General features: G+C 53.0%; 9 non-coding genes across 9 annotated transcripts; 6 read left to right on the forward strand and 3 right to left on the reverse strand.

Moving 5' to 3' along the window:
* Positions 1-11,529: 11,529 nt before the first annotated feature.
* TRNAM-CAU lies at positions 11,530-11,602 on the reverse strand. Its single transcript has one exon. It is a non-coding gene; the product is annotated as a tRNA-Met (tRNA).
* Positions 11,603-14,092: 2,490 nt separating this feature from the next.
* Positions 14,093-14,164, reverse strand: TRNAE-UUC. The gene has a single exon. It is a non-coding gene; the product is annotated as a tRNA-Glu (tRNA).
* Positions 14,165-22,051: 7,887 nt separating this feature from the next.
* TRNAR-CCU lies at positions 22,052-22,125 on the forward strand. Its single transcript has one exon. It is a non-coding gene; the product is annotated as a tRNA-Arg (tRNA).
* Positions 22,126-24,443: 2,318 nt separating this feature from the next.
* On the forward strand, positions 24,444-24,515 carry TRNAQ-CUG. The gene has a single exon. It is a non-coding gene; the product is annotated as a tRNA-Gln (tRNA).
* A 13,247-nt stretch (positions 24,516-37,762) lies between these two features.
* TRNAS-GCU lies at positions 37,763-37,844 on the forward strand. The gene has a single exon. It is a non-coding gene; the product is annotated as a tRNA-Ser (tRNA).
* A 1,767-nt stretch (positions 37,845-39,611) lies between these two features.
* On the forward strand, positions 39,612-39,685 carry TRNAT-UGU. The gene has a single exon. It is a non-coding gene; the product is annotated as a tRNA-Thr (tRNA).
* Positions 39,686-60,425: 20,740 nt separating this feature from the next.
* Positions 60,426-60,507, reverse strand: TRNAS-GCU. Its single transcript has one exon. It is a non-coding gene; the product is annotated as a tRNA-Ser (tRNA).
* Positions 60,508-65,241: 4,734 nt separating this feature from the next.
* TRNAS-UGA lies at positions 65,242-65,323 on the forward strand. Its single transcript has one exon. It is a non-coding gene; the product is annotated as a tRNA-Ser (tRNA).
* A 1,209-nt stretch (positions 65,324-66,532) lies between these two features.
* Positions 66,533-66,605, forward strand: TRNAF-GAA. The gene has a single exon. It is a non-coding gene; the product is annotated as a tRNA-Phe (tRNA).
* Positions 66,606-67,874: the final 1,269 nt, after the last annotated feature.

A 67,874-nucleotide genomic window follows, 5' to 3' on the forward strand; every position in this document is an offset into this window, starting at 1 on the left:
CCCGCCGCTATCAGGCCGCCCTGCCAGTGCTTAATTTGTGCCATGGCTGAGCTCTGGCACCTCTTTCAATACAAATTAAGCACTAGAGGGAGGCACCGGGGCCTGGACGTGACGGTGGGGAGCCCGTGAGGGCCAGGGGTGGTGGGGGGCACCAAAATACAAGTTCACCCAGGGTGCCATTTTCTCTAAGGCCAGCCCTGGAGCTGGGTATGGGGGAGGGGCACATCCCCTCAGGCCGTGGTTCTCAAGCAGGGGTCCCTGGACCTCTGGGGGGCTGCGAGCTGGTTTCAGGGGCTCCTCCAAGCAGGGCCAGTGTTAGACTCGCTTGGGCCCAGGGCAGAAAGCCCAAACCTCCCTGCCTGGGGCCATGAGCCCTGCCACCAGGGGCTGAAGCCAAAGCTGGAGCAATTAGCTCTGTGGGGGGCCCTGTCACATGGGGCCCCAGGCAATGCCCCTGTTTGCTACCCCCTAACACCAGCCCTGGCTTTTCTGTGCAGAAAACCAGGCATATGCAGGGCAGTGGGGTTTTTATAACATGTTGAGGGGCCTCAGAAAGAAAACAGTTGAGAACCCCTGACTAAGCCTCATTGGTGGGTGCCCCTCTTTACATCTCACAGCAGCCGCTGGTTAGTCGGGTGAGGCTCCAGCCCTGGGATTCTGCTCCCTTTACCTAGCCCCACCTAGGTGTGTTCTTTGCTCTTCCACAAATCAGAGCATTTCCACCTCATGGGTCTGTTCCTAGAATGGAAGCCACATATTAAACAAGTCCCAACAGGTTTGCTACACCCTGGCCTCCTCCCATTCTCCACCCTGTGAATTTCCTGCCCCGCTCCAACCTCTAAACCAGACTGCCCAAGCCTCCCACCTCCTGTGTATCTGCTGTCACTCTCCCTCCAGCAGGAACCCACCAATAACCCCCAATAATCCCTACCTGAATGGGATCCTCTGCAGCCATTTCCCTTCCCTGTCCCATGGGAGGATGGGATGAACCGGAGCGAGACGTGGGCGTCATTCTGCAGCCTGGCAGGATGAGAAGGGCAGTGGTGGAGGTTTCAGAACTGGCTTTAGTTCATTTCACATCACAATTCCCCCAGGCCCTTTCCCTGCAGACAGACATCCTAGACTCTGCCATGCTGGAAAATGCTTGATCTCTTTATTACAGTGTAGACCTGACCCCTCCTGCCAGGGGTAAATCCACAGACGTTTTTCAGCCTCCGCAGTAATAAACTCTCTGAACAAAATGCTAGAAAGGAGCAGAACCAAAGGGGCTGGGCAGGCTCCATAGGGGACACTGGTTCCTCCTTCCCCACCGGTGCCCCAGCCATGCCCAGAGAACGGCCACCCCATCTCCACCCCAGAGGGAGCTGTGTCTCAGGGCTCCCCCAAACAGCACCCAGTAACCCCCATCCCCTTTGGGGAATGACTCAGGGCAACAATTTCCCACCCAAACAAGGACGAATTGCTGCAGATGAAATGGGGGGTGGGAAGCCCCCCAAATACGAGGAAAATTTAAATTGATATTTGAGAATTATGGAGAAAATCGGGAAAAATAAGAGACTAGAGAGTCAATAATTTTAGGAAAAACGAGGGATTCTCCTTGGGTTTGACGGTCCTGTGTGGTGAGGGGAGAGAAAAGGGGGAGAACCAGAGAGACTTGTTACCAGTACTGGGGAGGGAAGTGGCACAGACAGGAGAAGGAGGCAGGTATCTCCCCCCCCCCCGCCCCCCGCCCGACTCACACACACTCTCCCCCTGGACTTTCCCAGCTGCACAGAGACCGTTCAACCCCCGCCTGCCCCACTGCCCTTCCCCCGCCTGCAGCTCCGGCTTCTCCCTCCCCTTCCGCCAGCCACACAACGGGGAACCCCCGGGCCCCAGGCTCTGTCCCCACCTGGATCCCAGCGGGGCCGGGGGCAGATCCTGCTGCAGCTGAGAACAGCGGCTCCGCTCCGGCTCCGGCGGCTCCAGCGCTGCTGGCAACACGTGGCCACCAGGGAGCAGCTGCTGAGCCCGGGCTCCCGTGTCACAATGTGCCAGAGCCCCGCCCCCAGGAGCTGCCCCGCCCCCGGTCTGTGCCAGAGCCCCGCCCCCCGGAGCTGCCCCGCCCCCGGGCTGTGCCAGAGCCCCGCCCCCAGGAGCTGCCCCGCCCCCGGGCTGTGCCAGAGCCCGCCCCAGGAGCTGCCCTGCCCCGGTCTGTGCCAGAGCCCTGCCCCAGGAGCTGCCCTGCCCCGGGCTGTGCCAGAGCCCCGCCCCAGGAGCTGCCCCACGCCACGACTGTGCCAGAGCTCCATCCCCAGAAGCTGCCCGCCCCCGGGCTGCGTCAGAGCCCTGCCCCAGAAGCTGCCCTGCCCCGGGCTGTGCCAGAGCCCTGCCCCAGGAGCTGTCCTGCCCCAGTCTGTGCCAAAGCCCCGCCCCAGGAGCTGCCCTGCCCCGGGCTGTGCCAGAGCCCCGCCCCCAGGAGCTGCCCTGCCCCTGGTCCGTGCCAGAGCCCTGCCCCAGGAGCTGCCCCGCCCCGGGCTGTGTCAGAGCCCTGCCCCAGGAGCTGCCCGCCCCTGGCTGTGCCAGAGCCCCGCCCCCAGGAGCTGCCCCGACCCCGGGCTGTGCCAGAGCCCCGCCCCCAGGAGCTGCCCCGCCCCCAGGCTGTGCCAGAGCCCCGCCCCCAGGAGCTGGCCAATGTCCCATCTCTGGGCTTTGTTCTCCTGCCTCCTTCTTCCCAGCAGCCCCCGCTCCCAGCTGCTCCTGTCATGTGTCTGCAAAAAAACCCCACTCCCCGGGGCGGGCTGCAGCGCTCGCTGGGGCTGTCTCCAGTGGCTGAAGTTGCCTCCCTCTCTGCTTTACCTGGGCGGGAGAGAGACAAAGAGAGGAGATGGTCCCAGGGTGTGAAAGCAAAATTAGGGGCCAGGGAAAGAAGGACTGTTTGGAAAAGCGGGTTTTTTGCGAGGGGGGAGGGTGATCCAGAGGGAATCAGAAGAAGTTGGGCAGCAGAGGCTCTGAGAAATTGAGGGGAACCCCCTGGGTGTCCCAGTGTTGGCCAGGGTTTGTACAGCACCTAGCACAATATGGGGTCCCGATCTCAGTCATGGTCTGTGCAGCACCTGGGAGCCCTGATGTCTGTTTCCTGATCACAGGCGCTGGGAATGGAGAGAGGGAAAACCTCAGCACCTGAAGGGTTAATGCAGCCCTGTGTGCAACCACCACTGGGAGGCGCTGCTGCTCTTATGAGGGGTTCTCTTAGCAAACAAACATTACAATCCCAGTCCCATAGGGTTTAGTGGTCAGGATTCCTGGTTTTCACCCAGGCAGCCTGGGTTTAATTCCCAGTGTGTGAATAATGCAGAGTTTTTGCTCAGAGGGGAGGAAGGGAATGGAGAGGGATCCTGGAAACAGGGCATTAGACAGTGTTGGGAGGGGATCCCAGAAGTGGGAGTGGGGGGGCAGAGCTCTGAGGGGAGATCAGGGAAGGATCCCAGCAGTGTGGGAAGTGGGCAGCATGGAGAGCCCAGGCCTGGCATGGGGAGTGGGAAGGGGGAATGTGTCCCTCTAAACTCACCAAGGGCAGACTAGGCAGGACTGGAAGAATTACGTGTTTGTTGGTAAATGTCAATTTCTGTGGAAACACACGACCCAATGGCAAAATATTTCCATCGATAATAATCAAAATTCACAGATGGGCAAAATAAGAAACATGCTGCTTGAGAATGTCCTGTTCTAATCCTATAGGGGTCCCTTCTGCCTTAGGCACCACCATGTGGCCGTTTCATTTCCCTCCCCATTTTCACACAGAGACACAATTTCCTTGGCATGGATCCACGAACAGCAAAACCTCCCTGTGTCTCTTGTCTGAGCCAGGGCATTCGATTCCATTGAAATCTTCTCTCCTGCAATGGCGATGGTCAGACAGAGGGGACATGTCCACCTTCACCCCCCGCCCCCCGGCTGTGAGATATTCCCTCTCCTCTTCATGCTGCTGTTGTTATTCCATGAGTCATCAAGGATAGAATAAAAAGCGGAGCTTACTCCAGGGTGAGGAAAGAAAGGAGCCACCAACTCCCTGAAAAATCTCAGTGCCCAGAGAAAACCTGCCCTGCTATTGGACTCACCGAGGTGCTGGCGATACGACGGGAAAAGGGACTGTCTGAATTGTCAAGGCAGCGAATGAACAATCTACAGCAACATCATTAACCACAAACACACTCTAGCCATGCTCCAGCCAGTAGGGAAATGGGCAGGAATTCTTGCTGTTCAGCCATGGCCACACGTACAGAGCTGCACAGCAGTGAGTGCGCTGGGGAAGCAATTGGAAATGACCCTTCAGTGAGAACAGAGCCATAGTGTACAAAGGCCCCTGTGGCTGAGGGCTTAGGGAGCTGGGCTGACACCATAGGGGTTTTTCTGTGGAGGTTTGATTCTTGACAGCTAGGCAAGGCTGGTGTATGGTGTCTCCATGGCTGCACTTTCAGTGTCTGATCACCCACAGTGCCCCAGGGAGCCAAGTCTAGACATATTCAGAGGCTAAGGACAAATCAACATTTCAAACACTGAGTCTACGTTGCTGCAGATCAGTAATGGAGATGCTCTATGCCAGGTTTTCTCAAACTTCTTTTCACTGCCACCCCCTTCTGCCAAAAAAACTTACTGCCTGGCCCTGGAAAGAGGGACCAAGCCCCAAGCCCCTCCACATTGGGGGGGGGGTGGAGCCAAATCCTGAGCCCCACCCCCATGGGGGAGGGCAAAACCAAAGCTTGAGGGATTCAGCCCTGGGTGGTGGGGCTCAGACTTTTGGCTCCAGCCTCAGGCCCAAACAAGTCTAATGCCAGCCCTGGTGACCACATTAAAACAGGGTCATGACCTTGAGTGGGGTGATGCACAGGGAGTAGCTCAAACCTCCAAAGTGCCTGGCCAGGGGCAGGACATTAGCACAGCAAGGGAGGGGTGTGGCAGTGACATCACAAAGGCCTTTTGCAGGACCTCAGACTATTGGTCAAAGGTGGTGGGGAGGTGGTGACCTCACAGAGAGATGCTGACGTCAGCCAGGCAGGAGAGGGGCGAGGGGCCAGGGAAACCTCAGAGACCCCTGTGGCTTTGCTTCAGCAAGTCTCCTTCTCCAGGTCTCTCTCTGAGGACTGAGAGAGTATTCGGGTTCATGGACGTGAGCACCAGGTGGAACCTTTTTCGAGTTTTCTCCTTCTCTTTTAGTGATTTTACTAGAAAACAGCCGTCCCTGTGTTGGGGACTTTAACCCCGACAGCGAAATTCGTTGTCTGTTCAGCTAGAGAGACAGCCAACACCAGCAAGGTCCAATCTAAAGCCTTTTATTGACAAGTGCACGCATCAACAAAAGGCCGCTCGTCTCCAGTGAGAACCAGGCCCTTTTTACAGCTTAGCATTAGCCTATATAGACAGTTTTATTACGTCATACATCACTCACTTGAGCAAAACCCACCCCCCTTTGTTTAACAACTTAAAACTAGACACTTTTAATATAGACACATGCCTAGACTTTATGTCGACAACTTTAGATTATTAATTATATCTTAACAACACCCAAAAGTTAGAAATACAGGGGAGTTTTTAAACAAACCTATAACTCAACCAAAAAGTTAGAATCTGAACCGTGGGATGCTAGAGTTCCTTATCAGCTCTTCAAACACTGTCCTTAGCACAGCTAATGGCATGCCAGCCATGCAATCCCTGGTTTATCTCAGGCTTGTCTCACGTTTTCCAGGGCTCTGTTAAACAATGCTACTTTTCAATACTTTTCCACTCTGGGATTATCCAAAACCTTTGCTAGCCTGATTTCAGTCAGGTTAGCATAACTGTTTTATCTGCTATATTTTCATTCAGGCCTAACACCTGTTTAGAAGGTAAGAGCCTGCTCGAGGGAAGGGGTGTCCTGGGCGTGTCACAGTTCGGATTCCAGTGGCCCCCCTACACTGTAAGGAAGCTCCCACCGCCTGCTCTGTGTTCGCAGGGCAGGAGAGAGCAGCATCCACGGCAGTGATTTGCTCCTGGCTGCCGGAGCAGAGCAGCGGGCTCAGCCGTCAGAACTTCCCAGAGCGATGAAAGGGGAGGGGCCCATGGCTCTGTAGCAGGAATGCAGGGCAAGCGAGTTCATGGTGGGCATTGTGGGATACTGGAGGAGGCCAGTTATGGTGATATAATGAACAGCAGCATCTACTCTGTCACTTTAAGTTTGCTGCAAAAAGCTCTAGACCTCTCATCGAAGTCGTTTTATTTTGTCAGCAAAACAGGGCTGTTTTGTCGCCAGATGTGGCATTGCAGTGTGTACACCAGCCACAAGCTGCCGACCGAGGTAGTGTTATGTGTTTTTCACACACCTGAGCAATATAATTCTGCTGAAACAACTTTGTAGTGCAGACCTGGCCAAAGATTCACTCACACACAACTTGTAAGGAAAACGTCACCTGCTCCTCTGCTTTGCAGAATCCAAACACAAGCAAAGCTTGTCAGGCCCCGCTGGCGATGGCAGGGAGTCAGGTGTGGGCAGACACTGTGTTTTAGCCACCCACAGGCACCATGGCGCGAAATGATTGTCTGCCATTGCTTTCACGGAGGGAGGACTGAGTGACGACATTTACCCAGAATCACCCACGACACTGTTTTTGCCCCATCAGGCATTGGGATCTCAACCCAGAATTCCAATGGGCGGGGGAGACTGCGGGAACTATGGGATAGCTACCCACAGTGCAACGCTCCGGAAATCGACGCTAGCCTCGGTACCTGTATGCACACCGCCAAATTAATGTTCTTAGTGTGGCCGCGTGCACTTGACTTTATACAATCTGCTTCCAAAAAACAGTTTCTGTAAAATCGGAATAATCCTGTAGTGTAGACATACCCTGAGATTAACAACTTTGGTGGCTAATTGAAAGGCTGATGGTTCAAATCCAAGTGAAGATGGAGATGTTTTTTTTTTAGTGATGAGAATCCAGTACATTTTAACAGGCAGAAAATCTCCTCAATGCTGGTCTAGCCTTATTGGGCAAGCATAAGGGGCACTTTTGCCAGATGCATTGGTGGTACAGTGGTGCGCATAGCTACTTTCCAAGCTGTTGACCTTCGTTCAATTCCCAGCCAATGCAGGGATGTGATATTTCCTCCCCTGGGAACTGGTTTAATTTCAGTCACATTGTATCAGTTTGTCAATGGCCTGCAGGTCATTCAACAAAGAAAAAAGGGGTGAGATTACACAATGAGCTGTTGGAGTTATCCTGGTATTACAATGTTTGGTCTATTTTTTTAAAAAAACTTCCTTTACTTCCCTCTCCCTTTTAGACTCAGAGCCTTTAAGGTCAGAAGGGACCAGTGTGATCATCTAGTCTGACCTGCTGCACCTTGCAGGCCCAAAGACCCCACCCACCCACTCCTGTAACAGACCCGGGAGGGGAGGCAGCTCTGTGCACTGCCCCTACCCCAGGCAGCACATGGAGGCCCTCTGCTCCCCTCCCCCCATGGGTGTGCAGAGATGTGCCAGCAGCACTGAGGTGGCTCCCTGCCCACTCTGCCTCCATCCCTCTGTGCCACTCCCAGAAGTGGTTGGCACGTCCCAGCATCCCCTGGGGTGGGGGGAGTGTCTCCATTCACTGCCCCTGCCCCGAGTACCAACTCCGCAGCTCCCATTGGCCAGGAACTGCAGCCAATGGGAGCTCTGGGGGCAGTGCCTGCAGGGAACCGCACACGGAGACCCCTGGCACGGCCCACCTAGGACCTGTTGCCAGAGGGTTCTGTGTACCGGTCACTTTGGGATCTGCAGTGCCCGGGGTAAGTGCCACCCCTCCTGCACCCCAACCCCCTCCCCCAGCGCAGAGCCAGCACCATGCACCCAAATTTTCTCCCAGAGCTTTGCTTGTCTTCCTTTCACCCAGAATTGTCCTTCTTCTCCTGGGCTGCAAGTAGCCATCCCTGGGAAGCCAAGAGGCAGGCACAAGATTCTGCCTCCCAGCAGCCAACCGCACCTCCCCAGGCTTTGCAGAACGAATGGTGACGCTCTACTAACCCCACTTAGCCGCACTGAGGCGCTTAGCTTCTGCCCTGCCTTCCTCAGCTCGACTTTCCTCTTTTGCCCCATTCCCGCCTCACTTCCTCCTTTGGCAAGTCACACAGAAGAGCCGGCCGCCATAGGCCAACCTCCAAGGGCAGAGGAGACCAAGCCACAAGGCTTCAAAAGGTGACTGGCCAAGATCCTCTAGCTTTCCCCTGCTGATGCCAAGGCTTTTTCTCAGCTCATTTCACTACCCTCTGTCATGCAGGGGTTGGGGTTATTGCAGGTGTTACCCAAAATTGGGCCAGCTAGTCAGCGTAGGGAACACTAATGACCCACCAGAGTTTGGCAGAAACCAGCACGTTTATTATCTTGATAGCTAAGCTCAAAAGAAGCGGGGGCGGGGTGTCACACTCACACTCCCAGGACTGGCACGGCACTGGAGATGTCAGGATTCTGCAAGGTAAGTGTCCCACAGTGCCGTGATGGATGGTGTGATGAAGGTAAGTCTCCCTGAGGCACAATGAAATGCAACACTGTGAACCACTGGCCAGGCGGTCCGGGCAAAGGGCATTCACTGGAGGTACAAGCTTGTGAGTGCTCTCCTGAGCACAGGGCCGCTCCCCTTTTAAGGACCTGCACCTCATGGCCTGCGACTAGAGATGACTTGGCTGCATCTGGTTGGTCACACTCCACCCTGGGCAGTGTCCATGCTCTGGGTGTGTGAGTGCTGCCTAATTAGCATCCCAGACGCCTTGTCTACCTGGGAGCTCTTCTGCTCTTCAACCGGCCCATTCATCCCACGAGCATTCCAGGGGGGAGCGGGAGGGGAAAAGCCACTTCACAGGCATTCAGAGAGGGAGAGGAGACAGAAGTGGGAACAGGGGAAATATAACAGACCTTCTGAGCATAGAAATCACTGCTGCTCCTACAACAGCAAGAGCCGGGAAAATTAAGCCAGCATGTTTCCGCCTGGTTTTGAACCATGGATCTTTTACATGTTAAGCAAACGTGATAAGCACTACACTACAGAAACTCTGTCCTACGGCTCTACTCCTCCCTTCATAAGACCATAAGAATGGCCATATTGGATCAGACCAAAGGTCCATCCAACCTCACATCCTATCTGCCAACAGTGGCCAATGCCAGGTACCCCAGAGGGACTGAACCTAACAGGTAATGAGCAAGTGATCTCTCTCCTGCCATCCATCTCCACCCTCTGACAAACAGGCTAGTGGCACCGTTCCTTACCCATCCTGGATAATAGCCATTCATGGACTTAACCTCCATTCATTTATCTGCAAAAAGAACAAGAAGTACTTGTGGCACCTTAGAAACTAACAAATTTATTTGAGCATAAGCTTTCCTGGGCTAAAACCAACTTCATTGGATGCATGCAGTGGAAAATACAGCAGGAAGATATATATATATACACACACAGAACATGAAAAATTGGGTGTTGCCATACACACTATAACGAGAGTGATCAGTTAAGGTGAGCTATTATCAGCAGAAAAAAAAACCTTTTGTAGTGGCTTTCATGGCCTTTGAGAAAGCAAGACAGAGCCTTGGGAGACCCAGCAGGGTTTATGGCCCAGGAATTGTTCTCAGATTCCACTGAGACTTCAACTCAGATTGCAAGATTCAAAGTCCTGAGTGCAGGCCCTTACACCATGGGACCAGCAGAGCACCTGTTGATTACGGTAGACTTCCAGCAGGGAGGACTCTGGGGGCAGGGGCGGCTCTAGGCATTTTGCCACCCCAAGCATGGCAGGCAGGTTGCCTTTGGTGGCTTGCCTGCGGGAGGTCCGCCAAAGTCGCAGGACCAGCGGACCCTTCACAGGCATGCCACCGAAGGCAGCCTGCCTGCCACCCTCGCGGCGACCGGCAGAGCACCCCCCGCGGCTTGCTGTCCCAAGCACGCGCTTGGTGTGCTGGGGCCTGGAGCCTCCCCTGTCTGTGGGGGCAATTTTTTCTGGCAGGGAGGTCTCAGTGGGAACATGCCTCTCTGGCCAGCCCTGCATTTGCTCAAAAAGTCAGCACCCAGCACTTTGCTGCAGGCCAGAGGCCTTTCTTCCTCCAGACTGTGAGGCCAGTGGACAGGTGAGGCAGTAGCACCTTCAGTCCCAGGCAGTAAAGGGCCCTTCCTAGGAAAGGCCATGTCCTGAAAAGGAAAAACCTAAAGTCAAGGAGAGTCCTCAAGAGATGCCTTCTGAAGATTTTGGGGGATATTACATAGAGAACTGTCTTCTTAGCTGACCAGTGACTTGAAACCTACACCCTCGGACTAAAAGCCTGGTGTTTTACCAACTGAACTAGTCAGACTCACATGTTAAAAAGGCAAATTTCATGCAGAAGAGAAATTAGTCATGAAAATGAGGGCAGGAAACAATACAGAAAACCTGCTACTCTAGCAGTCTTAGCTCCAGCCTGCTCCTCCATCCAGAGCCCTGAGGCCTTATTCTTTCTTTTAATATCAAATCCAGAAGAAAACACAGTTATACAGAAATGTCATTGGAAATACAAAAATTAAAAAGAAATAATGCAATACCCATCACTTTATTGTATCTGGGCCATTCCTGTATCAAGAGCACCTGCTAAGGTCCCTGTTTGCTTATGAGTAACCTGGACGAACTCATACCACAGCCTGAACATGAAACTCAACTGCTCCCAGGTGCCGCAGTAAAACCCTTTCCCTGCTGTGACGTTGCACTCCATAGGATTTTATGAAAATATGCTAATGACTGTGACTATAAAGTAACTGGACTATGCTTCATGCAAAAGGTCTCTTGTAAGGTATCATTACAAATCTTATAATCTATTGTGCGTGTTCATCCTATTTGTCTGAACGGATCATTCCTGTATCTGAAACTAGAAATATGAACTATAACTCTGAGGTCCTGTTGTAATGATGCAAAGTGTGGGCCATTAATAGTGGTTTGGACTCTTGATGGCTCCCATTAACCAGGACAATTGACTGGAGATGGCTCTGTCCTGCACCATCCGTGAGTCAGGCCAGGAAGAATGAAGGCTTGGGGGTCTCACAGGACATGTGACCATGTCACCTGGTACAGGAATCCATCTTAAACCTGGGGCTCTTCCCCAGGAGAGAGACAAAAGATTCCTGCCTTGTACCAAAGCTGTATAAGGGGGTGGAACTGAACAAACATGGCTGCAGTCATGAGACATCCCCTAGCTACCACCTGAGCTGGAACAAGGACTATAACAGGCGAAAAGGTTGGGCCCAAACTAGAAATAAGTCTAGTCTGTGAAAGAAGCTTATTGGAAGATCTCTGAGGGTGAGATTTGATCTGTATTGAGTTTCGTACTGTATTAGGCTTGGACTTGCATGTTTTTTTTTTTATTTTGCTCTATGGAGAATACAAACTGCACAGAGAAGGAAAAGTTAATGCCTTAGAAAAGTCTGTGTGTGTTAGATGGGTGGGAGGGTGTCTAGAAACCACTCTCCTCTAGTTTCTTTTCTCTGATTTCCCTGTAGATAATCTGAAGCAGGGAGCAGAAGCTGTTGCCTTCTCTGAGGTTTGAACTCAGAACCTTCAGATTATGAGACTGACATGCTGCCAACTGCGCTAAGAAGGCTTGGAAAAGCTTTTGGCTCAGTGTATATAGGAGCCTCCTACAGCAGTGACTGGGGCAGGGAAGGAGCCAGGGCTGTGGTGGAAGATGCAGAGAGCTCTGCTGCCCACAGACCTGTCCAGGCAGCTTTCTCAGCAGCAAAGAAATCAATGTGCCCTGCCAGTGAACAATCTACTGGAACTAATGGCAGCACAGGGGGGATGTTTCCAAGCTGTGCACCCACCTCTTCATTTTAGAACTTACTCTCCTTTTTCTAGTAGGACACTTTCCATGGGAATTAGGAAAAGCAAACTACACACCCAAACTCCCTCCAAGAGCTTGCTCCCTGCACCCTACCCTGCACCCCAGCCCTGACTGAGCCCAGAGCCTGCACCCAAACTCTCTCCCAGAGCCCAGCCCCTCTCCCTCCCAGAGCCTTAGGCAGGTGTGTGTGTGGGGGGCAGGACTTGGTCCCATTCTGAGAATCACCAAAAATTATACAAACCTGCCGCCCCTGTCCCGCCCAACCTTCTGCTGATGCACCTCAGCCCCCACCCCTGCAGGGTTTGAAGCTTCCATTGCTTAAATTCCAGGACACTGAGGGGTTTCAGCTCCCCTTTGCCCACAGGGAACCTTCACCCCACTCCCAGCCAGGTTCTTGTCCATGGGATCACTGTAGGGGGGCTGGGTCCCTCGGTGTCTTTTCTCTCTCTACGACAGGCCAGGGTGCACCCACGAAAGCTTATGCTCCAATACGTCTGTTAGTCTATAAGGTGCCACAGGACTCTGTCTCTTTTTACAAATCCTGACTAACACAGCTACCCCTCTGATACTCAAAAAGACAGTGTCCCCTGTTGGGTGTACATCACTGACCTCTCTCCTCCCTGAGCACTGACTGCCCCTCTGTTTCCTGGCCTCTCAGTCTGTGCAGATGGGACATTTCCCTCCAGTGCTGGAGTATTCGCCCTTCTCATCTACCCTTGTCCCAAGCAGCACAGCAGGTGGGAATCTTACATGTACCAAGGTGAGTTAGGAGCAGAAACCCCCCCAGACCTTCCATGCAATTGGCACTTGCCCCTCACTGAGCAGGACTGAAACTGGTGCAGGGAGACTGCTGGGCTACATCCCCTCTGGGCATGAGCAAAGCAGCAGGGTGAAAAAATGAGCCTGTAGATTGAACCCAGGGCCTCATACATGCAACGCATGTGCTCTACCACTGAGCTACATCCCCACACAGGTTAGGTAGACTATGGATTGCACTCAGAGCCCTCCTGTTTCCACTGCATCCAGTGACCTATAAGCCGCACGAGAAGCCCATTCCCCTCTCTGAGGGCCAGACCTGCTCTTCTGGAGGTTACTTGTTCATAGGGGTCACTTTGCAGCAGGGTCAGATTCTATGTGTGGGGCAGAGAGAGTGGGTGCCCTGGACTCAGGGTGCAGCGATACACTCAGCCCTCTCCCCTGCATTGGGTGGGGGGGTGCTGCCACCCCCTGCTGCAAGGTCATGGTGGGGGACGCTGTGAGCAGCTCAACATCTCACCCTGGTGGCAGAAGTGAGGTCAGGAGTTCTAGGTGTTTCCACCTGCCTGTGAAGTCCAGCTTTCCCCAGCACATTCACTGCGGTGCAATTGGGTCACTGTTTCCATGGCTGAACAGCAAAGAATCACTCCCAGTTTCCCTTCTATCAACTGCAGGATCAGCCTGTGTCAGTGGTTAATGAGGTGGATCTAGTTGTAGATTGTTATTCAGCCCCCACCTTGACAATTCACACAGTCCCTTTCCTGCTCAAATCCCCAGCACCTCAGTGATCCTGGTAGCAGGGGTTGGGGCCTGAGATTTTCAGGGTCCCTTTTACCCTCCACCTGGAGTGAACTCAGCTTTTTCCCCATCCCAGACAATCCATGAAATAACAACAGGGGCATAAAGAAAGAGGGGAGGGAACATCTCACGGCCAGGGCTGGATGTGCCTAGGGCCCCCTGCTTGTCCATTGTTTCCATGGAATTTGGCCCCCTGCTTTGCACAAGGGACAGAGAAAGATCTTGCTGTTCCTGTGTCTGTGCAAGGAAAATTGTGCTTCTGTATGACAGAGTGGCAGGAAATGGCCCCATGATGGGACAATATCCTGAGGATTAAGACCTAAGGACTCAGGCTGAGAACTGATATAATTCCACTCATCTGGAATTTAACAAATTGTCTTCCATGGAGCAGGGCCAGATCCAGCGTTTTTGCCACCCAAAGCGGGGAAAAAAGAAAAAAAAAAGCCACAATCAGCGGCAGCTCTATTGCTGCCACTTTTGGCAGCAAGTTCTTCCCTCCAAGAGGGACTGAGAGGGCTGAATTGCACTGAAGCCTCCTCTTTCCATGGGCCGCCCCAGGCACCTGCTTGCTGCTCTGGTGCCTGGAGCCAGCCCTGCCATGGAGACACTGGGACAATGGGAGAATCAGGAAAATAACATGGATTTCTTTACACTGCAAGTGAAGAAAAACTGAATTTTTTTTGTTTAAAGTCATTTTTCCCTGATTGGGAATTGAACCCAGGCCTTGGCAGTGAAAGTGCCAAATCCTAACCACTAGACCACCAGGGAAGGTGATGATCCTATTTTGCTTCTCTCTTATGCTACACTTTCTTAGGCTACTTTCTATCCAATTTCTGAAGCTGCTCCATTGTCCACTCCCTGAGGGGCTAGGAGCAGAGAGTGCAGGAATCCCTGTACTCAGGTCACAACCTGAGCCCAACGCAAGTCACTGAAACAAACTCAAATCATGCTTCCTCCAGCAGGATCACAGAGCCACACAAAAAAACCCCATGAGGAACAATCCTCCTCTGCCTTCATTTACTCCATCGCAACCCTCTCAGCAGCCGACTCTTGCGGGAAGGACTGAGCTGATAGGAGCTCTGGCACAGAGACCAAGGGAGGGGAGTTGCTCCCCCTGGGTGTGAGCTGATCACATTCTGACTCCGTGTAACAGGGCTCTGAGCTTTGCCATCTTGTGAGTTCTGAGTGCTGAGACCCCCGGACCCTTCTGCTGGGAGCATGGGGATTGCACAACAGCTGCAAGCCCTTTTCCCATCTCCTTGTCCTCCTCGGCTTCCCCAGACCTTCCCCACAAATGGTTCTATCAGGTGCTGGAGGGATCTAAGGACCTGCAGGTTTCCCTCACCCACCTCTTAAGGCAAACAGTGATTCCCTTCTCTGACACTCCTGGGCCTGGGCTTCTTTTGAGATTTTCCCCAGGGGACCTGAATCCCTGTGAAAATATGTGTGTGGTGTGTGGGGAACTGGCTTGTCTGCCCCCTCTCTGGGAGGTGAGAAGCTTTTTCAGACTCTCTCCCACTAGATGAGTCCAACAGCAGCTCCACCTGGTGGGAGAATCTTAAATTCCACCCTCCCCGCCGGTTACTCTGACCAGCTGATGGCGACAACATGCTAAATCAACCCCAGCTCTCTGTGCTAGAAAGCAGCATCTAACCAGCCTTGTGACAGCTCCAGTTTGCTCGCTGGAGACATAACGAACCAGGAAAGAAGGCAAATGTCAGGTACGTCTACACTATGGGATTATTCCGATTTTACATAAACCGGTTTAGTTTAGTGCCACGTCTTTGGCAGCACTGAAGGACCCGCTGCAGAAGTGCATCCAGGTGAGTAAAAATTAAAAAGGCGCCTCTAGCCAGGGAAAGGGATTCTCAGCTTCCCCCCCAGGTGGCCCTGCCTAAAAGTAGTGGCCAACAGAGCCCAAGCAGTAGCCCCACCCCTGCCACTTGAGGCCACGCCCCTGCCCCACCCCTTCTCTCCAAGGCCCCGCTCCTACGCTGCCTCTTCCCCCAAGACCCCTCCTCCCGCTCACTGCTCTCTGTCCCCTCCCCACCCTCGCTCGCCCTTACGGTCATTACAAAGTGGCAAGGCAGAGCCCTCCCATTTTTAAAAGCCCTGGGGTGTTGTTCCCCCCTGTTCAGGCACCCCTGGGGCCCTGCACTTCACACAGCTCTCCCTGATTTCAGCTGTTAGTGAGGGAGCCTCACTGCTAGCGCAGACTGGGCAGTTCCTTGCATGAGAGACACTGTCCCAAAGCAGGACTAATGCTTAGAGCTGGTTATCAGTGATTTCAGATCTGTTGGGCTGCAGCAAGACTCTCCATTGAGTCTTAACCAGCTCTGCTATTACACAGGGAAGAACAAAAGGGTCAAATGGGGCCTGGAACCCTTAAGAAGGATCCACCCCACCAAGTACAACAGTTGTCGCTACCTGCTCTCAACCCCACTGAGAATGTTTTGGGGACACTCCTCGCCTTTACTGAGGAAGGAAATTGGAATCATTGCTTGCTGGGAGTTTACCCCAATAAACATTGAATTGGTTGCTACTTTGAGCTTCGTGCATTGCTGCTCTCTGGTCACATGAGAAGGACCAGGGAATGGGAGGGTGATGGGATAAACCCTCTAACAAGTACGTCTTTCAGGGTGTGAAAAACCCCAGAACCAGTATAATTAAGCTGACCTAAGCCATGGTTAGATAGTGCTAAATGAAAGGAAAGATTGTTCTGTGAATGTAGCTATTACAGGGATGGAAAACCCCTCCCCTCACTGTAGCAACTTTTTAAAGTGTAGACAGCCTCAGAGTGAGACCAGATCTGGCTCCATGGATGCTCAGGCATAAAGACAACAGCATTGACAACACACTAGTACTTCCATAGTTGGCAGGATTTGAACTTGCATGGGGAGACCCCAAAGGATTTCTAGTCCAGCACCTTAACCACTCAGCCACAACTATTTCACGTGCACCTATTTCCCTACACAATGATTCTGTTCTCACTGAATTGTCACTTCAAATTGTTTGCTCAGACCAGCTTCCCCAGCACACTCACGGCTGCATCAGTGTAAGTGTGTCCTTGGGTGAACAGCGAGAATTCCTGCCCATTTCCCTTCCGGCTGGAGCAGGATGAGAGTGTGTTTGTGTGAACGACGTTGCTGTAGATTGTTGTTCATTCCCCACTCTGACAATTCAGACAGTCCCTTTCCTAGTCAAATCTCCAGCACATCGTTCCAATAGCAGGGGGCAGGATTTCTCTGGGGCACTGAGGGCTGGTGCGTGAACTCAGCCTTGCATTCCACCCTTGATGTTTCATGGACTAACAACAGCAGCAGAAAGAAAGAGCCGAGCCAACATCTCCCTGGCAGGGATGCAGGTGCCACGACCCCTCTGTCTGACCATCGCCATTGCAGGAGAAAAAGGTTCACTGGAATCGAATGCCCTGGCTCAGACCAGAGACACAGGGAGGTTTTGCTGTTTATGGATCTGTGCAAAGGAAATTTTGTCTCTGTGTGAAACTGAGGTCGGAAATGAAACGTCCACATGGTGGCCCAATGCTCTATGGAATGTGGGTGAAGGACTCAGGCTGAGAAATGATTTAACAGGGGTTTGTTTCAATTTATTGCCCTGTTTAAAATCTATGGCTAAAAGGCAGCCACTGTTGTTAGTACTTGTACCTGTGTAGGGACACCCTAGTGGGTGTCAAGTCCATTGTCTTCATGAGGGGCAGTCGATTATTTTAGCAAAGTACAAATTTCTTGGTCAAGGCCTAGGCTCCAGAGAAAACAATACACTGCTGATAAGAAGAAGTACATCAAAAGATTTTGCAGCCGCCATGGGCATAACTATGATGTGTCGTGTTTCACTCTTTATACCTGGTGCCACCTCCTTTCCCTTTAGCCTTGTAGTTGACCAAGGGCAAAGCTGAACATCTCCTCAGATATCAGGGAGTGTTTATGTCCATTCCTGTGAGCTACACAGGGGTTGGATGTTGCTGCTTTCAGTCCTCCGGCTCTGCCGGGATAAGGAACAATTCAGGCTGTAACTGAACTGAAGGAGGAAGATCAGATTTTGACAGGCAGAGGGACACCTCCTCTTAAAGGTGTTTGTCTGGCTGGCAGTCCTGGTCCCCAGGTCTCACCCATGGGGCTCCAGCAGTTTTGGGACCAGGTCACTCCCTTGGCCCCACCTGACGCCCCCAGGCGCCGCCCCCCCCCCAGGGGCCCCGGCAGTGCAGCGAAGCTGAGCAGCATCTGCCTGCTCGCTCCAGTGGCTGCCGGCCCCTCCCCATGGCAGGGCAGGGTGGGTCTGTGCCTCCACTTGCTGCCCCCGCCCCAAGCCCCTGCAGCCAATGAGATGATGCAGGGGCAGTGTCTGGGGGCAGCAGCACACGGAGGCCCCCAGCCCACCCCGCCTTGGAGCCCCAGGTAAGCGCCGCACTCCTGACTCCCTCCCAGAGCCTGCACCCTCCCCCCCTCCCCACATACCCCTTCCCACTCCCAAACTCCTTTCCAGAGCCTGATCCCCCCTACACACACCCCTGCCCCCAACTCTCTCCCCCAGCCTGCACCCTCTCCCTCCATACCCCCAGCCCCCAACCTCCCTCCCAGAGCCTGCACCTCCTCCCCCTTCCCACATGCCCCATCCTGCCTGCCCCCAGTCTCCCACCCAGAGCCTGCAACCCCACCCCTCCTCCTGTTCCCGCTACCCCCTGCCCCAGCCCAGAGCCTGCACCCAGCACCCAAACTCCATCCCAGAGCCTGCACCCCAGAACCCCTCCCCCACTGAAACTCCCTCCCAGAGCCCAACCTCTCACCCCTTCTGCACCCAAATTCCCCCCAGAGCCTGCACCCCAATCCCCAGCCCAGGGCCTGCACCCTAGACCTCCTCCCCCCACCCAAACTCCCTCCCAGAGCCTTAGGCAGCTGAGGGGCAGAGTTTTGGGGGGTGGGTTCTGGGCGGTATGAGTGACATTATTGGCCCACTGGGAGGACTGGCACTGGCCCTAAGGTAAATTGTGGTTGAGACCCTGCTTTAAGGGATTGGAGCAATGCTGGAGAGACTGACGGGCAGGGAGCTGGGGAGCCGTGTGTGCTCCAAGGAGAGTTGTTGTTGTGCTCTGGTGACACAGAGTGGGGGTGGGGAGTTTCTAAGCTGTGGTGTTTGTACAGAGATAAAGTTTACTAACCCCCAGATTAAAAACTGGTCCTGCTCTGGGCTATACATGACACTCCTTGTTGAGAGTATAGATCAGCGGTTGAATGTTTCCCTGCAGGGTAATGGGTTCCTAATGCCGTCCCTGGTCAGAGCTCCAGCACCTTCTGTACTCGCACCATGAATGTGAAGAACAAGACTCCAACCCCATCATTCTTCCCTGGCCGGGAGGACCAGAGCGATGGGCCCATCCACCAATCACCCTCTGCCCATCGTCCTATCCCAGTTCTGACCTCCAGACTCACAGCTCTGCTGGTGCCCCTCACTCCCGACCCGCAGGCCCCTGGGTTCCCCCCAGCTCTAGCGGTGCCCCTCACTACCAACCCGCAGCCCCCTGGGATCCCCGCTGAGCTCCCCAGTCACTGCGCTGCCGGTGCCCCTCACTCCTGACCTGCAGCCCCTGCTATCCCAGTCCTGACCTCCAGATTCACAGCTCTGCTGGTGCCCCTTACTCCCGACCCGCAGCCCCTGCTATCCCAGTCCTGACCTCCAGACTCACAGCTTTGCTGGTGCCCCTAACTCCCAACCCGCAGCCCCCTGGGCTTCCCCCAGCTCTGATGGTGCCCCTCACTCCCGACCCGCAGCCCCTGCTATCCCAGTCCTGACCTCCAGACTCGCAGCTTTGCTGGTGACCCTCACTCCCGACCCGCAGCCCCTGCTATCCCAGTCCTGACCTCCAGATTGAGAGCTCTACTGATGCCCCTCACTCCCGACCTGCAGCCCCTGTAAAACTGATGAATGAAATTGTTTTTAATTGTTCACTTTATCAATGTAACTTCTGTTCACCATTCACTACACTTGTCTATATTGTAACTTCTGTTCACTGTTTGCCATATTGTAATTCAAACCCCGTTTTAAAACGCTCACTCCATTTTGTAATAGCTTCCTCCAACCTTCATTTTTGCAAACCCTGCTGTAATCTTATTAGTTTAGTTTAGATGTGTGACTGAGGTATGTATGGATGATGGAATCAACCTCCAGCCCCAGCCTGTCCTGATGAAATAAAGTTCAAACCCCACCGGCTGAAGCTGCAGACAAGAGCCCTAACAAAGTAAGAAGAGGCCACCCTAAAAAGAAAAGGTGCAATAGAAGGAAGATCAAAGCCAGGTCCCGGGCTGAAAGTCGCCTGCAATTGACGGGTGATCAATCACCAAACCCAGAGGCAGTGACACAGCAAGACCTACAGACTCTGGATTCAAACTAAAGCCTACAAAAAGGACAGGTGAGATGGGAGACTTTGGAGGGTAACATTCTGCTGCCAACATGGAAGGACATCGGTGCAGGCCCAACAGAGACCCAGCTCGTCCTCGTGCCCGGCTTTCCTGGCCAGTTACCGCCACAAGCTACGAACCCAAGCTGCAAACTCAAGCTGTGTTCAGGACTGGTAACTATGCAGCAGCTGCAGAACATCTGATGGGTGTGTGTGTGTGTAGGTATTAGGTATAATGTGTGTGTGTGTATAAGGATTAAAATATTAGTTACTGGCCATAAATCACACTGTTCTCATAATAAATGTGGCGTCTTTGTCTTGCCCCCTGAAAAGCTCCTGTGTCGCTTTGTCTGTACAACACTTGTGGCTTGTCCGGGCAGGCTCCAAGCAGGGGACACCAGGTGCTGCAGGGCGGCTGCCCCCCAACACCACAGCCGGGCGGCCAAAAGCAGCAGCAGCAACGGGGTCATAGAGGGCAGGGCGCTACCATGCGGGGCCTGTGTCCCACTCTCTGGGGCTGTGCTCTCTCTGGAGCTACCCTGCCCCAGCTCCTCAGCCTCCTGCCGGGACAGTCCCCCGGCTCTGCCCTCCCAGGTCCCAGCTGGTCCTGGAGGTGGGAACCCTGGCTGGAGGGACCCTGGGCTGAGGCACGGCCCGGGAGCTCCACTGCTACCCCGACCCTGCCAGCGCCCGACCAGCTGCAGGCGAGGGGGGAGCGGGCATTCAGCACTGGTGGGGGGGGTGCCCAGGGCGGGGGCAGTAGGGGTGTGGGTGGGGTCGGGGAGAGCCCAGCACTGGGGCAGCAGAGGGTGTGGGGGGGCACAGGTGGGAGGGGGGTGGAAGCCCAGGGCTGGGGTGGGGGGCAGCCAAAATTTGTTTTTGCTTGGGGCGGCAGAAAGCCTGGAGCCAGCCCTGCAGGTGGGCCAGAAGCCCCCACGCTGTTGTCCTACTGGGGAGCTCAAAGCCAGGTACTTGCCTCAGGTAAAGGTGCTTCCAGAGGACAAGCTGCCCCTGCACAAAGAGGGATAAAAGTACCTGTCAAACCCCGGGATTGAACCAGGGACCTTTAGATTGTCAATCCAATGCTCATGCAACTGAACAAAATTTCTGTGTATGATGCTTCTCTGTCCAGGAGGTTTTTGCAGCAGTTGCACACAAAAAGGACGTCATTGGGAGCGGCCCATGAAGACAAGACTCGCTTTTGCCTGCCTTGCTCGGCTTGACTTGCTGCCTCACCCCGTTCCTGCCCTAGTGCCTGGGTTGACCTGGTGGTGGAAGGGGACTGGGGGCCAGTGGCGCGGGGAGGAAGTTGAGCTGGACCCTGAGCTAGACTAGACCCTGGCGGTGAGAGTCTGGCCACCACCTGCCGCCCCACCCTGTTGTCCTGGCTTCCCCCACTGGGCGTCATTTCGGGAGGGAAGTGGGGCTTCTGCCTCCCCTCCCCGATTTTCACACCGCAGAGCAGTGCGAACAGGAAAATGAACGGCTGCTCCACACCCCCACCGGAGGAACCCGACGCCCTTAGCTGCTCCCCCTGCTCCCCCCCAGCTGTGCTACTGAGTGGAAGCGTCCTGTGCCCATAACACAGAGCTCGATTAATCAAAACCCTCTTCTGCCAGCACCAGGCCTCCTGCTTCTTACACTGGCCCTGCAAGCGAGGGGGCGGCTGGCACAGCACCAAGAGTCTAACCTGTGAGGCAGGAGGCGGCTGATGCCCGCACCCTGCTGGGGAGCTCCCAGAAGTTATTAATGGACAGAGACTCCTCAATGCCCTTAGTAACAAGGGTTTGGGGGTCACCGAGGCCAGTAAGGGGGTCACTATGTCAGCCCTATAACCCTGGGTGTCAGGTCACTGTGCAGCTTTGAACTAGAGCTCGGATCCCAACAACCAACCAGCAGCCCACAGCCTCCCCCTGGGTCTGCCCCACCTGGTTCCTCCTTACAGGCCGACCTCACCCCCCTTCCAGCCCCGGATTCGCCCCCTAATCATCCTACTGCCGCTCAGAGCCACAGCCGTGGAGGTGCTGAAGGAGGGAGGGGTGACTCTAGGGTGGGGTTCTTCTCTAAAGATGGCTGGCAGAAAGGTGGTGCTCAGCTCTGTCAGGGACCTGCCCAGGTGCCTCGCTGCCAGGGGATGCAGACGTTTCTGTAAGGCCATTAAATGGGTATTTGGCTTCTGAGTGAATGTGAGGAATGTGCAATCCTGAGAGGGAATTTCCATCCTTCTTTTTACTGCTCTTCAAGCCCCCAGTGGCCTAATGGATAAGGCATTGGCTTCCTAAGCCAGAGATTGTGGGTTCAAGTCCCATCTGGGGTAGAAAAACTCCTTCCTTCTTGTATATTGCAACAAAGCCCTGGTGTTATTTTCCCCAAGGAAGCTGGGAGACGTTTGAACCCAAAGTACTGGATCTTGGGACCAATCCCCCAGAAACAGCATCTTCCACTTGACAAATCCTTTCTAGACCCATCAGTAGCAAACACTTAATACTAGTGTTTGTCTGAGAATAGAAGGAAGGGGAGTGTTTACTCCGACACCTCAGTGAGTGACACAGACAGAAAGAGCAAGGCCGTCCTGAAAGAGAATGGATCTGTCTGGAGACAAAGCAAAACCTGAGAATGAGCAACAGTGTGAAAAGAAGAACTTCAAATGTGTGTTTGGTGTTAGATAGGTTGGTCTGACAAATTTCAAGAAAATACCAATGCTCGTAGACTGATGCAGACACTGGCTGCTTCTGATCTTTTACTGAGAATTCACTGAGAAATATTTTCCATAACTATGTTATGGAATATTAGGTGGGCTATGAAGGCACCATTCCTCCTGCTTTCGCCCTTCGAGACAACACGGCTACATGGCATGCGGCCAATGCTCACCTTCCAGTCAACTGCTAGAGAAGACAACACAGATAGGGATGGCAGCAGGGCAGACTGGAGCGCCACGGAGACGGTGGGACCAGGTCTCATCAATGGGGAGGTGGCCACCCCAGCATGCACAAGGCTGAGCCAGTAAGTGCGGCGTGTGCTCCACGGTGCCCTTACTCCCTGCACGTGGTGGTGGAGGGCAGTTACTGAGTTCGGTTGGTTTGGGAAATTTAGGGCTTGGCTACACTTGCAGAGGTAGAGCGCTGGGAGTTAAACCACAGCAGGGAAACCGCTGCCGTGTGTTCACACTGACAGCTGCAAGCGCACTGGAGTGGCCACATTAGCAGCTCTGCCAATACCACAGAGAGGAGTGCACTGTGGTAGCTATCCCAGTGTGCAAGTGGCTGCAATGTGCTTTTCAAATGGGGGGCCAGGGTGGAGTGTGACAGGAAGTGTGTTGTGTGTACATGGGGGGAGCAACGGTGTGTTTGGGGGGCTGAGAGTGTGTCAGCATGCTGTCTTGTGTGTTCGGACAGCAGCAGACCCCCCCCCCCCACACACACACTCACAACAGCAGCATTCCACACTAATGGTTGCTTTGTCCCAGAGCAGATAAGCAGCCGGCTGTCAGAAACGGAGCTTTGAAAGGGGATATCCGCATGCCTGCAGCCGATTTCAAAACAATGACCAGAGTGGGCACTTGACTTCAGGGGATTATGGGACATTTCCTGATGCCAAACACAGTGCAGTGATGCAACACGTCATCCACACTGATGCCCGGGTATTTCAGCAGGGCTCAGCAAGCTTTATGCTTCTCATGGAGGTGGATTACCAGGAGCGCTCCACCTACAGAGCCCAGGTGCTCCATGTGCCTTGCCAGTGTGGACACCTCAGGAGTTAGGGCACCAGGGCTGTTTTAATGGGCTCTAACTTGCAAGTGTAGCCAAGTCCCTAGACTATGTCACTTGTGTGACTTACTTGTCTATTGTAATAAATACAATAGACGTGCAATGGTCAGAAATCGCACCAGCAGAGAAGTATATTAAAGGGAAACCCTAAGGAAATTAAGAGTTTAAATTATCCTCCACATGTCCCGCGTCCCACTAAAATGAATCCAACCCACAGGTCACATGGGCAGAAGTATCGGTGTCAGGATGCTACATTGTTAGCACAGTAAATGAAGCTGCAAAATAAATGATGTTTAAATGACCTCACTCTATTTTTTACTATCCTGTGTGAAGAGGTAATAGATACAGATGGACACCAGGCAGGGTCGCTTGGAGGACGAAGCCTTTATGCTTCCATCCCCCACCACTGTCAAGTTTTAGCCAATTAGGACAAGTCAGCAAATAAGAACAACCTCAGGTCTCAGTAACTGCTACAGGTAGCAAAGTCCTACAGGGAGCAGTTTCTGGCACTACACCTGCACAGCTCTGCTCCCCGGCTCTTCTCCGGCTCCTGCTCTCTCCTTAGCTCTGCCCCACTCTGGCCCAGGCAGTTCCAGCTCCCACGGAGGATGGGACCCCCTGGCCTGGTGACTCCCTCATTACACTGCCTGGCCTGTCAGTGCGGCTAACTTGGAGCTTTGGCCTCTCCCCATTCCCCCTGGGGACTGTCAGTCTCAGGGGCCTGATTTCCCATTGGCCCTTCCCCCTTCTACTGGGACTGGGAACTAGCCAACCAAAACCCCCACTAAGCTTTAGTAAGGGGCCAACAGTCCCTTACTCGAGCAGGCACCATGAGGGTCACTGATGGCCAGAGACAGCAGCGTGAGCTGGTCCCATGGTGTAATGGGCAGCACTCAGGACTCTGAATCCTGCAATCTGAGTTCAAATCTTAGTGGGACCTTGTGGTAAAGCCCTGGAGCTCACAGTGCTCAACTTCCCTGTCTCCAGCTTTGCAAGAGCAATTTTTTCCCCTCCTGCTGGATGGGTCAGGGCTCTAGAACTGACACCTGAGGGTTGGGATTCTCACGGCTTCACCTGGTGATCACAAGTCTGGCAGTTGCCACTGTGCTTGAAGGAAGCAGGGCTGGGCAGGTGGGAGCCCAGCACTTCTCCTCCTCTGGGCACCTAGAGCAGAGGCGGCTGGTGCTGACAGCTCCAAGGGAAGGCTTAAAAGCAGCGGAGGTCAGGGCAAGAGGAGGAGAGGACCATGTGTGGCCAGCAGACAGCCACAGGGCCAGCCTGCTCCCTGCTGTGCTGAACCCCACTGAAGGCCACCCACAGACCAGCATGCAGGGCGGCTGCTGATGCTCTGTGGCCAACATCAGAAGATGGTAGGAAAGCAGGACCAGCCCCCTGGTGGGACCTCTGACTGTTCCCACTCATGGTGCTGACTTTGGCAGTGGAGCCACCCATTTTCTTTGGCAAGTCAGGAATGGCCAAGGCGAGACTGGAAGCACCTGGGGCTCATGCCCCAGCCTTTGTGACACCCAACCCCCAACTCCTTCCTGGGGCTCTAGCTGAAGCCAGAGCATTGGCCTGAGCGGCTAAGAAGAGGTTCAAGCCCTGAAGAAAGCAGGACTTTCAGCACAAGTGAGCACAACCACGAGGGGACTCAAATCCTGAATCATCCAATCCACAGGGAGATGCCTTATCCTTTAGGCCACATGATGAGGGGGTCTAAGCTCTTCTTTGGAAAAGCCAGACACTGTGTTTCTCAGGTCATCTGCTGAGGGGGCCGAGACGCTCTGGGCACAAGAAGTCGAGTTCCCAGCGAGACGTGAGACTTAATTGTATGGGGCCAGGTGCAGGGCTTTGGCAGGGAGGCTCAGGCATGGGGGATTGAGGTGCAGTGGATGGACCGGCTGTCTAGGCACAGAGATTTAGTCTCCCGGAGGAGGAGGAATCCTGCTGACAGGCAGTGGCTGTGCAGAAAAAGAGGAGGGGTTCCTGGGACTTTTTTTGCCTCTCTTTTGCCTGCCTGCTCACTCTTGCCTGCACACTGGGATAATCACTCTTGTGGTGAATGGTGAAAATGTTTCTTAACAAGCCCAGGTAGCTCAGGTGGTAGAGCATCAGGCTCTTAATCTGAGGGTCCAGGGTTCAAGCCCCTGTCTCGGTGCTCAGCTTTTAAGTTGCCTTGTGTGCCAGGAGCCAAACTCTGTTAACAGCCACACAGGGATTCCCAGAAGCTGTGGCCATTTCCTGGAAAGGTTCCTTTCCTTAGCAATCAGGAGAGAGGCCACATCTGCGGGTGCAGATAGTGCAGTCTCTGGCTGGCAGGAAGCGCTGTGGGGCCAGGTGCTGAGAAAGCCCAGAGGGGGAGCAGCAGAGATGAGGGGAAGAGAGACAGAGAAGCAATGAGGACAGAGCACAAGTGTACAGGGGGCATCTGGTCTGGCTATTGTGGGGAACTTCCCTGGTTTATACACTACCCTGGTGGAATTGGCCAGGGGAAGGATCTGAGTCCCCACCCCCTTACCCAGAGGCTGCCTGACCTCGCGGACTGTTAGGATACAGATATTCAGGCCAGTCTGCAAAGGCCTGTACTTTAAGAATTTAGGTGTATTTTTATCACTTAGCTAGTTATAAAGATATAAAAGAAAGAATAAAAAATCACTGTCTGTGTAATGGCCTTCTCTTACTGTGACAGTCTGAGGCCTGGTTCTTCAGCTAAGCAGCAAAGGCAGCCATAAGGTGGGAAGTGTATGGTCACATCCTCACATTCCCAACTAGTCACATTGAAATAAGGTGCGATTGGGCTGTGAGGAATACAATCCTGCCCTGATATTCCATCCCCTCCAGAGAAAGGGAAATTTAGTTTGGTAGCATCCTGTCTGGCAAGAACTCACTTATCAATAGACACAGCTGGAAAACCCTTATGTCTGTATAGATGTAGTTGTGAAATCCTCCCTTCTGTATTGTTTTGTATGTTTATTTGCATGGTCTCTGTCTGGGTCTGTGATTGTTTCTGTCTGCTGTATAATTAATTTTGTTGGGTGTAACCAGTGAAGGAGGTGGAATATAACCATGTTACAGTATATTAGGACTGGTTAGTCTAGAGAAGGAGTGAGGGTACCAGGCGGCGCGGCGGTCGGGGCCGCGTGGTGAGTGTCCCGCTGAAGCGCTGGCCGCCCCCCTTCTCTCTCTCCCTTCCCCACTAGACCGGCGCGCTCTGCAGCACAGGAGTCCACTGGCTCCGGCCACCCTGTAGGGTTTTTTTTTTGTTTTTCCCCTGCTTTGCCGGCCGCGCCGTTGTTTTTCCCCCCACCCCCCGGCTTTGCTGCTCCAGCCCCACCGTTTTTGTGTTGTCCCCGCCCCCACTTTGCTGCTCCAGCTGTGCCGTCTCCCCAGCTTTGCTGCTCCAGCCCCACCGTTTTGTGTTGTCCCCGCCACTTTGGCACTCCAGCCACGTCGTGTCCCCCGCTTTGCCACTTCAGCCGCGCCATATCCCCACACACCCCCGCTTTGCCGCTCCACCCGGGCCGTTTTTCCCCCCCTGTTTTGTTGCTCCGGTGGCCCCACCCCATTTTTTTTTGCTTGGGGCGGCAAAAAAGCCAGAGCCGGCCCTGCCCACACCTGACTCCCTGCCATCTTTACAGAGGCCTGACAAGCTTTACTTGTGTTTGGATTCTGCAAAGCAGAGGAGCAGGTGAGGTTTTCCTTGCAAGTTGTGTGTTAGTCAATCTTTGGCCAGGTCTGCACTACAAAGTTGTTTCAGCAGAATTACATTGCTCAGGTGTGTGAAAAACACACAACGCTCCCTCGGTCGGCAGCTTGTGGCCGGTGTACACACTGCAATGCCACGTCTGGCGACAAAACTGCCCTGTTTTGGTGACAAAATAAAACGACTTTGATGAGAGGTCTAGAGCTTTTTGCAGCAAACTTAAAGTGACAGAGTAGACGCTGCTGTTCATTATATCACCATAACTGGCCTCCTCCAGTATCCCACAATGCCCGCCATGAACTCGCCTTCCCTGCATTCCTGCTACAGAGCCATGGGCCCCTCCCCTTTCATCGCTCTGGGAAGTTCTCACAGCTGAGCCTGCTGCTCTGCTCCAGCAGCCAGGAGCAAATCACTGCCATGGATGCTGCTGTCTCCCGCCCTGCGAACACAGAGCAGGGTGGTGGGAACTTCCATACATTGTGGGGGGGGGGGCACTGGCATCCGAACTGTGACGCCCCCATGACACCCCTTCCATCAAGGAGGCTCTTACCTTCTAAACAGGGACACCTGTTTTCTAGTAAAATCACTAAAAGGGAAGGAGAAAACTTGAAAGAGGTTCCTCCTGGCGCTCACGTCCGTGAACCTGAATACTCTGTCAGTCCTCAAAGAGAGACCTGGAGAAGGAGACTTGCTGAAGCAAAGCCACAGGGGTCACTGAGGTTTCCCTGGCCCCTCGCCCCTGTCCTGCCTGGCTGATGTCAGCATCTCTCTGTGAGGTCACCACCTCCCCACCACCTTTGGCCAATAGTCTGAGGTCCTGCAAAAGGCCTTTGTGATGTCACTGCCACACCCCTCCCTTGCTGGGCTAATGTCCTGCCCCTGGCCAGGCACTTTGGAGGTTTGAGCTACTCCCTGTGGATCACCCCTCTCAAGGAGCGTTCGTTCTAGGCAGCAAGCCGGCTAGACAGGAAAACATCAGACACTGCTCCCAATGCTACACTCAGTTTTTCAGAAATTAGTCGACTTTATGGCCAGAAGAGACCATTAGAGCATCTAATCTGACCCCCTGCATATCACACGCCTCCTGTATGACACAATAGCTACTTTTGGGGGCAACACATTCCAAAAAGGCAGCTAGTCTTCATTAAATGACATCAAGAGATGGAGAATCCACCACTTTCCTTGGTAGCTTGTTCCTGTGGTGAATCATCCTCGCTGTTGAATATTTGTGCTTTAGTTGTAATATGAATTTGTCTCTTTTCACCTTCCAGCCATTGGGTCTTGTTATGCCTTTCTCTGCAAGATTAAAGAGCCCTTTCATACCCAACCTTTTCTCTCCATTAAGGCACTTCAACACTTCAATGAAGTCACTTTTCATTCATGAAGGACTCCCCGCCGCCGAAGACCCAGAGTGGAAGAATCTCCGGAGGCCCGGACCCCACGAGAGTTTTCCAGAGCTCCCGGAGTTAGTGAAGGACCCCGCTCCAGGAGCCCCAAAAAACTCTTGTGGGGGCCCCTGCGGGGACCAGGGCAAATTGCCCCACTTACTCCACCATCTGGGCGGCCCCTGATGAGACCTGGAGCTACTGTTATTTCAGGACTCCTGTGAGACCCTCAGCTGGTTGGTTTGCACTCTGCTCTTGGGACTCTCTCTCCTCCTCCCTCTCTGCTGCTCTCCTCCCCTAGACATTGAACCCAGCCCTTGCTGCTGCCAACACCAACTGGCAGAAGGGCCTATAAGTCCCCTGCCTGAGGGGAGGCCAATGCATGTGGTCGGCCATAAGCAATATGATATTTTCTGTCTTATTCTCTATCCCTTTCTTAATGATTCCCAAGATTCTCTTTGCTTTTTTGCCCGTCGTTGCACACTGAGTGGATGTTCTCAGAGAACTATCCGCAGTGACTCCAAAATCCCTCACTTGAGTGGCAAAAACTATTTTTGGCCTCATCATTTTATATGTATAGTTGGGATTATGTTTTCCAATGTGCATCACTTTGCATTTATCAACAAATCTGTCATTTTGTTGCCCTTTCACCCAGTTTTGTAAGCTCTTTTAGTAACTCTTCGCAGGCTGCTTTGGACTTAACTTTCCTGAGTAGTTTTGGATCATCTGCAAATTTAGCCACCTCGCTGTTTACCCCTTTTTCCAGATCATTTATGAATATGTTGAATAGTACTTGTCCCAGACCCCCGGGGGGCACCACTATTGACCTCTCTGCATTTTGAAAACTGATCATTTATTCCTACCTTGTTTGTAACCAGTTATTTACCCATGAGAGGACCTTCCCTCTCATCCCATGAGAGTGTAATAGAGCAGAATAGGGCTTCCTTGGGTGTGGGCGTGAATTGACAATATATCAGGGGGTTGTGCACATTTATTGTCCTGGTGAAAAAGTGTGTCTGATACTCAGTCTTTGCTGCTCCTACCAGCTGTGACTGCTGAGGACATTTTCCTTCTCTGCTCCAGGGTCTCTCTTCTGCCAGATTCTCAAAAAGTCAGGCCCCCTGCAGACTATGGCAGAGCAGTTTGGTAATAGGCTGCAGGACTCACCACGTAAGAATGTCGCTGCTGTAGCACCTTGACTGTCCATGGGCCAAATCCTGCAGCCCTGGATAACCTCCCATTGATGGCAATGGGAATTGAGCCTTTGTAAGTAGCTGCTGGTACCTGAGGTCTCAGTTACGGATTAAACTGGTGGCAAACACAGCTTCAGCTAAAGAAGAGAAGGATATAAGTGAAAGAGCAAAGCCGGCCATCCGGGGAGCTGCTGCAGTCCCATCACCACAGCTGGAATGGAGAAGAGGAAAAACTCCCTAAAGTGCTGGGAGCAGCCCTGAGAAAAGGAAGTTTGTCAGTGAGATCAGTAGCAATAACTGTGAAATGACAGAGTGCTTTCTCCTCTGTGCCAACATGGCTGAATTATGTTACTTTACTGTGAGATAAAGCTTTAAAATATCCTGCTCTAATTTCAGGATGGGTCTGTAACCATAACTGGACTCTGTGGGAAGTGGCCTCTGGATAGTGGCCTTTGGGCAGAGCTGGCTGAAGAGCCTTCCTACTCACCAGGAGATCCTGGCTTGACCTGCCAGTTCTCCCTTGCTGAACCTAGTTTGTTTGTCAGGTTCCTTTCTTTTATTTCTTCTAATGAAAAGAAAAGACCTCACTGCACAATCCCTGTAAGTGCTTGTTCAAGACACAGAGACCTTTCCTTGCAGCTAAGTCTTGGAAAGTGTTAAGTGGTAAATCTGGAGCTGATGGAAAGGTTACCATGACTCAGAGTTGAGCTGAAGCTGCTGTGACTGAAACACAGAGCACTAATCAGTATCCGATCACAGCAGCTTGTGGGAGAAGCACATGTTAGAAGCCCTCTGTCAGCTCAGCTGTGGCTTTCTGTGCACTGAGCCAGCCTGCTCAAGGTCTGCAAGTCTTGAGGGAAATGGGGAACAGTTTTACTTTGGAATTTGAAGGTGTAGTCTTGGACCATCAAGTGGAGTGGTTGCAAATGGCCTGCTGGGAAGGCACCATGGCTTAATAGGCTAAACCACCTGTCTAGTAAACAGGAGATCCTGGGTTCAACTCCTAGTGGTGCCTTGTTCTATAGCTTTTGTCTCCTCTGCTCACATTTTCCTGTGTCTTCCTAGGAAACAGAAGAGACCTCTCTTGACAATCCAAGTAATTGCTTGTGAAGGAAAAGGCTTCTTTCCAACGGAGCATTGGAGAGAGTCAAATCCTCAGTCTGGTGTTGATGAAAAGGCTATTGGCATTGACAAGGAGGTTGCTTCCGCTGCAATCTGCTGTGACAGGAGAGCCTGTGTTGTGCAGCCATGCAATTCACTGGGGATATCTGTGCACAGAGCCCCTTCTAGAGGGTTCTCTGCAGGGCTTGCAGGAAATGGAGAGTGACAGTCCTTTCACCTTTCATGTTATTGTTGATGAAAAATGGAGCACTTCGGGGAGGAGTCCCAGAGCGTGGCACCATGGCAGAGCTTGCCAAGAGAGCTGCTGGATAAAGAGCAGATTCAGGATCCAGCATCCAGTGCTGCCTTGCTGAACGTGCCTCCTCTTGTCCCCTTTTGGTCAATCTTTTTTGTTAATGGAGAAGCCCGACTCTGGCTAGCCATACAAATGCTTGCAAAAGAAACGGGTCTTTTTGCTGACAACTGTCAAAAGGAGGCTTTGGATAAACATGGAAACAAGGTCAAGGTCACTGTAACTCATCTTGCATGTGCAGCTGTTGAAGCTACAAGGCAGAGCACTAAGCACAGTATTACCACGGCTGGTCACAGCAGGGTCTCTGTGTGGTGGGATCCGTGGGGTACAATCCCAAACTGTGGAACTGCTCTGTCCTCTTCTCTCTCCAGCCTGGGCTGTGTCTTACAATGCTGCAGTAGTGACAAGCAGCAAAACCCCCTCCATGTGCTGTGATCACTCAGCCAACAACATGCAGCAATGCACCCAACTAAGTTGCATGAATGCTCTATAAGCCACTCCTCAATTATACATAGAGAGACACCAGCATATCTCCCCAGCCCTCAGCCTTGCACCTCAGACATGTACCATCTTACACTGCTCAAAATCTCTTGAAAAGTGCAAGCTCATTAATTAATTCACCACTTCCTCAAAAAGAAAGTGAACATGCACCAGCCTTTTTAATCTGAGCAGCTTTCCCAAGCACTTTGGACAATTTCACAAGTATAAAACATTAAAATAAGTTTATTAACTACCGAAAGATAGATTGTAAGTGATTATAAGTGTTAGGCAGAGAGGTCAAAGTTGGTTACGTAAATGAAAATAGAATCTTAGTGTGACATTCTAGACCTTTGGGGGAGCGGCTGTAACCCCCATATTCCTCATTTTCATATAATCGTGATCTTACATATAGAGCATGACTTGTAAGGTATCAGGGGAAAGGATATGATCTGCTGAAAGTCATTTCTCTACCCATCTATGTATACCATTCATGCATATGAAGTTATAAGAATTGTGTAGTATGGTTGTCACTATGCTGTAAGCAGTGATGAGCTGCCAAAATATTAACAACCGGTTCCCTCCTTCTCACCTCATGAGGGGGTCGTGCCCCCCCAGGAGGTCATGCCCCATCCAACCCCCCATGTTTTTGACACCCCACCCAGGACCCCTGACCCATCCCCCCCTTTGCCTGTCCCCTGACTGCCCTTTGCAGCCCCATCCAACCCCTCCTCTCATTCTTGATGGCCCCCCGGGACCCCTGCCCCATCCAACCACCCCTTCTCCCTGTCCCTGAGTGCCCCAAGCACCTCATCCAACCCCTGCTCCTTCCTGATTGCCCCCCGGGATCCTTGCCCCCGTCAATCCCCCTGGGGCCTGCCCGCTGACCGCCCGGCCCCCCAACCCCCCCGCCCCAACCAACCAAAAACCCCCGACCGGCTCCCAGCCCCCACCCCCCTGACCACACTGCCTGGGGCCGGGACCGGGTCCACTCCGCCGGGACCTCAACCGGCCCTGCGGGGCCCGACTCCCCGGGCCGGGCCGGCACCGGGGCCAGAGCTGCTCAGCCAGCACCGGGGCCCGAGGCCCAACTCCCCAGGCCGGGCCCGAGCTGGGGGTGCTTGGCTGGGACCGGGCTGGGGCACTCGGCCAGGGCCAGAGGGAGCTATTCCACCCCCGCGCCCAGCTTACCTGCCTGCTGCTTTTTTCTGGCTTCCTATGAACATTTGATTTGCAGGAAGCAGAGAAGAAGGAGGGTAAAGCACTCAGGGAAGAGGGGGAGGTGAGCTGGGGCCAGGCAGACAGCTGTATGAGCCTTTGTTAAATTTAAAAGCTTTTTAAAGCCGTTGTCCTGGAACCACCGCTTCTAAAAAGGCTTCTAAACTTAACAACCGGTTCTTGTGAATGGGTGTGAACTGGCTGGAGCTTACCACTGGCTGTAAATTGGGGAAATCAGCCATCACCTGCATGAGGCCACACAGAGGAAATTGCTCAACCTTGCTTGGAAAGACACATGGTGCTGGGCCCCCCATCCAACTGAAGTCTTCAGTGTCACAGTGACCCAAGGTGTGTGCACAGAATGGGGACGGTGTATGTGTGGGTGGGTGGATGGATGGATGAATTGATTTTTGCATGTGTTTGTGTGGTTTTCTGCAAGGGTTTTGTGTGTGTGGGGGGGTGTTATTACAGCTCTGGGGGTTGTGTTTGTGGCTGTGCAAATGTGTGTGTGTTCATGTGGCTGGATTTGTGCATGTATTTGCATCTGTTAGTAGCTGTGTTGATGTTGGCTGGATTTATGTGGGTGTTTGTGTATGTTTGCAATTGTGTATGTGTGTGCGAATGGTCAGCTGCCCTCTGCCGGTGCAACAACCGTTTCTCTATATGTCACAGCCCCATACCGTTGACCCGGTGGTGATTTCCCCATCTTACAAGGGCTGGCCGGCCTGACCCTTCTCCCCTCTGCGGAGTGTGGCGGGGGCTGCAGCTCACCTCCTATGGGGCAGGAGGGCCCAGGTGCGGTGCACTGGGCTCCGATGCACCTGGAGAGCAGCTCAGGTGAGGCGGGCAGGGCATGTGGTGTCCGTTCTGTTGCCTGGTGCTGGGCCATTGCACAATCCCCAGCCACGCCGCTGGCAGCGCACCCCGAGAGGGGGCAGGGGGCCAAGCAGATGATCCAGCACGAGGGGGAGAGGATGTGTGGTTGGGGGGAGGAAAAGCCTTGGGCTGCACTGGGGGAGTGCAGAGCAAGGGTGACACCCCAGAAACCTGCAGCAAAGGGATGGACAGGTGGGGTGGGTGGATAGAAGAGGCAGCGGGACTAAAATCTAAAAGGGGAGTGTGGGGTCTAGTGGTCAGAGCGGGGGAGGGGGGTTGGTGGTCAGAATTCCTGGGTTCTATCTCCAGCCCTGGGAGGGGAGTGGGGTCCAGGGGTTAGCGTGTGTGTCGGGGGGGGGGGGGGAGCCAGGACTCCTGGGTTCTCTCCCTGGCTCTGACTCTCTCTTGTGCAATCTCTCAGCAGTTACTCAACTCACCAGCGTGTGGGAGTGAGGGGCTGGGGCCGGGTTGCGACACGGCCCAGTGGCCCATACTGCCCCTTTGTTACCCAACCGGGAGCGGGGCGGGGGATGGCCTGGGAGACCTGCTAAGAAAGGCGCTGGTGGGTTTGTGTGTGTGTCACGCTGCCCCCAGCTGGATAGACCCTCTAAGTCAGAACCAGTCTCAGCCCGGTCAGACCCTGGGAACCCAGCCCCCTCTGTCGCCACGGCTACGTCTATTGGTCTCCTGGAAAGGTCCATTCTCATCAGTAGCTGTCCAGTGACAGTGAGTTCCACAGGCCTCAGCACATGCTGTGTGGGGCAGGAGGTCTTTGTGTTGGGAGGAGTGGGAGTGAACTGTGTGCGGTTGTGTCTCTGAGCACGATTCGAATAGTCTGGTGTGTGGGGTGATTGTGAGTGTGGCTGGGGTGTGATTGTTTCTCTCTTTGGGGGCTGGGCTAGCATGCCCGTCTGGGTGTGTTGTGTGTGAGTGTTCTTGGGATTGTGTGAGTCCCTTTGTGCGTCAATGTGTGTGTGTGTGTCACTTGCTGCAGGATAAAAAATCCTGCAAAGCCACCACACGTGCACACACACACACACACACAGAGCGGGGCTCAGCCCCACCAGCAGGGGGCAGCAGGGACACACACGTCTCTCCTGGGCCAGCTTGGACAATTTCCCATCACGACCCGGCACAGTGCTGGTGCCCCCACACGGGGGTGGGCAGCGACCGGGCCGGGCGGGGGTGGGGTAGATGTGCTGCATTCAGAAGGAAGCACTTTGGGAAAATCAGTCACGGCCCTTCGCAGAGCTGAGACAGGACCCAGTGACCCCTGCACCACCCTGGAAGGGGAGTGGGGTCGAGTGTTCAGAGCAGGAGGGGGCTGGGCACCTGGGTTCTATCCGTGGCCCAGGGAGTGGAGGGGGTCTAGAGCAGGAGGGAGCCAGGACTCCTGGGTTCCATAGGGGAGACTGTTTTTTCTTGTGCTCCCCTCCCTAGAGATCCCAGCCCAGCCCCCTAGTGGAGAGTGAGTGGGAGCCGGGGAAGTTGCTCTCCCACTTCAGAAACATGATTCAAAACCCTCCCCCATGGGCTGTGACATCATGGACCTCCCCTTCCCCAAGGCAGACAGTAGAAGCCCCGCCCCACCAGAGAAGGAAGAGGGTCTAGTTGCACCCACAACAATCCCACTCATGGTTGCAAAGAAACCCCCATAGCCCCACAAACCACTGCTAGGACAGGATCTGCTGCTTTCTTTTCACCATGAGCTGCTCCCGGCCAGGCACCACACCCCATTCACACGCCTTTGGTCAATATGCAGCTCAGTAGCAATCACTGCCCCGAAGTGACTCCGGCGCAGGCACCCACAGCACGAACTCCCCACACCGGATTCTGTCCACACGCAGAGAATTCTCTCCGCCGGGCTCCTTCGGTTCCTCTCGCTGCTCTGCGTCCTGCCGCCAGACACTGCTCATCTGCATAGCCCCGCCCATGGACACGTGACACCTTCTGTCGTTTTGGTCTCCAGTGAATGAGCCCCCTGCGGGGAGTGAGCACGTCACCACACGTCACAGCCGCCGGGCGGGGATTGTCTGTGAGCCCCGCGCTGGGGGCGGGGCTTCAGGGAGAGACCCAGCCCCATAGACAGCCTGGGGCAGGGAGACATTGGGGGAAGGGATGAGGGGATGGGGAGAAGGGGGAGGGAGAGATCCACCCCCGTAGACCCATACGGGCAGGGAGATTTTGGGGTCTGGAGGGGAGAAGGGGGATTGGCAGAGACCCAGCCTGGGGTGCAGGAGAAATGGGGTGGGGTGGAGGGAGACATGTGGGGGTGGGGTGTGTGAAATGTTGGTCCAGGGAAACTGAGTCATTCCCAGGACATCGTGTGCAGGGGGGAGCACAGAGGCAGGGAGAGAGCCCCAGCCCCAGCCCCACAGAGCCCCAGAGGGGTATTGGGGGCAGGGGAGGGGCTGGAGGAGGAGACCCAGCCCCATAGACCCCTAGAGGCAGCGGGATATGGGGGTAGGAGAGGGATGGCAGAGGAAAGGCCCATCTCCATAGACCCCCCCAGAGGCAGGAAATGAGGGGAGACGGAGGGAGGGAGGGATCCAGCCCTAGAGACCTGTCGGGGCCGGGCGATATTGGGGGCAGGAGGGGCGACGGGGGGTTGGCAGAGCCCCAGTCCAGGGTGCAGGGAAATGGGCTGGTTTGGAAGGAGCTGGGGAGGAAAAGAGACACAGGGCAGGACACATGTTGGGACAGGGAAACTGACTCACTCCGAATACATGCGGAGCAGGGCAGGGCGGAGGCAGATCATGCTGGTCCCAGGGTAATTTCGGGGGGTTCTGAAAACTCAAAAGAGGTTCCTCCTGGTGCTCACGTACGTGAACCCGAATACTCTCTCAGTCCTGAAAGAGAGACCTCGAGAAGGACACTTGCTGAAGCAAAGCCACAGGGATCTCTGAGGTTTCCCTGGCCCCTCGCCCCTGTCCTGCTTGGCTGATGTCAGCATCTCTCTGTGAGGTCACCACCTCCCCACCACATTTGACTAATAGTCTGAGGTCCTGCAAAAAGCCTTTGTGATGTCACTGCCACACCCCTCCCTTGCTGTGCTAATGCCCTGTCCCTGCCCAGGCACTTTGGAGGTTTGAGCTACTCCCTTGGATCACCCCACTCAAGGAGCGTTCGTTCTAGGAAGCAAGCCGGCTAGACAGGAAAACATCAGACGCTGCTCCCAATGCTACACTCAGTTTTTCAGAAATTAGTCGACTTTGTTGTCAGGAGACTTTGTTGTCATCTAATCTGACCCCCTGCATAACACAGGCCTCCTGTATGACACAATATCTACTTTTGGGGCAAACACATTCCAGAAAGGCAGCTAGTCTTCATGAAATCACATCAGGTCATGGCTAATCCACCACTTTCCTTGGGAGATTGTTCCTGTGGTGAATCATCCTCGGTGTTGACTATTTGTGCTTTAGTTGTAATATGAATTTGTCTCTTTTCACCTTCCAGCCATTGGGTCTTGTTAGGCCTTTCTCTACTGGATTAAAGAGCCCTTTAATATCCAATCTTTTCTCTCCAATATGGCACTTCAACACTTCAGTGAAGTCACCTTTCAATCTTCTTTTGATAAGCTAAACAGGTAGAGCTTGTTCAATAGCTCCCTAGAAGGCATTTTATACCAGCCCTCAGAACATTTATTGGCTCTTTGGTCATCAGATTCCTGAACTGCAGCTGGATGTGGCTCTTGTTCTTCTGGTCATTTTGGGAAAGCGGCCCCATCATGCTGCATAGCTAGGCAAAGTAGGTGTGTCTGTGCAAACACGGTCTGTTCCTGAAGTCTTTCCCCCAGCTCCTCACTAGATGTAAGGGGGGAGCTCATTCAGCCTCTGCTTCCGCTTAGTGTTTAGAAACTCCTTATTGTCCCTATCTCTGCTGGCCTTAGATTTTGCCTCCTGTCTTTTTCTTGCTAGCTCAGATGAGGTGGCTGAGTGGTTAAGGTGATGGACTGCTAATCCATTGTGCTCTGCACGCATGGGTTCGAATCCCATCCTCATCAGATGCATTTAGTCATTACTCCTCCTTTGTAGACAACCATGTTCCCCTTTGGTACAATGTTGCTTCTTGCAAACAGAAACTCAGAACTCTCTTGCTTTAAATAAAATGTCTAAATCCCAGATTTCTTAAAAAAAGAAAAATTTTCTAGTCCTGTATTTCTTAGTTTTTATCTCAAAAGATATCAGAGGGGTAGCCGTGTTAGTCTGGATCTGTAAAAGCAACAAAGAATCCTGTGGCACCTTATAGACTAACAGACGTTCTGCAGCATGAGCTTTCGTGGGTGAATACCCACTTCTTCAGATGCAAGTCCTTGCATCTGAAGAAGTGGGTATTCACCCACGAAAGCTCATGCTGCAGAACGTCTGTTAGTCTATAAGGTGCCACAGGATTCTTTGTTGCTATCTCAAAAGGGAACATCCTCATCATCTCCTCCAAACACCCTGGGACCTGCCCAAATTATTAAAATACCCTCAACCCGAGCAAGGCCAGAGCAGTGAACCAGAGCTAGTGTCTAGGCCAAGCTGTTCTGAAGGAGGCAACTCAAACATTTTCTCCCTGCTTCCCTTGGCAAGGTCTGACTGAGAAAACAAAATTCCCCAAACTGAAAAACCAATACTAATCTGTTTGGGGAGAGTTTGAAAGTATTATTGTTATTATTCTCTTCTGATTTCTGAATCAGTTCAGTTCAGTCTTTGTCCTCCAGGTGTGTTTCCAGCTAAAACCACATTGAGGGTACTGGACCACTGACCTATCAGCTCTTAACACCCAAACTTTCAGTAACTCTATTATCAGTGCCTGCGAGTGTAATTTAAACCATAGGTCCATCTAGCTCTGAATCTTGTCTTCTGACAGTATCCAATACCAGGTGCCCCAAAAAGCCACTCACCAAGGTACCACTGGGAGTTGAACCCAGGGCCTCTTGTTTACAAAGCAGGTGCTTTAACCAGCCAAACCACGGTACCTGCTGTTATTTAAAGCAGTGTGTTTGCCCATACCTGACTCTCTGCCAGTCCCCACTGGGCCCTGACAAGTATTGCTTGTGTTTGGCTTCTGTAAAGCAGAGGAGCAGGTGAAGTTTTGCTCCCCAGGTGTTTGTGTGATTCTTTGGACAGGTCTACACTATGAAATTAGGTTGGTGTAATTACATTACTTAGGCTGACAATGCAGTTCTATCAACCTAATCCCGGTGTAGATAGTGGCTCAGCTGTCAGAACTTTCTGGAGCTATGAAAGGGGAGGGGCCCAGCCTCTGTAGCAGGAATGCAGGGCAGGTGAGTTCACGGCAGGCATGGTGAGATACTGGTGGAGGCCAGTTATGGTGAGATAATGACCAGCAGCATTTACACTGACAATGTGTCACTTTAAGTTTGCTGCACAAAGCTCTAGGCCTCTCGTCGAGGTGGTTTTATTTTGTCACCAAAACAGGGCAGTTTTGTCCCCAGACGTGGCATTGCAGTGTGTACACCAGCCACAAGCTGCTGACCGAGGGACCATTGTGTATTTTTCACACACCTGAGCAATATAATGATACTGAAATAACTATGTAGTGCAGACCTGGCCAAAGATTCTCTCTCTCTCTCTCTCTCTCTCTCTCTCTCTCTCACTCTCACACACACACACACACACACACACCCACCCACCCACCCACCTTGCAAGGAAAACCTCACCTGCTCCTCTGCTTTGCAGAATCCAAACACAAGCAATACTTGTCAGGCCCCAGTGGCAATGACAGGGAGTCAGGTGTGGGCAGTGTGTTTTAGCTACAGGCAGGCACCATGGCTTAGCTGGCTAAAGCACCTGCCTTGTAAACAGGAGATCCTGGGTTCAACTCCCAGTGGTGCCTTGTTGAGTACCTCTTGGGGCACCTGGTATTGGCTACTGTCAGAGAATTAAATGGGCCTTTGGTCCAGCCCAGTATGGCTGTTTAAATTATACTGATAACAGAATTACTGAAAGTCTGAGAGTTAAGAGCTGGTAGGTCAGTGGTCCAGCCCAACACAGATAAACCCCCCTCCCTCTGGGACAGGGGCAGGTCTGGGCTCTCACACCAAATGGCTCATTGTGGCTTGCAGAATCTGTGAGCAGCTCATTTAGTTTACTCCGAGGGTTGAGTCCTGCTTTGTGCACCGTGTGTGAGAACGAACATCCTAAACCACCCTTTGAAATAACGAATGGAACAGGACGTGTTATTGTCCCTGCCCCAAAGCAGACAGAACAATGGAGAAATGCCGTTGAGTCCAGGGTAATACTCCACTGCCATTTTACCTTGTTTGCTTGCTAAACTCCCTCCCAAACTTGAGGGCTGAGCTTGAGCTGAGATGTCTACACTGCAAATTTACCACCCCACGGCCCTAGCCTGGGAGCCTGCACTGGCACGGGGCAGCCGTGGGTGTTTCATCGCAGTGTGGACATAGCCTAGCATTATGTCTACACTGCCATTAACACACCCAAGTCACTATTCTCAAACCCTGGGTCAGTTGATTCAGGCTTGTGGGGCTTGTGCTGCAGGGTTATAAAATTACAGTGTGGCCTCCGAGACCCCATGAGGGGTGAGGGTCTCGAAGCCTGCGCTCCAGTCTGAGCCCCAGGAGCCCAAATCAGATCATCCAGGCCAGCCGGGCCACAGGGATTTTATCACAGTATAGATGCCTTCTCAGGGTATGTCTACACTGCAATGTAAGCCCAGGGGTAAGGCGGTGGTTCTCAACCAGGGGTCCTGGGCCCGCTCAGGGGACACTAGCAGGTTTCAGGGGGGCTGCCAAGCAAGGCCGGCATTGGACTCGCTGAGGCCCAGGGCAGAAAGCTGAAGACCCAGCGCATGGGGCTGAAGTCCAGGGCCCTGAGCCCCACCACCAGGGCTGAAGCCAAAGCCTGAGCAATGTAGATTTGTGGGGCCCCTGTGGCATGGTGCCCCGAGAGGGGGAGAAAGTGCCCTGAGGCCTCAGCCAGAGGGCTGAGCCCTGACACACGACTGGCTCAGAGGGTCTCTGCCAGTCAGGAAGGGGGAGCGAGGGAAGCCTGGCAACTGATGGCGGGAGGGGTGAAGAGGTTTGGGGTACGGTGGGGGAAGAAGCGCCTGGGACTGGATAACCTGGGGCTGGGCAGTCTCCATAGGGGACACTGGCTCCTCCTGTGCCCTTTCCACACCCTCTTGCCAGTAGAGAATGACCACCCTGTCCCCACCCCCAGCGACAGACGTGTCTCAGGACTCTCCCAAGCTGCACCCACTAACTCTCTTCCCATTTGGGGTCTAGCTCCGGGCAACAATTTCCCACCAAGATGAACCCAGCTGGCTGCTGCCTGTTCTGGTGCAACAGGGTGGGTGAAAGGCAGAACTGCAGCACTTCTCAGGCAGAATTTATTTTGTTCATGCAAAAAAAATGAAATTCTGCACTGGACGTGAATTCTGTGCGTACGCAGTGGCCCAGAATTCCCACACGAGTAACTCACACCCGGCACAAAGATAACCTGCTCATCCCCATCTCTTCTCCCTATGCGCCGAGTCCCAGAGCTGCTGCTGTCATTAACGCACACAGGCTTTCACTCCCGTCAGTGCTGGCACGACCCAATCCAGTTACAGGACTGAACCCTTATTCTCCCATCACATGGGACAGTCTCAGCTCAGGGGGAGATGAGAGGGGAAGCGGGTACAAATGGAAAAGACTCGTTGTAGCCATGTTGGTCCCAAGATATCAAAGAGAGGGATTTTAATTGGTTCTAAAAGAAAAGACCTCACCTACCTTGTCTCTCCAAGAGATCTGAAAGTGGCAGAAGGAGACGAACAGGAAGACAGAGCTCAGGACTCTAAATCAAACAGTTTCAAGCCCCTGGAAGAAACAACATTTCTCTTCTGCTCCAGGTATGTTTGTGTCCTATATGAGGGACCACCCCATTCCTCTCACAGCAGCAAAGGGAGACTGCAGCCAGCCCCAGATGGTCTTTCCCCAGCCTGGGATGTGTGTTGTGAGGAAGTTTGTGTGTGGTGTGTGCATGGGCTGGGTACAGCTAGACCCATTTGCAGACTGGAAAGTCAGGGCAACTCCAGCACAGCTTGGGGGCTGTGGGCAGGGGTAGCGGTTTTGGAGCTGGGCCTCTGTCCCCTCCAGGTCCCATGGCAGATGGCTCTGGCAGCATCAAGTGGGTCCGTCACTGCAGGGGAAGGCAGGGGTACTGTCTGCGATTGGGGTGAGGATTGGAGGGGGGTCCATGCTCAAGAATGGGGAATGGAATTCACTTCCCCACCCCTCTGCAGAGCCCAGCAACTAGGGATTTATCCAGGGAAGTGAATTTCACTCTGGGTGACTTTGAGGCAGCCACGGAAAGATCCTTGTGCGTTAGGTTCCACACTGGCCACAGGAGTTTACTAGTTCTCCCTCCCCAGACTGCCGGGGGCAGCCAGGGATCATTAGTGGGTTATGGGAATTAGAAGATGAAAATTCACTAAGAACAATGATATTTGTGTGTTTATCATTAAATCCCCAGACACCCACCAATCCCCGTCCTCCTTCCTATGAGCTATAAATATCTAAGGGACTCAGCGACTGCAGTGAGTTCCTGCCCTTCCCCGCTTTCTATAGCGGCACTTTTAAGAACAGGGCAGGGAAACATGTAAATACTTTGAACCAAATTCCAGAAGCTGCTGAGCATGGAGAAGTTAAAATGAAATCAAGGTTCCGTTTCTCCAAGGACCTGCCCCCTAGTGCAAAATTACAGACACTCGCCAGAAATCTGAAACGGCCACTTCATAACTGATAGAATGAATCACCAATAAAAAAAAAAAAAAAACCTAGTGAAGGTGATATTCTGAGGGAAAGATTTCACGTGTCTTTACAAATCAGTATAATCTAATCTGGACCTTTATACACTGAAATGCCTAATTCGTAGCCCTACGGCAATTGCCTGGTGTCACTACAGGGCAGAATTAAGGTTGGTGCCTTGGTTGTGAATTTCCATCCCCTAGCATATTGCATTTGCTGTTAGGTGGGTTTGACAAAATAAATTTTGTCTATTTCTTTCTGTTAATTTCAATTGATAGCGATATTTATTTTTAAGCCCTTTTTTCAATGTTTACAATTTCAGTGTTCAGAGCTGTGGGAAGTTATGGGGGTCGTCAGACAACAATTATTTAATAACAGTAACTGTTGCGATTCCAAAAGCCAAATCATAGAACTGTTCAAAGAGAAATTGTCAATGTCACACGTAATATACAGTGTAAATATCCTTAAATCAAACTGGACTTTCTCCAGAAGCATTTCTGTATTTTACCTATAGAAATAGTTTTTCATCTGAGTGTGTACAGTGAAATCAACATTTACTGCAACTTATTCATAACAATCCTTTCAAGTATCATTTAAAGTAATGAAGTACTTGAATTCCTTCACTTCCTGGACTGTAATGCTTCATTTCAGGATAATTACACCCTCCCTGTGATGTATTTTACTCTCAGTACCGTAACCCCCTCGTGATGTAGCTCCTGTCTGGGAGCTCTGCGGAGGGCAGTAGCATGATCAGAAGGTGACACTCTGACACACTCCCTGAAATCTAAATAGCCCCAGTGTGAGACAGTGATTAACGCAGGTACCTTAGGGGCTGCAGCGCCAACCCCCTGCCTTGACGAGGAGGGTGAAGAATTGCAGTAGAAATCACTTAGGCTGGGAGAGGGCACAGCTGATGGGGGACTGGGAGCAGATTTGTCCAACCGGACTGGGTAGAGGCACTTCAATGTATTTTCCCCCATTAAACATCCTGCCATGTACTTCATTTAGAAACTTTTCATTCACATCTAAACACGTTGGAGCTAAGCTGGGTTGATACATTTCCACTTACAGTGGCACAGTTGTAATTAGGTGCTTAATGAGATGCTCATGCAACACAAAGCAGTCAATAATGGGTGAGCTTTCATGATTAACTTGTCTGTGTGCTGTGCATCGCTTTAAAAAAAAAAAGATGGTGAGAGCGAGTGTCAAAATTTTAGGCATTAAGAAATGGAAATTAGGTGTCAGTTCAGTTCTCATGCGTTTAGCCCTTTGGCCCTCAAAAATGCTTTTGGCTCTTTGACATTGCTTTATCCACCCCACCAGAAAATGCTGTAGGGAACCAGGTCATTACAGCCGACCTTCACGAGGTATCGTTCTACCAGCTAGGTGCCAAAATTCAAATGGTTCTGTTTGTTTATCTTTCATTCCGTTTTGCAATTCTTAGATCCCATTTACAAACTGGAACTGAAATAACCAAGGCAAGTTAAGAAGGGAGCGGCATCGGGCATAGGTGGGGGTAAAACAATAAAGGGAAAGAACTGACTATGCAAAAAGGAACATCCCAAACTATCAGAGCCCCAGACTCCCGTCCAACTGAACCCACCCCAGCCAGGCATATCAAGCTGGGCCCGTGAAAAATCGCCCAGCTTGTCTGGCAGTGAACGCTGCGTGTTCCAGACGGAGCTATGGTGTGTGCGCCTGCTCTACTGACGTGCTGCTTTGGTACGGAAGGCACCACGGCCACAGGGAGCAGAGACATGGACTCCTACAAAACAAAATCCCAGATACACCTCCAACATCCCATCCCCTCCCGCACCTCCCCACTGTCTGCCATCCCCTCCCCAACCTCCACATGGCCATTCTCAGCCATTGCTAACAGTTCCATCCAGCCTTCAGCACTATAAATAAATAAAACATGGTGTTACACACGGCAGATGGTGCCAGAGAAACCTGGCATTTGATACAGGCATCTGATACAGTTCCACGTGGGAAACTAGTCGTTAAATTGGAGAAGATGGGGATTAATATGAGAACTGAAAGGTTAATAAAGCATTGGTTAAAGGGGAGTCTACAAGAGAGTCATACTGAACAGCGAGTTGTCAGGCTGGAGGGAGGTTACTAGTGGAGTTCCTCAGAGATCAGTTTTGGGACCAATCTTACTCAACATTTCTATTAGTGACCTTGGCACAAAAAGTAGGAGTGTGACACTATGGAGGACAAGAAAATCATACCAGAAGAACTGCATGACCTTGAAAGCTGGAGTAATAGAAATGGGATGAAAATTAATATTGCAAAATTATGCACTTAGGGACTATTGACAAGAAATTTTGCAATGAGCGGGGGACTTATCAGTTGGAAGTGATGGCGGAGAAAGACCTAAGTGCATTGGTTGATCACAGGATAATTATGAGCTGCCAGTGTGGTGTGGCCGTGAAATAGGCTAATGCCGTCCTAGGATGCATCAGGCGAGGTATTTCCAGTAGACACAGGGAAGGGTTAGTACTTCTGGCCTTAAAGTCTGTGAGTCTATAAGCTGTGCCTTGCGTTGCACAGACACTGCTGGAGCTCAGGGCCCATCGTGCTGCGCACGGCAGAGACCCTGACTGAGATCAGCACCTGCGTTGCGCTGGGCGCTGCACAGACAGAGAGGGACAGTCCTTGCTCAGCTCTGGAATGGTCTTACAAGAGGGGCTGTGGAGTCTCTTTCCCTGGAAGTTTTTAAGAGCAGTGTGACGAAGTGGGGCTCTTCTGAATGTTTCCTCTGAATACTGTGTGGGTGCCTCAGTTTCCCCTAGGCATTTCTTAAGTCTCCAGTGTGCATAAATGGCCGACACTTTGTATCCTAGCAACAAATGGCTGGGGCCCTTCCCCGCAAGAGATAGCTAAAGGTGAACAGAGAGATCAGGTGACCTCCTGGCCCGGCAAAGAGACAAAGTCCAGAGGAGGAGGGGCTGGAGGGGGTTTCAGTTTGGGAGCTGGCTGGGGACGAGGAGTGAGGGCAGACCTGGGGCCCAGCGAGCCAGAATGGACCCGGCTGAGGGGTCCAATTCTCTGTATCTACAAGCTCAGTTTTAGACCGTGTTCCTGTCATCGAATAAACCTCTGTGTTACTGGCTGGCTAAGAGTCACGTCTGACTGCGAAGTGGGGGGGCAGGACCCTGTGGCTTCCCCAGGACCCCACCTGGGCGGGCTCGCTGTGGGAAGCACACAGAGGGGCATATGTTGAATGCTCCAAGGAGAGACCCAGGAGGTGAAGCCGTGGGAGCTTCTTACCCTGGAGACAGTCTGCTCCAAGGGAGAAGAGGCTCCCCAAAGTCCTGCCTGGCTTCGTGAGGAGCAGTTCCAGAGCAGCGCCCGGGGGCTCCGTGACAAGCAGGTAGGACAAAGCTCTGTCAGAGGAATCTACATAGACTTGGTCCTGCCCCCGCAGAGAGAGCTGGACTTGATGACGTCTTGAGCTCCTGCCCAGCCCTACATGTCTCTGATGCTATGAAATAGATACGTATAAAACACAACGTACTGAGTAAAACCCACAACATGTCAGGCAATTCAGGAAAAAAAAAAAACACAGCATACAATGACAATACAAAGGAAAAGAAAACAACACAATGCTAACTAATACACCCTAGGACCAAATTACACAATGAAAAGAGCTCAACTCAAACCAGCACAACACAGGCACCAAATACACTGAGGCAAAACAAATGCACCATAAAACTATGCAACACAACATGGTGCAGTCACAAATGGCACCATGCAAAACAGCTCAGCATAGAACAGGGCACAGCACAAAACAGAAATATTTCAGTGTAGGCCTGGAAGGGATCTTGAGAGGGCGTCTACTCCAGCCCCCTGTGCTGAGGCAGGACCAAGTATCCCTAGACATTCCCAGACTGGTGTATCTCTAACCTGATCTTAGAAACCTCCAGTGAAGGAAATGCCACAGCCTCCCTTGGAAGCCAATGCAAGGCAGACACAGCCCAAAACAAGCTGTACACACACACGCTGGGCTTGGGGTTAAGAGGAGAAGCAAGAATTCAAACAAGTTGGGTTCAGTTCCCAGTTCTGCCCCAAATTCTCTATGCAAACTTCAGCAAATTACTTCAGCTCTTGGAGCTTCAGTTTCCCCATCTGTAAAATGGAGACTCGCCTCCCACCATTGGCCTATTTAGCCTTTGAGCTTTTTGTGGCAAGGCCTCTCTGTCACTGTGGGCATGTCCACACTGCAGTCAGACACCGGCGGCTGGCCCGTGCCCGCTGACTTGGGCTCACATGGCTCAGGCCGCAGGGCTGTTTAATGGTGGTGTCGAAGTTCCGGCTGGGGCTGCAGCCCAAGGTCTGGCACCCTCCCACCTCGCAGGGTCCTACAGCCTGGCCCCAACCTGAGCCCAGACATCTACCCGGCAATTAACCAGCCCCTTCGCCTGAGCCCTGTGAGCCTGAGGCAGCTGCCATGGGCCAGCTGGGTGGGGGGGGAGGTGGTTAATGGCAGGGTAGAGATACCCTGGGTGTCTGTGCAGCACCTGTCACAATGGGGACCCTGACCTTGGTCAGTGTCTGTGCAGAGCCTGGGGGCCTGATCTCAGTCGGGGGCTCTGCAACTCCCGGCATTACAGGATCCCGGATTTTGTTTGGGGTCCCTGCAGCACCTGGCAAAATGTGGGGCCAGGAGCTCTGTCAGGGTCTGTGCAGTGCCCAGTACAGTGGTACAACATGATTTGGGTTGGGATCAGTGCAGTGCGAGGCCCAACGGGGACACAGATCTCAGTTGAGGTCTCTGAAGTGCCCAGCACAATGGATGCAGCACTTTGAGTCGCAGTCGTGCACTGCCTGACACAAGGGGGGGCCGTGATCTCGGTCCAGGTCTCAGTTTTACCTGGCACAACAGTGGGGTCTGATCTCAGCTGGGGTCTCTGCAGCACCTGGCAGAACAGGGCCCAGATCTCAGTTGGGGTCTCTGCAGTGCCTGGCAGATCAGAGCCCAGATCTCAGTTGGGGTCTCTGCAGCACCTGGCAGAACAGGGCCCAGATCTCAGTTGGGGTCTCTGCAGCACCTGGCAGAACAGGGCCACGCTCAGTACGATAAGAGCCCTGATCTCAGTCACACACCTGGAGAGAAAAGCAGGAAGATTTTTGAGAATTCGATATCAGTATTTCAGAACAGAGGAGAAAATGGGGCACAAACTAAATATTTGCCAATATAAGGGACAAACATTAACATCTGGGGCAATTTTATGTCACCATTCAACCATTTAAGAGAAAAGAGGGGAAATTTGAGGGGATTATACAGTGATATTCAATCAACAACAGAATGGGATGGATTCTTCTTGCCTCACATTCCCATGACCAGGAGGGAGCCCTGGGTCCCTGTGGCTTTGACCGGGGAAAGGAGGGGACTGGATTCAGAAGGTCGCTGGCTGTGACTCAGAAAGTCGCTGGCTGGGGGGTCTGGGAATGTGACGGGGCAGGGGGGCTGCTGGGTTGGGCAGGGTGGGGGAGGGGGGCAGTAGCTGGACTGGGAAACCTGGGGCTGGGCCGTCTCCATGGGGGACGCTTGCTCCTCCCTCCCTTTCCTGGCCCTTCCCAGGCCCCGTTGCCAGCAGAGAGAGGCCCCCCCGCCCCCCCCAGCCCAGAGGTGTCCCTGTCTCAGGGCCCCCCCAGCCTCTGCCCAGCTCAGGAATCACTCGGGGGAACCATTTCCCACCCGCACAAGGACAAATCCCTGCAGGGAAATGGGGGGAAACCCCCCAACCCCGAGCTCTGAACTGGCCATTGGCGAAGGGGATATAAAATGGGGCACAATCGGGGGCAGGGAACTTCTCAGGGGTGGGGAGGGGTCACCCTGGGGGCTGCTCGTGGCTCTCTAGGGAGAAAGGGGGCAGGGCGGGGGGGCAGGGGGTCCCCACGGGGGGGGCAGCGGTAAATCCGAGGGGGTCTCAGCCCCCCCCTGTCGCTCCCCGCTCCTCGGGGGTCGCCGGCTCCTCCCCGGCCATGTCCGGGCTGCACCGACACTTCCCCCGCCCCTTTCCCAGCCCCGCCGGGACCCCCGCCCGGCCCCGGCCCCGCCCCCTGGGGGGGTTCAGGGGCCCCCGGCACAGACCCCCCCCCGGCCCCGCCCGGGCTCCCGGCTCACAATGGGGCAGCGCGCGGCGCTCCCCCCGCAGCGGATCACACTCCGCCCCGCCCCCGATCTGCGCATGCCCAGAGCCGGGAGACACAAAACTCTTCTCTGGCTCCGGGAGAGGCTCCAACTGCCCCGCGCGCGTTTGCGGTCCGGCTCTGCCTCCCTCGCGAACGTCACTTCCTGTCCAGGGAGCGTGAGGAACTACATCTCCCAGCCTGCCCCGGGGGCGCTTCCGCCCTCCCCAGCCCAGGGAAGGGAGGGGTCAGCAGCTGGTACTGCGCATGCTCCGTGCGAGCCCCGCCACCACTCATCCTTCCCTCCGGCCCCGCCCCCTCTCCCAGCCGGTGCCTCTCAGACCCCCCCCGCCTGTTCCCGGGGAGCGGCAGAGCCGGGGGGGCTCGTGACCCCCCAACGTAATAACCGGCCCCGAACAGCCCCCGGCCCCGACCCCGCCCGGCAGGAGCGTGTCCGCCCCGAGCGTGTCCCCGGCCCCGGGCCCCTCGCAGGGGGTTTGGGACCCGCGGGGAAGCGGGACCCGCCTCAGCCCGGAGGGGGCAGGATCGGGGCGGGGTCTCCGCAGGGGAAAAGCGGGGGCGGGGCTGGTGCAGCAGCTCCCCCCCCCCCCCCCCCGCGGTGCCCGGGTGCAGGGCACGGGGATTGCAGGGCCCGGGAAGGGGCTGGGGCAGCTGGGGAGGCCGGAGCCGGAGCCGGGAGCGCACAGAACCGGGACCATCAGCCCCCGGCAGCTCCGGAGAGACCAGACGCTGCCGCCTCCATCGGGAGCTGGGAGCGGAGCAGCTGCTGCTTCCCCAGCGGGGTCTGTGCGGGGGGAGCCCGACATTAACCCCTCCGGGCCGGGCGGGGGCTGCTCTGGCTGCAGTGGAGCCAGCTCAGGTCGGGTTATTGGGGGGTGGCTGGTGGGGTCCTGCTGGAGGGGGAGGGGCAGTAAACACTGAAGAGGTGGCAACTTCTGGGGAGTTAGGTCTGGGGGGGGCAGGGAATATGCTGGGTGAGGAGAGGGAGGGGACAGAGTGTGACAAACCTCCTGGGACTTGTTTAACGGGGGCCTAGATCCTCAGAACAAAGGCTTGGGTGTTGGGGGAGAAAATTCCCTAATTTGTGAAACAGGAAACAGACAAAGCAACCCCCTGGGCGGGGCTGGGAAAACTGACCAGACTCCCAGTGCTGAACCCCTCAGCCTGCGAGCCAGGGGCTGGTGCGACATGGAAAGGGGGCACCCACCGGGGAGGTGTAGGGAAGATGTCCTGGCCCCTCACCTCCAGCTGCTGGCAGTGGGGAGGGTGTTGGGTTCCTACCATGGGGCTGGATCAGCCTCTGGCTCGTAGCCGTGTGATGGATCTGCTGGCAGAGACAAGGGGTCTCTCTTTGTTCTCTCACCATGGTGCCCCCCGGCTGCTCTCGGCAGTGTGGGGATAGGACTGTGCTGACTGTCTCTGTCTCAGAGCTTCCATTTGATTGGTTCCTTTCCTCCATGACTAGTGGGGCAGCAGGTGTTGGACTCTTGCTCTTTCAGGGGCCGGTGACCTTCCAGGAGGTGGCTGTGTATTTCACCAGGGAAGAGGGGGCTCTGCTGGACCCCACTCAGAGAGCCCTCTACAGAGACGTCATGCAGGAGAACTCTGAGAATGTGACCTCGCTGGGTAAGGATTCCCCTCCCCTCCGTCCTTAGAAGAGGAAATGAAGAGTTAAGGTTCATGGCACTCCCACAATGCCACCTCTGCTCTGCCCTGTTTCAGCATCACCCCAACATGCCAGAGAGACACACACTAGCCCTCTCCCCTCCCCGGTTACAGAGCGCTCTGGGAACAGAGCAGTGCAGCAGAAAGTCTCACGACTTCTCTTTGCTAAGATAATATTCGGGTTCATCTCCGTCATAGCAAATAGAAACTTCCTCCCCCTGGCCTGCTCTCCGGTACTGAACCTCCTGCACACAGACCAGCTGAGACTCGCAGTATTACCACCTCTTTGCCCTCAACCTGAGTTTTCCTTTGGAGTCACTGCTTCACTTACCCCTCACTTACCCCTCACAGATCACTCGAACATACGCCGCCAGGGTGCTGACAACCCCCATGGCAAGCACACGCCCTTGGCCACCTTTGCTGACAAAGCCGACAACACTCAGCACAGAACTGAGGCAGAATTGGCCCCCAGGTTTCACATGCACCTCTCTGCATAGCACAGGCACAGCTCTGCCCAGCTGCTCCAACCCATCCCTCCGTCAGCCAGTCACAGCTCCAGCTGGCCCCGTGCACACAGCTGGAGGCATGCGGATAGATGCTGGGATTCCCACCTGTGAACACAGCACAGACAGTGGCACGTTCTCTTAGTCTTTCCTCAGATCGATTATAGGTTCCTAGCTTTGAAGGCCAGATATGACTATTAGGTCATCTACTCTGATACCACAGACCATAGAATTCATCCTGTTACTGCTGCATTGAGCTGAATACCTGAGTCCCTGTGGCAGTTTGTTAACCTTTGCACAGGCCACACAGAACCATCCTCAGTGGTTCTTGCCAGCTGCAGGGTTAAGGGTTGGGGGCAAAGTTAAGGTTGCATTGGAGGGGGGGGCGTTTATATTAGCTTCTCATTTCCTGGTTCGCAGAGGTTTAAGTTTAGTCACCATCTATACCACAGGTTGGCAAAGTACCCTCCTGCCTCCCTTGTTTTCTTTCCCTTGAGCAGGGTTTCCAGTTTCCAAACCCTATGTGATCTCCCAGCTGGAAGGAGGGGAAGAACCGTGGGTCCTGGATCTCCAGGGTTCAGAGGAAAGCGAGATCCTGAGAAGTCCCTGGACAGGTGAGGAAACATGAAATCAACCCAGAAACTGTAAGTGCCTGAGAGAACCAGCTGGGATTCCCCACACAGACTCTGTGAGCTCAGGACTGTCCCCAGCAGATCACACTCCTGGCTTCCTACAGATGATGACTGACAGCTTGGCTGGAGCTCCCTCCCTTCCTACTGAGTGTTTGGATGGGATGTGGGCAGGGCCGGCCGTGGGGACATGGCACCCTGGGCAAACTTGCATTTTGGTGCCCCTGGCTCCCATGGGCATGGCACCCCCCCTTCCCTCTGTCCCCCATGGGCTCCCCAGGCTCCTCACCCTCCCCTCCCCCCAGCCCCTGCACTGTGCCCCCTTCGCTCCAAATACCTGCTCCCCCTTCGCTCCTAACACCTGCCCCCTCCAGCCCCTCCCAGCACCTGCCCCCTCCTGTGCCCCTAAGCCCTGCACTGTGCCCTTTCACCCCAACCCCTTCCCCTCCCTCATGTGCCCCTAAGCCCAGGACTGTGCCCCTGCACCTCCTCACCCTAAACCCCTGCATGGTGCATACCTCCTTCACCCCAAACCCTGCCCCTGCACCTCAACACCTGCCCCCTCCTGAGCCCCCAGCCCCTGCACAGTGCCCCCATTTCCCAAATACCTTCTCCCCTCCTGCACCCCTAATCCCTACACCCCTTCAATCCTAACTTCTGCCCCCTGCACTCCAACCCCTGCCCCCTCCTGAGCCCCCACCCCCTGCACAGTGCCTCCTTTTCCCCGAACCCCGGCCACCTCCAGCACCCAAGTGGGGAACCTGACCTAGATGCACAAAGCAGCTGGCATTGCTGCTCGCCCCCCCACTGGACTGCTGCTCCCCCGCCCCACGCAGCCCTGAGGGGACAGGAACAGCAGCAGCTGCACACGTGGAGCAGGGCGGAGGAGGGGCCCCTCCGCTCCAGAGCAGTCACCTGGCTCTGACGGCTGGTCGTCCAACTGCCCCCTGCAGCTCGGCTCTCTCCCACTCCCCCACGCTGCTGCTTATCTGCTCCCCATGCCGCTTTCATCAGCCCAGCGAGCCTCTGGGCAGCAGGTCAGGCGGGAATCCAAACCCTGTGCCCGGCACCCCCTTGGGTGGGGCACCCGTACAGCCCCCCCTAAGGGCTGGTCCTGGGTGGGGAGCAGAATTGATCCCCTCCACTGTCCTCTATGGGGATGAGTTTGGGGGAGTTCAGTCCCCGATTTTTATTTTCTGTGTCCTCAGCACTTACTTGGGTTTGTTCTCTGCCTTTCCATCCCCAATTCTGAGATTTCTCCTCCCTTCTAGCAGGTGATGGGCTGGTGAGGGAGAGCGAGGAGCAGAATCCTCACCAGGAAGATGCTGAGCTCGCCGAAGCACATGGGGAATTACCGCGAAGATCCAAAGGGAGCGTGTCCCGCCCCCGTGAGCAGGGAAAAGCTGGTGAAAGTTACCACAGATCAGAGAGAGAGCAGGGAAGCCACTCAGAGGAGAGAGTGGATGAACCCATTAATTGTCAGGGAACTCACAGGGACCTCAAGGAAACTACATCCCAGGAGAAAATCCTCAGGGAAAAGAGAGAGACGACATGCAGTGAGTGTGGGAAAAACTTCAATTACCGCTCAGCCCTTATTCGACATGAGATAATCCACACGAAAGAGAGACCCTACGAATGCTGTGAGTGTGGGAAAAGCTTCAATCGTACCTCAGTCCTTAGTAGGCATCAGCGAATACACAGAGGAGACAAATCCTATGAATGCTGTTAGTGCAGGAAAAGTTTCACTCAGAGATCAGCCCTTATCTCTCATCAGAGAATCCACACGGGAGAGCGATCCTATGAATGTTGTGAGTGTGGGAAAAGCTTCTCTCGGAGCTCAAACCTTACTATAAATCAGCGGATCCACACAGGAGAGAGACCCTATGAATGCCGTGAGTGCGGGAAAAGTTTCACTCACCTCTCCTCCCTTATCTCCCATCAGACAACGCATACGGGAAAGCGACCCTACAAATGTTGTGAGTGTGGGAAAAGCTTCTCTCGGAGCTCAAACCTTACTATGCATCAGAGGATCCACACAGGAGAGACACCCTATGAATGCAGTGAGTGCGGGAAACGTTTCACTCACCTCTCCTCCCTTATCTCTCATCAGAGAGTCCACACGGGAGAGAAACCCTATGAATGTAGTGAGTGCGGGAAAAGCTTCTCTCGGAACTCAACCCTTATTACACATTACAGAATCCACAGCGGGCAGAGACCCTATGAATGCTGCAAGTGTGGGAAAAGCTTCAGTCATAGCTCAGGCCTTTCTAAACATCAGAGAATCCGTAAAGGAGATAAACTTCATAAAAACCTTCTCTAGAGCTGTCAGACATTTTTTTTCTTTAATTCTTTTGACAGTTCCCAGATAGTGACTATTAAGGTATTTGCATCTTTTGCACATTGTGGTCCCTCAGCTCCCACACATGAGTTGCCCAGTTTTGAAGCTCGCCCATCTTTGGGGTGGATCCTGTGGTCCTTTCTATCAACTCCATTGTCCTGCAAGTCATGGGAGTGGGTGTCCTTTCTACCAGGAATGTCCGTCACCCCAGGTGAGGGAGATAGGGGGTGTCTTCAACCAGTTACGTTGAGATAAAATCTACCTGGGCCTCATCACTATGGTTGCCATGGAGTTAGCTAGCTTGAGTTCACTTTCCTGATGTAAAAAGAGAACTATTCTTGCACTAAAGACATGGGCCATGGAAAGTAGGTGGAGTTATCTTGCACATTTCCTCCTGATCTGACCTAACCACCGTCACATTTCCTTGTCTAAACAAACCTGGAGATTCACATTTGTACTCCTCCTCTCAGTGCAAAGTTATTGTTCGAGTTGCCACATTCCTCTTTGAGGACAGATTTTCTCATTCCCAGTTGTTGTCACATTACCCTGGATTGTGCAGAACAGCAGTTATTTTGACTTTTTTCTCATTTAAAATATATTTAAATATGATGAAGAGCTGGAGCATTGTCAGGGAAATAAGTGTCATTTTAGGCTCTGTGACACTGGAAGGAGATGGGGAAGGATGGAATCTCCGAGTCACCTCATCACCCCAGAACTGTTACCTTGTGCCTGAGCCATGCACAGTTCACCCCTTCATATTCCTTCACTTCCCAAAGTGTCCGGTGAGGTCATGTTCTTGGCTGTCACTTGGGAATGGTGCTTGTACACGTCTTTGATCCTAAATCAGTCAGTCTGGCAGGAGGTGAAAGTGTCACAGACTTGGAAGGGGATTTCAAATGGATCCCAAGCACTGTTCAAATCCCCTTTTCCCTCTATTGGCAAAGCCACTTCTGGGAAGGTCGGCTGTTTTTTCCACCCGTTATGAAGGTGCTAAAACTTCTGTAAATAACACTAATGAGACAGCGCTGGGTGAAGCAGGTTTCAGTGGATCATTGGAGAATTTCTCATCCTGATTCTGAGACATCAGATGTAACCTAGTCTGGAATTTCACTTTAAATTAAAATGAAAGTGTCTTCTACCTCTCTGTGATATGGGTTTTCTATCTTTCATGAAGGGTCCTTGGTCATATAACTGCACGTTAGTGTTGTTTGACAGATTGTAGCTCAGATTTATTGGGAAATTTCAGACAAATGACCATCGTTCTTTACTTTAGGTTTGTTTTTTCCCCTATCCCTGCATGGTGACATGGAGAAAATTCAAATGCAGTTCAGTCAGCATTAGAGAATACTCCAAGCTGCTGGACATATTATCAGAGAAACAGTCTGGTTTTAAACCTCCAGTCTGAAAAGGTGAACAGCAGCAGACCCCAAATGGTGCAACTGACGGAAGTAAGTGCACATGGTCACAGGGTGGTTCAATTGTTTAAGTCAATATTGTCTCAGATGATCCAGGGATAGAATTCCACAGCAAGTGACTTGGAACTAGGCAAAATGCCCAGGTATTTGGTTCCCAAGGTATTTGTGACCCAGTCCCTACAGGAGGTTACTCCTGAAGAGATCTCCTAGCTAATCCCAACATTTGGGAAATGCTGTCTGTGATGAGGTGTATCAACCTTGAACTGGTACTGCTAGGGTTAACTGCGCCCTGTGGGCTGAAGAGGCCACGCCCCCTCACCCTCTCTGGGCATGCGCCCACTGGAGAGGGAGTATAAAAGGGAGCAGCTCAGCTCAGCCTGGGTGGACTGAGGAGGAGAACCAGCCTATGTTGTGGGCTCCTGCCAGGAAGCTGCTGGACCCCCAGGCTGCACCATCCAGCCACCCTAAGGCCCCTGCAGACACCCAGTTGACCGCCAAGGATGCGACGCTGGATGCCGGGACATTACCGACTCTGGACGTAAGGCAGGGAAGTGACTCAGGGAATGGGACTGTTGCAGTGAGAGATCAACCCTAGACACAGGATTATTGGTTCCTTAAGGCCCTGGGTCAGGACCTGGTGGAGTAGGGTGGTCCAAGGTCCCTCTACCCTGCACTGCGCCCACCACTGGATGGAGTCACCACCTGAAGACAAGCTGTCTTGACCCAGGGACAGATTTCTCCCCCCCACCCAAATCCCTGCCTTCTTCCGTACATGGCCACACACCCTGTGACAGGATGTATCAACCCCATGACACTGTCCATAATGATGTAGATGTGGAGGAAACAGAAGTGGTGTTTTTGTTGAACTCACCATTTGTGGGTGATGGAACTGGTGTGTAGGATGAAATCAGTGTTGTATGTGAGATGGCTGCATTTTTAATAGGAACCTCATCTCTGTTATTTTACAGAGATTCTGATCCAGGACTGTATCTGATCCAGGGGTGGGCAAACTACGGCCAGGGGGCTGCATCCAGCCCTTCAGACATTTTAATCCAGCCACTGGGGAGCAGGTGCTAGGGCTTGCCACGTTCCGACACTCCAGCCGGGGAGCAGGTCGGGGGCTTGCCCCGCTCCGCATGTGCTGTGGCTCCGTGCGGCTCCTGGGAGCACTGGCATGTCCCCCACTCCAGCTCCTACACATAAGGGCACCCAGGGGGCTCCACACACTGCCCCCACCCCAAGCACCACCTCCATGGTTCCCATTGTCCGGGAACTGCATTCCACTGGGAGCTGCCTGGCCATGCCTCTGTGTAGGAGCCAGAGCGGGGACATGCTGCTGCTTCCAGGAGCTGTTTGAGGTAAGCGACAACCGGAGACTGACCCTCTCCCTTGCCCCAGCCTCCCACTCTCCTAACCCCTCAGTCCCAGCCTGGAGCACCCTCGTCCACCCCCAACCTCTCATCCCTTGCCCCACCCCAATCCCCTGTCCAAGCCCGGAGCCCTCTCCCACACCCTGAACTCATTTCTGGCTCCACCCCAGAGCCCACTACCCCTCCCATACCCCAACCCCCAATTTTGTGAGCATTCATGGCCCCATACAATTTCCATACCCAGATGTGTCCCTCGGGCCAAAAAATTTGCCCACCCTGATCTAATCCCTAACCACAACTGTACTCAAGGGTTCACTGGTGGAAAGGGGGATTAAAGGAAAACTGCCATATATGAGAAAATTCTTTAATTGTTGAGGATTTATTATTACCAATGAAAATGAAATTAAACACGAAGTTACTCTTTAACGGAGAAGAGACTTAATTGTGGGATCAACTGAATTATACTGGAGAAATAAAACTTGTCTTGTTTTTCTTTTTGTTAGTAATGTAGGAAATGGGGGCTCATCCTGAAAAGCTTCTTTGATGTAACTTACCCCCCTTGGCCTAAAATGTCCAGATGTAAAACCTCACTCCAAAGGTTGGGGTGGGGGAATGTGTGTGAGAAATAGAGTAGAGGAGAAAACTGTCCCAGTATCGATTTGAATGATTTGTATTTCAAATGGAACGTATTTTGATTAGCTTCAAAGTCAATTTCTACGTAGGTGTGTTAGCAAAAAGAAGGTGGTAAGGGAAAGTGTGGGACCCCTATTGAAGGGGGCAGGCAACCTAGTGACGGATAATGTGGATAAAGCTGAAGTGCTCAATGCTTTTTTTTTGCCTCGGTCTTCACAGACATGGGCAGCATAGTACGGGGAGGAGGGGAGCAGCCCTCAGTGGTGAAAGAACAAATTAAGGACTATTTAGAAAAGCTGGACATGACCAAGTCCTTGGTTCTGGATCTAATGCATCTGAGGGTCCGGAGGGAGTTGGCAGATGTGATTGCAGAGCCATTGATCATTCTCTTTGAAAACTCGTGGCGATTGGGGGAGGTCTCGGATGATTGGAAAAAGGCAAATCTAGTGCTTATATGTCTGCACTGCAATTTTAGTCATGCAGCCCAAGCCCCATAAGCCTGAGTCAGCTGACCCCGGGTTTGAGACAGGTGCCCTGGGTGTTTTAATCGCAGTATAGACATAAGGTTAGGCTACATCTACAGTGCAATGAAACACTCATGGCTGACCCCTGTCACATTAATCAGGGTCAGGCAGCTTGGGCTGTAAAGTTGCAGTGTCTGTGTCTGGGCTCAGGCTCAGTCCCCTGCTCTAGGAGCCCAGAAGGTTGGGAGGGAGTTTAGCAAATGGAAATGGTGACACCGCAGGGAAGTATTACCCTGGACTCAATGGCATTTCTCCATTGGTCTGTCTGCTCTGGGGCAGGGACAGTAATACGTCCTGCTGCATTTATTATTTCAAAGGGCGGTTTAGGATTTTCATTCTCTCACACCGTGCACAAAGCAGGACTCAATCCTGGGTGCAAACTAAACCAGCTGCCCATGGATTCTGGCAGCCAGAATGAGCCATTTGGTGTGAGAGCCCAGACCTGCCCCTGTCCCAGAGGGAGGGGGGTCAGCTGTGACAGGCTGGACCACTGACCTATCAGCTCTTAACTCCCAAACTTTCATCAACTCTATTATCAGTGCCTGTGAGTGTAATTTAAACCATACTGGACTGGACCATCTAGCTCTCTGTTGTGTCCTCTGACCGTAGCCAATACCAGGTGCTCCAAGAGTTAAACAACAGGGCACTACTGGGAGTTGAACCCAGGATCTCCTGTTTACAAAACAGGTGCTTTAGCCAGCTAAGCCATGGTGCCTGCCTGTGGCTAAGGGACACTCTCTGCCCACACATGACTCCCTGCCATCCCCAGTGGGGACTGACAAGCTTTCCAAGTGTTTGGATTCTGCAAAGCAGAGAAGCAGGTGAGGTTTTCCTTGCAAGGGGTGTGTGTGTGTGTGTGTATATATATATATATCTTTGGCCAGGTCTGCACTACAAAGTTATTTCAGCAGAATTATATTGCTCAGTTGTGTGAAAAACACACAATGCTCCCTCGGTCGGCAGCTTCTTCTCTGTCCCAACCCACAGCCCCTCCTATTCCCGGTGCCCCTCAATCCCAACCTCGACGAGAGGCCTAGAGCTTTTTGCAGCAAACTTCAAGCGACAAATTGTCAGTGTAAATGCTGCTGTTCATTATATCACCATAAGTGGCCACCTCCAGTATAACACAATGCCTGCCGTGAACTCGCCTGCCCTGCATTCCTGCTACAAAGGCTGGGCCCCTCCCCTTTCATAGCTCCAGAAAGTTCTGACAGCTGAGCCGCTAGCTACACCAGGATTAGGTTGATATAACTGCATTGCTTGGGGGGGGTACATTTTTTACACCTCTAAGTAATGTAGTTACACCGATCTAATTTTGTAGCGTAGACCTGTCCAAAGAATCACTCACACACCTTGGGAGTAAACCTTCCCCTGCTCCTCTGCTTTACAGAATCCAAACACGAGCAAAGCTTGTCAGGGCCCAGTGGGGATTGGCAGAGAGTCAGGTGTGGGCAGACAGGATGCTTTAACTAACAGCAGGCACCATGGCTTAGCTGGTTAAAGCCCCTGTTTTGTGAACAGGAGATTCTGGGTTCAACTCCGAGTGATGCTTTGATGAGTGGCTTTTGGGGCACCTGGTGTTGGCTACTGTCAGAAGACAAGATTCAGAGCTAGATGGACGTTTGCTCTAGCCCAGTGTGGTTTTTCTTATGGTTTAAATTACACTCGCAGGCACTGATAATAGAGTTACTGAAAGTTTGGGTGTTAAGAGCTGGTAGGTCAGTGGTCCAGTCCCCTCAATGCGGTTTTACCATTTCCACTCGCTAAACTCCCTCCCACCCTTCTGGGCTCCTAGAGCAGGGGACTGAGCCTGAGCCCAGACACGGACACTGCAACTTTACTCCAGCCCAAGCCGCATGGCCCTGATTAATCCGACACGGGCCAGCCGAGGGTGTTTCATTGCACTGGAGACTCCCAAGGACTATCCCAGGAACCGTGTACAATGCAGGCTTCTCCGAGATAGCACAACGACAATGGACACTGCTTGACTCACATGGTAACAAAGGAGCTTCCTAGCAAGTTGGAGGAAACTATGAAAGACGGGAAGAGACATCATGACTTGGCCTCTCTCCCCCACAATTCAGTAGCTGGAAACACACCTGGAGGACAAAGACTGAACTGACTCAGAAATCAGAATAGAATAATAACAATAATACTTTCAAACCAAAGACCCCAACCAGACTAGTATTGGTTTTTCAGCAGAAAATTTTCAGTTTGGGGAATTTTGTTTTCTCAGTCAGACCTTGCCAAGGGAAGCAGGGAGAAAATGTTGGAGTTGCCTCCTTCAGAACAGCTTGGCCTAGACACTAGCTCTGGTTCACTGCTCTGGTCTTGCTCGGGTTGAGGGTATTTTAATAATTTGGGCAGGTCCCAGGGTGTTTGGGGGAGATGATGAGGATGTTCCCTTTTGAGATAAAAACTATGAAATACAGCACTAGAGAATTTTTTTTAAGAAATCTGGGATTTAGACATTTTATTTAAAGCAAAGGAGTTCTGAGTTTCTGTTTGCAAGAAGCAACATTGTTTGATCTGTCATTGTACCAAAGGGGAGATGATTGTCTACAAAGGAGGGGTGATGACTAAATGCATCCGATGAGAATGGGATTCGAACCCATGCGTGCAGAGCACAATGGATTAGCAGTCCATCACCTTAACCACTCGGCCACCTCATCTGAGCTAGCAAAAAAGAGACAGGAGGAGAAATCTTAGGCCGGCAGAGCTAGGGACAATAAGGAGTTTTTAAATACTAAGTGGAAGCAGAGGCTGAATGAGCTCCCCCCTCACATCTAGTGAGGAGATGGGGGAAAGACTTCAGGAACAGACCGTGTTTGCACAGACACACCTACTCTGCCTAGATATGCAGCATGATGGGGCCGCTTTCCCAAAATGACCAGTTTTGGCTGGTGGTGGGTTACAAATCACTTTAGGATTGAGTGGAATGAAATGTTATTATCCTTCCTGCATGAGTGAAGGGCAGCAGAACATATCTAGTCCGTCCTGATGGAGGGCTGGGTGGGTGGGTGAGGAATAGCTTTTATTGGACTTTATAGAAGTGATTGAGGACATCACCCTAAACCAGGGGTCCCCAAACATTTCACACTGTGCCCTCTTAGCCATGGCTGTGGCCCCTCGGAAGCCACGGTCAAGAACCGGGGCTGGTAATGGGGCTGTTGCTTGCTGGGGAGAGGGGTGCAGACAGGGGTAAGGGGGTCGAGGCCGAGCAGGGAGCCAGAGCCCCAGGCTGAGGGTGGGGGTTGGGGAAGACCTGGGGCAGAGTGGGGCTGAGTGCTGCTACCTCCATGGGGGCTGGCTCAGGCCCTGAGGTGCCCCCATGAATGTTCCTCTGTGTTGGAAAATTATAGTGCTAATGAAGCCTTTCCGTATTAGGCCTGAGTAAACCAAAGTTATGTTATGCTTGTCCAAACTGTGTTGGAAAGCTTACAGAACTCATTAGACTGAAGGCCGTGTATCTACCTAAGTCAGCTATTTCGCTTATCAGTTTTGTTTGGCTCCCCAAGTATATGTTGGCTCCCCAAGTGTATGCAGCTGCGTTCACATGTATGCATCCAAAGTATCTAGTACAAAGGGTCAACGGATGTATCTTGTGTCCCCTTCAGAATGACAAATGTATCCTCAACAGATGTATCTTGTAGCCCCCACAAAATGATATATGTATCCTGCATATCCAATTATCCCCTAACAGATGCATGTACAGGTTCTACAGGTCAACCAAATGACGTAGACAAACGTAGGCTAAGTTGTTTGTTTCGGGGTATAAAGGTAAGCCCATCTGGCCATGTAAGGTGTGTCTCTTTCTCTGGCACTAGCCGAGAGGAACACCCGCTCAGCTGACCGATCAATAAAGGGTGTGGTACTTGTCTTCCTGTCTCCGTGCCTCCTTGGTGTAATTAGGTAAGCTCCGGGGAGAACGAGCCCTTTTGGCTAACATCTGTGTCCCCCTAGGAGTCATGCCCCACATTTTGGGGACCACTGAACCCTACTCACTAAGCAGGGGCTAGTGATGCCAAAGCCCAGGGAAAGGGAGAACAAGTGCGGGGCCCCCAGCACTGGAACCATGTGAAGGGGCTGCAGGAGAGGGGCAATGGCTGGTGGCCCAGGGAGTTAAGGGCTTAGGGGGCAGGAGTTAGGGGTGAAGGAGGTGCAAGGGTTGGGAGTGCAGGAGCTAGCGGTAAAGGGGGAGTGGGGATCGTCCAGGGGCAATGGGGAAGTGCCAAAGTACAAGCTTTGCCCAGGGCACCATTTTCCCTAATGCTGGTCTGAGCAAACAATTGGAAATGACCCTTCAGTGAGACCAGAACCATCATGTAGAAAAGCTCCTTTGTTAAGTGGTGGTGGCTGAGGGCTTAGGGAGATGGGTTAGAAAGCAACGGGCGTCTTTCTGTAGTGGTTTGATTCTTGCCTGCTAGGCAAGGCTGGTGTGTGGTGTCTCCATGGCTGCACTTTCAGTGTCTGATCTGCCACAGGGAGCCAAGTCTAGACATATTCAGAGGCTCTATGCCAGGGTTTCTCAAACTTTCTTTCATTGCAACCCCCTTCTGCCAAAAAAAACTTACTACATGGCCCTGGAAAGAGGGACCAAGCCCCTCCCCACTGAGCAGAGGCAGAGGAAACAAAGCCTGAGCCCTGCCCCAGTTAGGGGAAGGCAAAACCAGAGCTTGAGGGATTCAGCCCTGGGTGGTGGGGCTCAGACTTTTGGTTTCAGCCCCAGGCCCCAACAAGTCTAATGCCAGCCCTGGCAACCCCATTAAAACAGAGTTATGACCCACTTTGGGGTCCTGACCCACAGTTTGAGAACTACTGCTCTATGCTGATGGGAGAGAGTTTTCCTGGGGGTGTAGTTAATCCACTTCCCAAGAGGTGGCAGCTATGTCAGTGGGAGAAGCTATATCGGTGGGTGTGCAAGCTGTGGTGTTTACCACATTTAAGAAGTTTAATCAAACCCCATTTTTAAAACCACCTGTGGTCTGGGAATGGCAAAGGACCTCGATGAAGCAGGATTTGTCCTTCAAAGTCCTGGACATCACGATTCTATACTTTTGCTGTCATGGGGGTATAGCTCAGTGTTACAGTGCTTGACTGTGGTTCACCTAGTCCTCAGTTCAAACCCCAGTGTTCTCTTATAACCCTCTTTCTTTTTTTTTTTTAAATGTTAAACATTTTCATTTCCATTCTCCATTATGTTCAGGGGCTCCTCTCTACAGGAGTGCTTGATATCAATGTAAACACTCAACATTTCTCTGTCCAAATGCATAAAAACCTAGCAAAGCTGTCCATCAGCTGAAATCAGTTCCAATCCTCTAAGTGTCTAGTTTATGTTTTCATCAGTTAAACAAAGGTATCATACGAATGTACATTTGCAGATCCCTCTTCTCCAGGAGCTGTGCTGTGCAGAAGAACAAGAACCACATCCAGTTGCAGTTCAGGAGTCTGATGACCAAAGAGCCACGAAGTGTTCTGAGGGCTGGAGAAAAATGCCTTCTAGTGAGCTATTGAACGAGCTCAACCTGTTTCGCTTATCAAAAGAAGATTGAAAGGTGACTTCATTGAAGTGTTTAAGGGCCTTAATGGAGAGAAAAGATGGGGTATGAAAGGGCTCTTTAATCGAGCAGAGAAAGGCATAACAAGACCCAATGGCTGGAAGGTGAAAAGAGACAAATTCATATTACAACTAAGGCACAAATATTCAACATCGAGGATGATTCACCACAGGAACAATCTCCCAAGGAAAGTGGTGGATTCGCCATATCCTGATGTCATTTCATGAAGACTAGATGCCTTTCTGGAATGTGTTTGCCCCAAAAGTAGCTATTGTGTCATACAGGAGGCCTGTGATATGCAGGGGGTCAGGTTAGATGCTCTAATGGTCTCTTCTGGCCATAAAGTCGACTAATTTCTGAAAAACTGAGTGTAGCATTGGGAGCAGCATCTGATGTTTTCCCGTCTAGCCGACTTGCTTCCTAGAACGAACGCTCCTTGAGTGGGGTGATCCACAGGGAGTAGCTCAAACCTCCAAAGTGCCTGGCCAGGGGCAGGACATTAGCACAGCAAGGGAGGGGTGTGGCAGTGACATCACAAAGACTATTGGACAGGGGCGAGGGGCCATGGAAACCTCAGAGACCCCTGTGGCTTTGCTTCAGCAAGTCTCCTTCTCCAGGTCTCTCTTTGAGGACTGAGAGAGTATTCGGGTTCACGGACGTGAGTGCCAATAGGAACCTTTTTCGAGTTTTCTCCTTCCCCTGTTAGTGATTTTACTAGTGACCAGCCGTCTCTGTTTAGAAGGTTGAAGCCTCCTCGAGGTTTGAAACCTATTCAGTCTGATCCATCTGGTGACAGTTGAATTCTAGGCATGGAAAACACGAACTTAAGGAGGCAGAATTTTATTTCACACTTGGGATTTTGTCCCAAAGAATCAGTGGGGACATTAGGGTTTGTCCTTTCTGTTTCACCTTTTCCTCCATCCTCCCTCTCTCCTTTCTCTTTGTCTCTTGCTTCTTTTGTCCTTTCACCTGTTCCCCTCCCAACACCAGGAGCAGTGTGTGTGTGTGTGTGTGTGTGTGTGTGTATGTGTGTGTTGCTGGGGAGTGCTCTGCAGCTCCCACTGTGGGAGGTCCACCCAAAAATGTGGGGCTGAAATAGTGCTCGGGCAGTGATCCCCACCAGTGACCTGGGCCATCCTTTGGGCTCTCTGGTGAGAACCCTCAGCCTCCCGTCCTCAGTCTCTACCCTGATTGGCTGAGCAGGGGGTTATTGACAGGGAGGAGATTCAGGTCCGTGTTCTCTTTTAAGACCAAGGAAATAAGTCATACCCTGTTATATGTTGACAAATTTTGCTGCATTAATGGTCTCTGAGCAGTTCATGATTCTCTCTAACATTGCAGTTCTCCTCAAATACTTGCTGAATAATTACTGTGCACTGTTGTTGGTCTGGAGCTCATCTGAGAGCACTTTATTCAGGTCATTCAGTGTTTGAAATTCACGATCTGATGGTTAGTTTCAAAATCAGGGCTCTTGGGTCCTATTCCCAACTCTGCCACTGGCTGGCTGTGTGACCTAAGACAAGTCAATTCTCCTTTCTCAGCCTCAGCTTCTCCCTCTCTCAAGTAGGGATAATGATGATCCGCTCCTACCTAGCTCAAGATGGGTGGAGGATGGGGATCCATTGGAGAGTGTCACTAGGAGTATCAGAGGGACCGTGTTAGTCTGGATTTGTAAAAGCAGCAAAGACTCCTGTGGCACCTGGCTAAGCAAACAGAACAAACCCCAAATCCCCCCTGTGCTTTGGGAGCCAGGTTTGCTGTGGGAATCCTGTAGTTCAGATGACTTCACACCTGGGCATTGGGATTATTTACCAGTTTCTCTGGCATTGGGGCAGTTTTGTGCTCACAGCTGTGATGGCCGAGTGGTTAAGGCGTTGGACTTGAAATCCAATAGGGTTCCCCTGCGCAGGTTCAAATCCTGCTCACAGCGAGGCCTGCATTTTAGCCAGTCTCTCACCCAGGCAATACCTCTGTATAACCCCCTGAGACACTCTCAATTCTCTCCCCACCCCAAGTAAATTCTGTTCTGCTCCTTTCATCGAGATCCCTGGGACACCACCTCACACTGTGTTTTTGAGGGGTTGGGCAAACTCTCAGCACCTGAAGCCTCTGCCACTCACCTGGTGCCCCATAGATCAGCCATAGCCCTGGTTCTGCTCCTCTCTCTAGAGTGTGAAAGGAGCTGAGTCAGCAACTCCATGGGAGCTACGGGGCTGCAGAACCAACAGAGAGAAAAAAAGGTGCTCAGCGCCCACTGGCAGCCAGCTCCCCCCCACCCACTACAGGCCTTGCTGACAAGCTCCTCACACTTGCCAGTGATCAGCTGTTCAGTGGGGTGCAGGAGGCGCTGGGGGGGAGGAGCAGGGAGAGTGGGAGAGGGAAAGGAATGGGGCAGGAAGGTGCAGGGCAGGAAAAGGTGGGAGAGGGGTGGGGGCTTGGGGGAAGGGGTGGAGTGGGGGGCAGGGCCTGGGGAGGAAAGGGGGGATTTGTCCCATACCCCGGATCCCTCTAGGGCTGGCCCTGAAGGGAAGCACCGACTATCACAGTGACAATAGAAGTGACCAGCCTTGCGGGGGAGGCTGAGGGAGATCCGCACTCACCAGGTCTCTTCTCTCCCCCACGGTGAGCCAGACACTGCTCTCTCCTGGCTCTCACTCTAGCAGCTGGACGCCAAGGAGCCATTTCCCCACAGGAAGTGCATTGAGTGCCCCTGTGGTGCTGGGGGGCTGGCGCTGCTGCTGCCTGTGGGGCTGGCAGGGGGGCTGATGTCTGCACAGACTCTCAGCTGCCAGGCCGGAGGGGGCACTTGGGCCCTTACCAGACTGGCTCAGTGTAGACGGGGGGCTGACAGAGCAATACAGACGCTCTCCAGAGCACGGAGCAGCAGCCGCCCATGCAGCCGGGCAATGAGCATTTCCCACAGCCTGGAGCCGAGGGGGAGGCGGCAGCTGCTGTTCCAGCTCCTCGGGGACAGGCCCTGTCAGCCAACAGCCACTTCTTACTCCCCACAGCTAAGGGCGCCGGGTTCCTCCGGTGGGGGTGTGGAGCAGCCGTTCGTTTTCCTGTCCTTTTTGTGTGCAACTGCTGACAAAAACATCCCACACAGAGAAGCAACAGGCCAAAATACTTCAATGCAGCTGCCAAAGTAGCTCAGTTGGGAGAGCGTTAGACTGAAGATCTAAAGGTCCCTGGTTCAATCCCGGGCTTTGGCAGACCATTTCATCCCTCTTTGTGCAGGGGTGGCTTGTTTTCTGGGAGCACAGCAGTGTCTGCACCCAAGGTGAGTCCCTGAGCTTGGGCTCTGCAGTAGGAAAACACAGAATGGGCTTCTGCCCCTAGTTGGCCCACCTGACCTTTAACAAGGAGAGATGGGAGCTGTCTTTCCCAACATGGCAGGGAGAGAGTGAGGCAGGGTGACCCTCAGGAATGGTGCCAGAGGGCTGCTGGGCAGTGACAGGCAGGGATTGGGGATGGAAGCTCCTCTGTGCAGCTGAGCAAGGGCAGTACCAGGGAAGGGGCATCTGTAAAAGTGACCCAGCAACAATCTCTCCTCCTCTTGGCAAACTCCCATGCCAAACACCCACTGAAGGTCACCAGCATGCGGGGCGGCTGCTGATGCTCTGTGGCCAAGGTAACAAGATAGTAGCAAAGCAGGGCCAGCCCCTGTGGTGGGGCCTCTTACCGTTCCCACTCTCCATGCTCACTTTTGCAGTGGGGCAGGAGATTTTACCCCAAGAGGCTTTTCCCCAGCTGGCGAGAAGCAGAGAAACACCCAGGCTCCGAAGACGCTATGACCCCCTCCAGCACAGGGACAGGCGCACACGCTAGCCCGGGCAGCCGCCCATTTTCTTTGGCAAGTCAGGAATGGCAAAGGCGAGACTGGAAGCACCTGGGGCTCATGCCCCAGCCTTTGTGACGCCCAACCCCCAACTCCTTCCCGGGGCTCTAGCTGAAGCCAGAGCATTGGCCTGAGCCGCCAAGAAGAGGTTCCAGCCCTGCAAGGAGCAGGACGTTCAGCACAACAGTAAAACTGCAGCAACACAACCACCAAAGGACTCGACCCCTCAATCTTCTGATCCACACTCAAACGCCTTATTCATTAGGTCACATGGGAAAAGGCTACTCCAAGCACTTCTTTGGAAAAGGCGGATATTGTTCTTCTCAGGTCATCTGCTGAGGGGGGCCGAGACTCTTTGGGCACAAGAAGTCGAGTTCCCAGTGACACGTGAGACTTAATTCTCTGGAGCCAGGTGCAGGGCTTTGGCAGGGAGGCTCAGGCATGGGGGATTGGGGTGCAGCGGACGGACCGGCTGTCGAGGTGTGGAGATTTAGTCGCACTGAGGCACAGGAGGGAGGAGGAGGAGGAATCCTGCTGACAGGCAGTGGCTGTGCAGAAAAAGGGGAGGGGTTCCTGGGACTTTTTTGGCCTCTCTTTTGCCTGCCTGCTCGCTCTTGTGGTGAACGGTGAAGCTGTTTCTTAC

This window comes from Mauremys reevesii, linkage group 12 (assembly GCF_016161935.1).
Source record: "Mauremys reevesii isolate NIE-2019 linkage group 12, ASM1616193v1, whole genome shotgun sequence".
NCBI classification, from domain to species: Eukaryota; Metazoa; Chordata; order Testudines; family Geoemydidae; genus Mauremys; species Mauremys reevesii.